Source organism: Melopsittacus undulatus, chromosome 7 (assembly GCF_012275295.1).
Source record: "Melopsittacus undulatus isolate bMelUnd1 chromosome 7, bMelUnd1.mat.Z, whole genome shotgun sequence".
NCBI lineage: Eukaryota > Metazoa > Chordata > Aves > Psittaciformes > Psittaculidae > Melopsittacus > Melopsittacus undulatus.
In genome coordinates this window covers 28568260-28622882 of record NC_047533.1, presented here as the reverse complement: position 1 = coordinate 28622882, position 54623 = coordinate 28568260, and the positions used below count along the sequence as shown (strand labels likewise).

The window sequence follows — 54623 nt, the reverse complement described above, 5'->3', positions numbered from 1 at the left end:
ATTAGCTGTTATTTTTAGAGTAGTTTTATGGTGTAGATGTTATCCTGCAGCTTTTTCTTTCTCAGACATTTGAAGTGCTCTGGGACTCTATGAAGAGCTGTGAAATATCACACGAAAATCATTAGTATGACCAGAAAAAGGACCAGATTCACTTCTGCACCCCAGATACACCGTCATGCAAACCCCATTGGCAGTGGCACAAAGCTCAAGAGTTAAAACCATGAATCAGACCCAAAGCCATTACAGATTGAAACTAGTTACTAATGAATGGCTTGTTTGGTGAGCCATATGAAAAAAGATGGTGTTTTCAGTACAGATCCTAGAAGACAGATGTCCACATTTCAGAAATTACTTCCAAACTAGCACTACTTGGCACTCTTAGAAGAGAGAAAAAATTATTTAAAAGAACACTCTTCATCTAAAAACGTATTTGCGTCTGAATTATATTTACCTACTATGGCCTGTGAGGTTTTGAAGGAAAGACTCAGTTCTGCCCCTGTGCTGTTGATTGTGGCAGTCTCAAGACCTTGGAAAGATTTTAATGCACCTCACCTGAACTGGTGAAAGCTATTTCTAGTTCATATTCTTTTACCAGCTATTGCATCTCTTTACCCAAGCATCTACTCCACTTGTTTCCAGCTCTTCTGATTCAGTGAAATCACATAAAGTTGCCAGGTGAGGACCATAGTACAAAGGGTTTAAAATCTCCCCTGCAGGCTCAGGCTTCTTGAACACTTTTCATGCTCCTTTGCATAGCTCAGAGGCTGGAGAAGCCTCCACACCAGAAGTGGAACCCCACAGAGCTGCAGGCTCAGCACATATTCGGGGTGAAGGAAACCCTGGTTCTGTCCTGCATCCCTCTGTACAAGGAGATTTATACCTTCATTCCTTCCCCAAGAGACTGTTTAGCCGTGCAAGCTGTTGTGCAGCACTGAAAGTCTTCTGCAGTTTTTCCCCTTGACGTGGTCTCACTTTGCACATTACATTTGAACATGAATTGCTCCAGGGGGAGCATTACAGTGCAGTGAGATGGGCACCCAGGTGGGAGCTGGGACACATGGGACCATCAGCATTAGTAAATATTTAATCTTTGTATGCAAAGTGTAACAGCTTCAGCATGAGATTCTGCACCTGCCAGCCCTGCTCAACCCAGAGCCTGCTCAACCAGGACTGCAGGAAAATGAGGCTTCAAGCAGATGGCAGAGTTGAACTTGCATCTCCCAAACCATAGGCATGTGTTTTAGTTAATCTGCACATTCAGCCCAATTAGTGAATAGTGCCAGATTCACCAAAGCCACATTTTTCTCATGCTAAATGACTGATGAAAACAACCCTAGGCCCACCAGTTAGTCTTGCTGCTGATCATAGCCCCACAGGCAGTCCCAGTGTTTCACAACAGTCGCTTTCTTCAGCTGTCAGCGTCCAACCCTTAGACACCAGCAGGAAATTAAACATAAAACTGGAGACAGGAAATTGTTTAATGACAGAAATTGGCAAAGACAGGTGTAATCCTCAAGCAACTTTTGATTCATTTTAGGAAATAAACAGGTATCGTTTTGACAGCATGCCTTTAGCAAAGAAAGGTAGAGATTCCAGTGGTAAGATGTGGTCTTCCTAGAAGATCCAGTCCTCATTCTCTTGGTAAACAGAAAATGCCAGTTTTATCACAGCTGGGGTGAGAGTTTTTGTGAAATCAGTTTAGAAAAGTACATTTTTAATTCGGCTTTTGGTGCCATTTAAAGTTATTGTTAAATAATGGCCACAGTGTGATATAAATTAAAGGAAGTCTAATAGTATCTGCCCTTCATTTCACAGCTGCTGTATAAACACAGCTTCCCCTCTGATATTGCCTTCTCCTTACCCACAGCCTCTTTTGCTGCAAACTTTAAGCCGGGTTTAACTCTGGTTCATTCTCTAGAACCTTGCCTACCCCTGGACTTGTCTCTGATCTTTTTCTGCCTCTTCTCAGTAGCCTGAAACACACAGTTTTACTTCTCAGTTCTCCATTCCTTTTTTTCCTTTTTTTTTCTTTTTTTTTTTTTAAATAAGTAAAAACAATTATATATCTAAAACCCCAGGAAGTACCAAATTTAAAGTGGTTTGTATCCTAGGAAGAGTTTGAGATCACACCCCTCTATTGCTTCTCATTATGACCAAGAGCCCTGTGGCCTCCTTAACAGCTTCCATGCACACAGGGTAGTGGTAGGAAAAAAAGGACAAACACCACCCCTTGCCAGCTGTGCCTTCACATACACAGACAAATCCTGCTAGGAAATGACAAGGAGCAGCTAAAGGAAATGGACTTCAGAGATATGCAACGCTCATTGCTGCCTGCCTAGGAATGGATGAGATGAAAGAGTGTCGAATCTAAAGCAGACCCTGCACGTACACCTGCGATTGTGTACACACAGCCATCTGAATCTGCAGAAGACGAAAAGCAGATGAACAACTCTGCTTGATAAGGGAATATGGGTAGTTATGTTATTACATGCTAATGATGCACACAAGCCAGAGTACAAACCTGGCTTTTGCAAAAATAGGGGAGATATATAGAATAACGTCTCTTTCAGTTCTGCTTTATGGATGTGAATACTTGAGCCTGAAGGCTGTACCTGGATCTCCTATTAGTATAGTATAGCCCTTTAATTTTCTTTCAGTTTTATTTAAATTACTGCTAATTATTGAAGCTCTCCAAGGCAAACTCTTGTACTGCAGCTTCTGAGGTTCTCATTTTTTTTTAAGTTACTAGCAATAGAAAAAGACAAGAGGAAAGACTTGTTCTTCCTGTCAAAATGGGTAGCTATGCACATGATACTACTTAACCAGCTGATTCCTGGTGGTTTTCATAGAGAATGATGTTCTGGAGAAGGAGTTCTAAAATCTTCTGTGAATTCCTAGTGACTTCTGTGCTGGCAGAAGGACTGGCTATATGCTGTCTCAGATTGCTTTGCCATGTCTTTCCAATGGATGGTGAAATCCCAGCTGCTAGAATTCCAGCTTCTTCACTTTCATTGTACATAGCGCATTGCTAGCTCTCATCATTGCAGGTAAACATCATCAGGTGAAACAAGCAAAACATAAAAATCCACCAAGTGGAACTGAAAGAATGCAGAGTTTTGCCTTAGTTTTAAATTATGCTTTGGAGGATTAGCCTATGATTTTTTGTTAATGAGTACATCAATGCTTCAGGCTCTTCCGTGAGCACCGTCATAATTTTGCCCTCTAGATGTCTGCCAGGGCTAATAAGGTTAGCCAGTAAGGACTGTATTGCACACTATGTAATCAAGGCAGGCTTTGAGTCTAAATCCTTCTACCTCAGTGGGAATCTTTCTAAACTTGTTCCAGAAGATAAATATGGATGAAACAGCATGTGAGAACATTTTGGTTAACTCTTTGATAATATATTGGAAGTAGAGACAGGAATAGATCTTCATTTGCAAAGGACTGAAGAGTCATGAATTCAGGATCGGAAGATGACATTGGAGGGCTGGTGTATATTGTCCATTTACTGTTTTGATAATACTGTTTCTCTGCTTTTTCTTTCTCTTCTCCAATGGGCAGCTTTTTCATCAAAATACTAATTTCTTAAAGAGGCAATCTAGCTCTGTTCCTGGACAGTCACTCACAGGCATGTTCATTCAAAATCTGCAGGTTTTAAACCCAAGGCTGAGCTGTGATTTAGATTTTTTGTGGAGCAAAGTACCATAGTGAGCACTGAGCAAAGCATCTGTGTCCTCCAGAGCAATGTTCAAGTGAATGAGTCACAGCACCTGCAGGGACGGAAGGAGTCAAACTGATTTTCCAAAGTATTGGCCACTGATATATCATGGGGGCGATGTGACCTTAAGGGAAAGGAAAGACAAGAAAGAACAGTGGTATTGCTAGTTTGTGACTTCCATAGTGATATGCTTGAAGAATTAAGAATAGACACACGAAAGGCAAGTGTTTATCAGCTGCCACTTTCTGCTTGTTGCATGCTGAAGGATCTTTCTGCCAATTTCTTTGCAAAAAGAGTTGAAGCCTAACCTGTATTATACTGGGGCAGAACACATTGGCAAGAGGGCACAGACAAGCCCAGCCACTGCACAGATAGTCCCTGCTCCTCCTGCTCCCCAAGACCCTCTTATTACCTAGCATCTTTTGCTTTTATTAATCCATCCAAAACAGCTATGTAATTTTATGCAGTTTTCTCTGCAGAGTGAAACTGTGGCCCTTTTGAGCAGTTGCATAGCTGTACCTCTACTTATTTAGCAGAATTATTCTACAGAATTACTGAGGTTGCAGGCAAAGGTTGATAAGCTGAAACTGCATGTCTATATCTGAAACAAAGGTTGAACAAACCCTTTTGATGTAGCTATGTTGACATAGTGAAAAGTTTAAAAGTTGTATAACTTCTGCAATAAACTAATATTCTTTTTTGCTTTGAAGTATTAGTGCTTATGTCCAGCCTTTGAGCATTTCCAATCACAGAACTACTAAAGCCAGAAGAATTCAGACAGTTAGCAAAAATGGTATGTGTTCAAGATGTGCCTGCTCTACTGAAAAGATCTGAGCACAGCTTAGGCTGTGGGTCACATAAGATAGATAATAGTTGATTTTCAATTGCTATTTATAAAATGTTTTATATAAATGAGGTATTTTTTACTTAATTAGACCATCTCTTCTCTTGGTTTTTCCAGATCACATAAAAAAAAAAGGCAAAAGAAAATCTTCCAAACACTCCCAAATTTTCTGGTGTTTTAATGGAATAAAAAATAAGTAAAATTATCATTTTCATTTCATGAAAGATGCAGAGAATGTATTTCAATGCATCAGATGACTAATATTTGGAGTGCTTGACCATGCAAAGAGAGAAGAAAGTATGGTTATATATATATATATATAAACAATCCAATCTGATGACATCACATCAGGTTCAACAATGTAAGAATATTGTAAAATCATAATTTGTGAGTATTCTACCTGCTGCATGGCTACTTGACGTAAAAGCTAGCTAAAAGCAGAATGAGTGGTTGGGGAGTTGACAGGGGAGCAGTTGCACACTGTTCGAATCCAGCCCAGGTTTCCAGCAGCAGTAATGGAACTACCCCTGCTATTACCTTCTGACAGCTATTTGACTAAAGTAAAATGAGTCAATGACTACTCTGCCATTTTTAGTTTAATCCCTTCCCTCTGGTTTCTAGACAGTGCCATAAAAGATCCTAAACCACTCCCTAGAAAAGAGGTGTCAGTGAGGATGCCTTGAGTGATGGTAAGCACACCTAAGTGTAAGTGTAACACACCTAAGTAAGAAGATTCAAGCCAGAACCACAAAACTCTCTGAGGCCTACAAATGGTTCCTTCACTGCAGGACTGGGACAAAGTGGCTGCTTTTATGTTTTTCTGAAGTTCTGGTGATTTCCTCAAGGCTAAATCCTTAACTGTCCCTCTAGGTGCTCCAGGACTTAGTGGTCTTGGCCAGATCCTTACTCAGTGCTCCTGTGTGAATGAGAACAGAGGTGTTTTGTCCTGGACAATGGTGACAGGGTTGGATCCTTGCTAGGATGGTAGGGTGTGTTATATGATGGTATATAAATGTTTGTTACATTTACCCTGTCTTAATGCTTACATGGTCCCGTTCCCTCTCCCACCACATACAACCACATAGGTGTCTTCTACCTCCCTCACCAGCAACCAATCCAGTGCCACCTCCTGTTGCTGGAGGCATCTCCTGGGCCAGAGCTACTGTTCCCACCACTGAATGAGTCAGACAGGTCACAGAAGCATGCATGCAGGGGGGACCTCAGCAGGAGCCTGAGGACCAGGTGGTGGACATGCTGCTGGGGCAAGACATGTAACATTGAAGTAGTAAGAAGACAGGAAGAGAGGTTTGCCATGAGCTACATCATCACCGTTCAGTAGATATGTAGGAAAGCTTTTCTTTTCTGGGGCCTTAGCCTTTCACACACCCCCACACACACACTTCACACTAGTGAAGGAGAAGATGACAATCTAAGCAGCATTGTGACAAAATTCAGTGCTTGTGCAGCAGAGCTCCCCTAGCTGGGATGGTCTCAAGATTAACATGTGGAAGGTCAATAGAATAGGTGATGTATTTTACAAGCCCTGACCACATGGCTGGCAAAACCCAGGCAACACCAGCAGTGCCTCTGTCATAGTTGCAATGCCATGATGTGGCTCAGACCCTTCCTTTTCATTGCTCCTGGGATGTAAAGGTGGGCAGGCAGCAGGCAGGCAGGCAGGTGGGCATATGCTCATGCACAAGCACCTCTGCGTTCTCACTCATGTATGTGAGCCCTTGCATCAGTGATGCTCCCAGGAAAGAAGGCTCTCACCCGCTCCCAGACCCAACTGCCACGGGGCAGAACAGGGGAACACCATGCATCTTTCATCCCCAGGAAGGCAACAACAGTGCACTGCCTGCAGCCTGAGCAGCTCTCACGCACTAACCCTCTGCTAGCATGTTCTTTTGGAAGCTGCCAGGATAAGAAATCCTGACAAAAGCTTCCCTAGATTTGTAAGGCCACCTCTAACAGCTGTTCCTATGAAAGGTCCTTGTAGCGGCACAGTTGCGGTCTCAGCACAAGCTGGCATAACATACAGTACGGGAAGGGGGGACCTTTTCAGGAGGGAGGAGGTAAAACTGGATTTCAATGGAGGAAAAAAAACCCAAAGCTTGATTTCTATGTTCCCCATAGCAAACATGGCATTTTCATGAGAAAATTTGAATACCAATATATTCAAGCAAAAAATAAAGTTTTTAATTTTTGGCAGCTCAGGACAGGTTTGTGCTGCTCAGTTTTTGACAGTAAAGCAACATATATTCGCACCATTTTTTTTCCTTCTTTTACAGAATGCTGACATTTTCAAATGCATTTTCTCTCAAAATGCAGTTTCTCTTGAACATTTTCAACGTTTTTCACGGTATTTATTTCTGAGGGCTTCTCACTGCCAGAGGAACAGCTGAGGATCCAGGGAGGAGTTGCAGGAACGCATTCACTATGGCAGATTCTTGGGAGTGGCTTGGAGTGCGCTGGACCCATTTGACCCTGGCCTTTGGCAGGAGCTGATATTGTCCGAGTCTGAAGTGGGGCAGGGATGCAACAGAGCTCCCAGCCTGCTTCTCCAGGGAGGGGAAGCTGGAAAGGATGGATGAAAGGAAAAAGATCCCAGACAAATACACCTTTGAACAAATCACACAGTCTTAGCAAGAAAGCAGAGAAAAAGCAGAATAAGCCATGCCTCAGCATTGTCTCACTACTCATGCCAAGCCTTACAGCCAGGGAGAGCTTCTCCTGACCAGCCCAGAGCATGGACAGTCTCCTGTGCTTGCAGCCAAAGGCAGCGGCCCAAACCTCCTTGTTGCTATGTTATGTCATAGCTGATGTTGGTATAGAGAGTCCTCTATCCATTCCTGCTTTTGTACACACAAAAGTGAAGTGCAGGCAGCTCTGACCAAAACCTTAGGGGTTCACAGTGACACCCCTCCTTGCTCTGCTTGGAAAAGTATGAGAAGGTCTTGGGACAGAGAAGGAAAACACATTTAACTAAATTCACACACATTTTCTTGCTGGGTAAAAACGTTATATAATTTTTTTGGCTACAGGCATCTTCCCTCCATCAGGCCAGTCCATGTGCACTAACTCCCAGCCAGAGGAACTCTCATTTCATACACAGAGCATCAGAGTATTGTACGCTCATAACTAAAACCGCCAAAGGTGGCTACCAGAAACTATACTGCAAGCTATTGAAATATGCTGATGAAATCCCACTCCCCTGCCCATCCACCCGACCAGACTAGAAATGATGGCTAATGGGTTCCTGAGCTCCTCTAAGCAAACAGTGTGGAAATATAAGTCTTGGTTTGGTGCATGCCCAGAGTGTTGAACTAATAACACTTGTCTCACATGTAAGCAGCTGCAAAACCTGATATTTACACAAGGATTCACAGAGATGAGAAAAGACTGCTTTTTTTCTAGATGCCAAGCTCCAGTTCAAATGGGAACTAATCTGGGAAAACCCTCTGGTCTGTGTCATACAGTATGCCAGCTTAAATGACACTAGACTTGATTTTTTTTATAATTGAAGATTGGCTTTAAAGCATTGACATTGTTCCCACATTAACATAGCAGCATTTTTACCTACCAAAGCACCTATCATTTTGCATGTCAAATAGATTGTGAGCAAAACAAAACTCTACCTCTGAAAGCAGTCAATGAATGAGATCACAAATGAGCTTGGTATAAACACAGATACACCCAAATACACTTGCAGGTGGGAGCCACCACTCTGTACTGTACACATGCTTGGTTTATCCTTGACAAAGTGGCTCCAATTACAAACCTTAGACCTGCCTTTAAATCCACATTTCTAAGACTCAGGCATCAGCTGGCACATCCTACTGTTGGCAACACAATGGCTGTTGTCTCAGCCACACAGAAGTAATATGCAGAGATGTCTTTTATGAAGACAATTAGTAGGACTGGAAAACACAGCCCAGTTTTTAGATACCCAAACCCTACCTCAAGCACTGATGCAAGCTACTTCTCTTTTTGTTTTCTTTCAGCTGTATCAGCTGGTCTAATAAATCACATGCCCCTTCTTATGAAGCTTGTATCACTTTCATATAGAAATGATAAAGCAGATGATGCTCCTGGTGGCAAAGCACAGCAATGCTAAGGGCAGTGCAGATACAGCAATGTCTGATACATCAGATTTTTGCAGGATTTGGGATAGTTTACAATTCAAACTAACCCTCAAACCTGCATGCCATCTAGGGGTTAGAGTTTGGGCATCTGGCTAAATATATTAGATCGGTCCTAACCCTTTATTTTTTTTAATACCATGAAAACACATAAATCGGGCCCTCAGCTCAGGGATGATTCTGGCTCCTCATCTAACATCAGCACAACATTAAAGTAACAAATGAATGAAGAGGAAATGCATGCAGTCGCAGCTGAGTCTGGGACATCCAAGGTCTCACTGCTCGCCATATTTTAAATCATGCTTTATTCTAAATCACTCCCTTTCTTCACTAGAGGTAAGTTTTCTGAGGCAAAAGGCAGTGTCCTTCAGAGCCATCAGGGATAGCATGGTATTTGCCAATGAAGTTTCCAGCTTTGCAGAATTTGGGCTGTATGCTGTAATACAAAAGGGATAATGGCAGCCTCGAAAAATCCCAGGCAATTTCACTGATTTCCATGATGCTATTTGAGTTTTTCCTTTGGTAAGAGTAGACCTCAGTACATATTCTTAAAAAGGAGTGTCTACCACAGGTCTCATCCCATGGAAAACTATGGCTATCATAACAGGTTCAAAGTTCTTCCAAACAAAACATTTGGATCTGATGGACATCATATGTATTCCTTACTTTCTATTGCTGTAAAGGATCCAGCTGCTCTGCCTCTGCAGTCGCATCGCATCTGTGCTGCTGTGGAAACAAAAGCAGAAAAAATATGAGGAAAAGAACTATTTAACAGATTTTTGTCTGATGCTTCCATCTTGTGGCCAACTCTGAAAAGTTTGGCTCTATATCAGTAGAGCTATTTACAAATGTAAGGAAACACTGACATTTTTTAAAGTGTCCCACATCCTTACCTCCAGTTATATGGATGGGGATGAAGTGGGGTTGAAAGTTAGATGAGTTTTTGCTTTGAAAGGCACTGAAGGTCAATGTTGACAGAGGAAGCGGCTGATGCCTCCTCTGCTGCCGGCTGTGTTTCAGTCTCGTGTAAACTGGTTGTGCCAAGGGGCTCAGGACAGAGATGAGGTCAGGTGAACAAGTACTGATCCCAGCCCTTCACCTTGTTTCAGGCATTGGTGGTGGGATCCCCACAGGGTACAGACTCTGCTGCAGGTGCCAGCTTCATGGGCCAGCTCAGGTCCATGACGTGACTTTCCCTCCTTGGTTTTGAGCATACAAAAAGCTTTCCTTAGCTTTCCTCTGAACTTTCCCAGGGATTGCGCCTGCACAGAGCTGTGTACCACACAACCTCTCATGATGGGGATAAGATGATGGGACACAGCCGTGTTGCTGAAACAGTTGCAAGGGCACTGCTCCTAAGATTTCCAGAGCCACCAGGAGCTTCTCAGGGTACCTGATAAACCTGTTGCTGCCCTTTTGAACCACTTATAGTAATCCAGACACTTAGGCAAAAGTCTGGTTACCTGCATAAACCAAAGCCTCCTTCATAAGGCCCATGTGGAAATATGTTCCCTACTTTTCCCTTCCCTTTCCTGGCTAGGCGCCTTCCCCTCTCTGCTGCTCCAGGCACAGCTCCTCTGTCCTGGCCAGACTGCCTCTGTCATGTGCCAGTGCACTCCCTGGGTACATGTCCAGCCAAATACTTGCAGAGGCCTTGAGACAGGGAGCAAGACAATGAGCATGACTCCCACTGGACACCCATGCTGTGGTTACCAGTAGAAAGAAGGGTAATGCTTTTGCCCAAAATGGATCTACTTCAGCAGGAGGGTGGGACACTCACCACCCATGATCCCCAGCATGAACACGTGCTCACAGGCACACAGCCATACCCCATACTCGTAAGATTGCATTCCTGCTCTGCAAAGGGGAAGAAGAGAATGTAGCTTCTGTAGATTCTGAGTTCTGTACCCGGCTGAAGGCTCTTGCACAGAGGGAGATTGTGGTGCCACCACCCATTACCATGCACATCAGGAATCAGGAGTTCATCAGTCCTCACACAGCTGCTGAGCCACCAGAAGAGCAGGTGCACAGCCAAGCAGGACAGACGTAAGGACCCAGGTGCTGCCACGGCTCTTTCCCGAACCCCTGGGGTGGCAGGAAGTGTTGTGTGTTCATTCAGTGTTGTAGGATAAAGATTCCTCTTTGGCAAGGACACAGGGGAGAGGGAAGCTGCTCCAACTCTTATCTAAGGCAAAGGCCCAGACTGCTGCATGCTGTTTGGAGCGAGGAGAAGGTTTGCTTTGAAAGGAAGTGGTGACAGAGAGGGAGATGTTAGATGGAGAGTTCATCTCCAAGCATGTTTTGACAAGTGACCTCTCCATGGACAGGAGGTTGCTAAACTGTGTGTTCACAAGGTTTTCCTACAGCCAGCCTTTCCTGGCTCCCAATGGCAAACCAGGACAGACTCTGCTGCAGGAATGGCAACTAAAAGTTTAAATCCATTTTCAGGTTGAAATCTTGCAATTCTTCTCAATTCCACATTCAGTTACATCCACTGTGTAAAATTAATTAATGTGAAGCACAGAACCATGGGACAAAAATCTGGTTTGATTCATAAAGAAGGTGAGTTCAGTGTAGGCTTAAAAAGGCCCTCAACCAGAGGCAGAGAAATCATGGCCATTTCAAACCTCTAATCATCAAAAGCTTTGGGCTAAGCCTGACACAAGTCACTTACAGTACCTTGTTAAAAGCAATCCTTGCATAAAGCCATTTGCTGCACAGTGATGATAGAAACAGCAGAGAATGTACATTGCAGACATGAGGCACAACATATCCGTTCGCATCCCATGTCACCCCTTTCCTCCGTGTGTGCAGACCAGCAGGCATCTGTTTCCCCAGCACGCATAGTGCCAACATCAGGAAGGGGTTCATTTCATGCAGAGGCACATGCGCTGCTCCGGGCAGCAGGAGCTTGGCTGGAGCACTGCATCTGCATAGTCTGGGGGACAGCATAGCTCCCCACAGATGTCACTCGCTGTGCAGGTTATTTGCTGAAGGCACTTCTCTGCTACGACCACCAGAAGGACTCGGGGACCCATTTGTCATTGTATCCCGATGGCTTTGCAGAGTGCTCAATTAACCAAAATCAGTCGGGCAAGACTGATTCTCTATAACCATCTCTCAATAAGTGAGTATAGACCCCTCACATATCCTTAAATTATATATCATTTATTGAAATATAGAGATCTTAATTTACAGGACTTTTTTCAAAGACAAAATATCAACAGGGGCATTTTTGAAATACATTTTGTGCCTACCATCACTCAGGCCAGTTTACCCTTTTTCAAATATTTCACAACAGCCACCATTTTGGAAATACTTCCTTTTTTATTATTCTAAAATATAACTTTTGGACATTCAAAGTGCAACAGTTAACGTGCCTGTGGAATATATCACAGTAAAAAAAAATATAAACAAAGGCAGTGATATAGCTGTCATAAATGTTTTGGCAGTATTCTAAAAGTCTATATAAAAATACTTATATACATATTGATGTATAACATCACCATATCTCACGTCCTTCATCATGTATTAGGACCATTTTGTACAAGTTGCAGACCACACTTTAAGGTATTGGTTGGCCATTCCAAATCAAAAGCTGTGTTTCATAGGCTAACAAACACTGATTGTCATTATACAATTACTGTAATGAAAGGTTTGGGAATATCTCTTCCAGTGGCTTCTCAAAAATTAAGCCATAAAACAAAAAGTCTGTAATACTGATAATAGTGTAAAACTAAACAAATCATCCTTTTACAACTCTCCCTCTCTAGTAAATCCCCTCTCTTCCTCTGCTTCTTATTCCAGTTTCCAGGCCATCTTATCTGATTCCAAGCCTGCAGTGAGATGGGTTTGGCTAGACCCTGGCACAGATGCAGTTCATCTATACAATACCCATGACAGGATGGAAAATCAACATTACCATGTATCAGAAAGTGAGCCAGCTGATTCACTTCCACCGCTTGGGTCTAGCCCCACTGGAGATGCACTAGGAGATACAGAACGAAACCAGTGAGGGGAAGGGGATACTACATGAAAATGTCCTTAGATTCCAGTAACTAGTATAATAAAACATGTTGCGGCTGATTTTAAAACCCCTGAAGAACCCTCGGCCATGTGCAAAAAATGCAGGTGAAATTGCTTGCCTAATTTGAACATTTAATTGTAATGACTACATATGCAAATTAAGGCATGTGTGATCTCAAGTGGCCATTCAGATATCTGGGATATCAAATAGACAATTTGTGTTCTCTCAATTCATAGTTTATAGATGGAGGGAGACTTTGCATTGTCTCATCTGGCTGTACCAAGAGTCTTTATGCTTCACAGTTGTCCCCGTACAGAGTTCAATGATGTGTTTGGCTAAAGCATAGCTCCCAGGTATTTCAGGTCTTGTATTTCAGGTCTTGATTTGTTGACTGCAAGAAATAGTGGATGCACCATTACTCATGGTTCCTTCTGATTGTCATTTTTATCAGGGTTGAAAATGCAAGTACCTTGCTTCAGGTCTTGTTTTGATATCAGTTGTATGCTTGTATGTGGCCTCAGCCAGGTGACATTTTGAGACCCAGACCCAGAATTATTTGCCTGTAACACTAACAATATTATATTTGCTTTCTTCTGATCCACAGCTGTCCACAGATGAAGCCAAGGGGAGTTGTGTAGCTTTCCTAAGGGCCATTTCAAGTTAAACTGTACTTAAATGTGGCAACGTGTTCTGTCAGTAGCTGCTGGTCCATCTTTTACACTTCCTAGGAAAAATACTGCAACGCAGGGATGAGTTTGCACTGCACTGGTTGTGTTGAGCCAGAGGCTGAGCACATCCTGCGAGACACTCATCACAATGAATTAAGGTTAAGTTTGAAAGCTGAGCACCAGAAAGGATGGGGCCCTTCGCAGTGATGTACCATTTTTCACATGTAAGTCTTCCAAAGCATCATATCACAATAACACATTGTACAGTGGTAGCAGTAACTGTAATACTTTGTTCATATAAGTGGTGTCACAAAAACAAGTATTGTAGGCTGACAGCACCTTCATTTGATGCTCTTTCTTCCAAAAAAAAACAAACACTCTTGGAAGCAATTACAATTTGCAGTTACAGTTGGCAAAGGTAATAAAGTTTTCTATTTTTGTTTAAACCTGAAAACTAAGACAAGAATGTTTGCTGCAGAATTATTTCTGCTTATTTAAACTTGAGTTCTAGACTGGGAGAGATGTCTTTGTTCTTTGAACAGTTCAAAGATCAAACCAATTCTTCACAGCTAACCCCAGGATAAGATTTCTTTTGAGTACCCATGAAATAAAATTATAATAGTGGGATGTTGCTGCTGGTTTATCATAATCTTCCATTCTCCAGCATCTTGGAAATCTGGCATAACTTTTTCTTTTTTTTTTTTAATATTTAAACGTTTAGAACCTCATTTAATCAGAGGACAATAACTGCTTGTATTGTAGCTGATTAGAAAAGCCACTGAGCTCATGATAGAAAACAAAATAGCAGATTTTTCTCCATGTTAAATGAGTTTTAGCTAACCAGAATGGTTACCATCTTTTTCAGGTCATAAATTTTTTCCTTGTACTTAAAAAAGTTTCTTGAGACTGTGTTTTTACTGAAGGACAATGAATTTTAAAATATACATTTAGTGTTACTGAAAACAGTAGTGGTATTATCTTGAAAACAGCTATTTTCTATAGTTAATAAAGACTTACTAGGTTTCTAACACCTATTATAGACTGGTTTTTAATTATTATTATTGTTATTATTATTCCCATTTACTTGCATTAATGGTAAAAAGTAACATGTTTTGTAGTACCAGTGAGTCCCTTGTGGTTTTAGACCTTTCTGGTCCAAAAGTGGTTTTAGTACGTTCTTCAGTTCACATGATAGTTCAACAGCAGCTGACATTAAGATTAAGGGAGGAAGTACACAAAATTCATGAGTGATCTCTTCTAAAATCCATGGCATATGTTCAATGTGCACCTCAGAAGATCCTTGAGTAGACAGTTATTTACATAATTACAATGGTGAAGTATTGCTGCAGTGGAAATTTGATACATCAAAGTCACATGAATGCCCTTGAAACACAAAACTTGTCTGCTTGTGGCCTTTTCCTTCATCCTCTTACCAGTTCAAAAGGCAAACAACACTGAGATGCTACTGAAGTACTGCAAGAAGCAAAACTAAAAATCCATCTTCAACATGTCTCTTTCTTTCACTCATACTCAGGATGATTTCTCTGCCCATCATCAGGAGTTTCTCTGTACAAATCCACCTCTTCACATCTGTGGCATTGCAATAAAGTGGTTGTCTCTGTGGAGCAGAATTCTACAGATGACACGGCAATCTTCCTCATGTGCAGAGCTGGAAGGTGTCTGTGGGGTTACAGGAAGCTGTCCTCCACCAGGTCCGAGGAGTCGATCCCAATGTCATCCATCATGTCAATGTCCTCAATGGTCTCGTCCTCTCTCTTGATGAAGGTAGAGCTACTGGAACCAGTTTCAATGGCACTTTCTTCAGATGTCTGGGAACTGGAAGAGACAAACACCTCAGAAATAAAATACGCTGCAAATGTGGTTAAGTACTACAGTCTCTAGCAGGACTGAACGCTACCTCCCCACATGCTTTCTAACACACAGCACAATCTTAGACGACTGATAGCCCATTCTTAGGGTATGACACATCTTGCATTTCAAAAGTAATGAACCACCTCGGAATTCAAAGAAACAGGTTGCATGTAGGTTTCTCCATGCACTTTCTGTTAGAAAAATAGCTTGATGATGCTGCTGTGACAATAGGTCACTTTGGTACATCTAGGAAGGTCAAGTGAAAATAAAATAACAGACAATAAGAGAGAGGCAATAAATCTTAATGTGGATAGTGCTTCTTAGGGACTTATTCATCCCCTTCTTGAAAATTGTGCAAAAATATCCAAAAAGAAGTTTCTTGGTTGTTAATTTGTATACTATGAATTCAGTGCTGAAATAAACGAACTAGATTAAAAAGTAATAGTAAGGTTACACAGTGCAGTGCTCTAGTGCAATCTGTCATGCAAACTGACAAGGGAGCAGTAAAAAGTCCTGGATACCCTGCTGTCAAAGAAAAGAATACCATGGAAGACTGGTATTAAAAACAACTTCTTCCATATTTTGTAGTCGTCTTAGCTAGAACAAATCAATCACTTGAGATCCCGTATGCAACTCCAAGGCATTGAGCTGTAGGGGCAAGTTGTGTTGCAAAATGTGCCCACAGAGCCACCACACAGCCACTGCAACTTGGCCAAGCTAACAATGGAGTCCTCAGGACACACAGGAGTGCCCTACCAACAGTCCCCTCTCACTGGCAGTCACAAAAGAGGTGGAATTACATTTTTCCCATTGAAAACATTGCTGCCAGTCATACTACCATATATACATGGCACCTTCCCAACAAGGAGTTTCAACAGAGCTGAGGAAAATATTCATGGAGTAAGATGCTGAAAATTGTTAAATCACACAAACATGAACTCAAACAATGACTATGAGCTGCATGATCTGTAAACTGCACCTACCTGTGCCTGTTCCTTTTGCCAAGCTCATCTTCAGAAACAGGGTCAATGTCAGGCAAAGGGATGATGTAACCACTGTCAGCACTCAGCCTCTGCTCATCAAATCCACTCTCCCTGTCCTTTAGCTTGTCTTCATTCTTGTAGGTGACACCAATGTAAGCGTTGTCACATTCTCCTCTCATGCGTGTGACAGCTGGGTGATCACTCTTCAGGAAGTCCAGGTGAATCTTCTCATAGCTCTGAAAACATTCATTTCAAAGCCCTTGTTACATGTTGTTCACTGAGGCTGTCTGTCTTCAGATGGGTAGCTGTGATTCATTAGCCCAGAAACTGTTCTGCCCTATGAGCCAACAACACTGGATAGAGAAACCCAGCATCTTCAAATGATTTGAAGGAAGAAGTGACACATAAGTTTTAGATGATGCAGGAGTGAGTGCAGCAGCACAAAGCAAACTAATAGGTGTGAAAGAGGGTGAGGGAGGGGGAAGGGAGTGAAGGTAGGCAGGAAAATAAAACACTGAATGATGGGGCAGGCAAAGCAGAGGTATTAGAAACAGGGGAAAACCTGCTGGTGTCAGGGTCCAAAGAGGGACATAGGGAGATTATACACATGGGCTAATAAGTCGCTTTTCTAGAATCACTGCCTAGAAAATCCAGTGAGAATACATAAAACCCATTCTCCAGTAGAAAAATTGACTTGGTAGGGTTTAAGTAGAAATGGAGAGTTCTGCTTCCTAGTTAATACTGCAGAACTTCAATACTACAGAACTGCTTCTCTCAGTAAGCTTGCATGCAAAAACATGCAATGACCCTGTCCAAATCAGGTAATTCACATAGGTTACAATGCGACAGTCCAGTGCTCATGTCTTTCATGGTTCGAACACTTGCAATTCCCTCTAAAACAGCACATAGAAAACAGGGAAAGTTCCAAAAAGCCAACCTTTTTGTACTCTCCAGGCAACAAGCTCTCCACAATCTCACTCAAATGGTAAAAAGAAGGTCTTTTTTCTGGTTCACTGTTCCAGCACTTCACCATGATCTCATACCTGCAGATAAGATGGGAACCAATTTAACCAACTGGTAAAAGAAAGTCAGTAACCAAACAGAAACTAAAGCAAAAATTGTCTGAAGACTAGCCAGGTGTGGAAAAGCCCAGTGCACACTTACACTTCATTAGTAGCATGATCAGGTTTGGCCATTCGGTATCCACTCTTGATCTTATTGTAGAAAGTAGAATCGACCATCATGCCAGGATATGGTGTGCCACCTGCAGATTAAAGAGAAGAAAAAATACTGCTCTATACTTGACTGTCTATGCAGAGTTTCTAAATACTCTCTTGCTGCTCATGTCAAAATACGTTAACACTATAATTTGACATGCCATCAAAATTAATCTTTCCTAGCCAATGCTTCATATCAGAGCTGTTGTCTTCAGGACATTAAGCCCTTATGCAAAATGTTGGCTAGGAAAGACTCAAGTTGGTACTACTTAGAAAAAAAATACCTTTACAGTGTTTATAGAATATATTTACCGTGCACGGGGGTTGGATGATACCTGGATCAGGTCATCAACCCACATTTGCCAGATATGGGATCATGGCTCTGCTCTGCCACTGAATTTCTGTGCAACCTTAGGCAAGTCACTTGCTCTATCTGGTTTTACTGCCTTTGGCACCTCCATGACAGCTGAGAATGCCATGGCCCAAGTTACTTATCCCAGTTGTAAGACCAAAGCCTTAGTATGAACCAGTCCCTCCATACCTAAGTCTTTCCACCTGGCAACTAACTTTAAACAACAGCTAACCTGTCAGGTAGATGGGTAGTTGGAAAGTTTGGATGTGGCAACTGAGCTGATACAGCTAAGTGATCTTTTGGGGCCGTATCATACAGACCATTGCACTCAAGCTCACCTGCTATGGATGTGGGTCATTCAAGCTGAAGTTAGTGTTGCAGCAAGATGTCAAAGTTGACCTTCCTAAGAAATACTTCTGAGCATGTTTTTTCTTTCCATTTTTTCTTTCTTGGGTGGCGGAGGCACACTATGATATTACTCCAAAAACCTCAGCCCTTTCAAAAGCAGAATTTTCACCTAAAACTGGGCTTCAGAACCTTCCTTAATGGTGAGGCAGTCAAGCACAGGCTTCGCTCTGCCTTAGTTCCAGAGCTATCCGATGGCAATAGCATGCCACTCAGGGATGCCGGGGAATGGTTATTACATCATGCTATGATGCCCAGAGATTACAGTAATCAATACCATAAATGGTGGAACTGCTGTTTTCTGAGAAGCAGCTATATGACAACTTAATCTTGAAAATAACATTAGGCTTGGGGTTGCCGTAGGGCAGTAGTAGATGCCATACAGGCGAGATTAATTCTGCTGAGAATAAATCTGGGCAATGCACACTTACTGAAGCAGGCGAGCCACCTGCCTGGGAGGCTAATTAATGAGGCTGAGGAAAGAGCCAGGCTGTTCCCTGGCTCTTTCCAGCTGGGAACTGTACATTGTCTGTAACTGCTATACATTGTCATAACCACTTTACACTGCCATAAACCAACTGTGTGAACGGTGCTGACCTGGAAATGAGAAATCAGTATTCCAGAAGATTGACATTTGTTTTCATTCAGTAATGGGACTAAGAAACTTAAACGAAGAGACTGTTTCAAACCAGCTACTGGACTGGGCTGCAGCCCCAGGCACCCCCTTACCAGGGGGAAACATGTTCCTTCTCATATCAGCCAGAAAATCCATGCTATCCAGCACACCCATTTTTTTTCCACAAAATCTTTTCTTTAATTGTTTCAAGTTTTCTAGCAAGAAAAAAAAAATCTTGCAGAAAAAAAATCTAAAGAGAACTTTGGGAGAGTACAGAAATTTAACTTCACACCCAACACTGAGATCTGAAACCCCATATAGAAGAATAGCTAACAGTTGATTCACACATACATTTTTGCTGTAGAACTTTAAATAGTTTAAGTAGAACAGCTTGAACTGAAAAAGCTTAATCACTACACATAAGAAAGTGTTCACAGTACATACCGAGAGAAAATATTTCCCACAGCAGAATGCCATAAGACCAGACATCACTTAATGTTGTGTACAGATTGTCAAAAATGCTTTCAGGTGCCATCCATTTTACTGGGAGGAAAGTCTGGAGCAAAAAGAAAGGAACCCCAAACAGCACAGATTAGTCATTAAAGAAGTGCTTCCAATACAATTGTTGTTTGGTAGCCGGGATTAACTTCTTTCTAATAAGGAAAGCTGTGTTAACCTGGTTAGTGTTTGTTTTTAATTCAATATAACACAGATGTGCCAGGATTATAAGCAATGTTACTATTTGCTCCCCACAGAAAGCTATTAAGCAGTAACTTTATTCATTTTATCACTAGCAAATGACCAAGCTGATTGAAGATATGATACAAAAGCTGGCACTGCTGGTCTAGTCTATATCATTAATTGATGTGTCATTACTCTCCATGTCATATTGACAATTCCTTAGTAATTTATCCATTCACAAAACTTGACAGTTAAAATATCAGCCTGTGAAGTACAAAGTGTGGCCAAGTGCTTTTTGGCTTCAAAGTGGAGTTATGAATGTTACAGGAATTAGCAAACTGAAGAAAAATTGTTCTCAGGAGCGTTCATCCCAAGAGTCAATTAGTGTAACCAGCACTGAATGGCAAGAACATCGAACAGCATTTAAAACTGACACTTCTCATTTCAATTAAAACAGAGCTTAGGAGGTTAAGAAGTACATACGCTGCCCTTGGAGACGTAGTTGGAATCATGCATGATGTCTCTAGCCAGCCCAAAGTCACAGATCTTCACAATTTTTCCTTGAGCCAGGAGGACATTACGAGCTGCCAAGTCACGATGCACACACTGTATGAAGAGAAATTAAGTTGTTCAAGGACGTGCTAGTTCCATGAGGGCCATTTCCTTTGCAGAGATCCCTGAAAAAAGACCTGTTGACTTTCTAGGCATAGTTTTAAGAAGGCCTGCTACTGAACAGGCACCTGTATTGCCCTATTAACAGAGGCAGGGAGGCAACAGTCCTCACAACCAGTGAGGGCTCATGCAGATGTGTTGTAATGGAGAGGAGACAAAATGATGCCAGCCTTTCCCTTTCTACCCATCATGTACTAATAATATGTCTAAACTTCTGACCATGCTGGTCTGTGGCTGCATGGACCCTCCACCCAGACCCTGCCTAGATCCAACACCATCTCTGGCACTCTGACGCCATGAATGCCATGGCTGCAACAGGAGAACAGGATTGGGTGCTGCTTTGATTTTTCTAACTATGGTGATGCCAGTTGCTAAGCAAGTAAAAAAGCCGTCTACAACCCCAAAAAAAGTATTATAGTAAGTGGTGTTTTCAGAAGCTAAGTTAAAAACCACAGTTGGAGGCAAAGACTTTTTTGCACTTTCTTCAGTTTTGTTCGATTTTTTTATTTACTTACATTTTTAGAAGCCAGGAATTCCATTCCCCGTGCAACCTGGTAGGTGAAGCTCAGCAAATCCAGTAGGCTGAGACCCTCCGAACTGTCATCTGAAAGAAGGTTTTTGACTTCTGATTCTATTGAAAAAGAGAGGAAAATGTATTTGTGCTGCAGAGTGTGAACGCAGCACCCATTTCCCCCTACCTATCATGATTCTAAGCCGATGATTTTAACAGAATACAATGACCAAACCAGTCTTTTCATAATAACTAACCACTTTTAAAGTCTGCATCAGTCACTGACACATACCGCATTTTTAAAAAACAACCAGAATTAAATATAGGTTTTGGGTTTTCTCCAGTCTGTATTTTTTTCCTCAGAGAACTGCAGGAAATAGTAAAGTTAAAAGGCTCACTGAAGTTTTATAGAGCTTGTTTACAACACTCAGCATGTGGTACAAAAACATTTATTTAGAGGTGGTGCCTTCATTAGGTTTTTGTGCATGCATGTACATTCTTATCCGTTTACTTTGCTGAATACTGTTAGGTTTCCCAGCAAGTATTCACAGGGATTAATCTAATACCAGCAGGAAGGGTCAGGAATTCTGTGACAACAGTTCTTATTTTTTTATGAAAGATGTCAGAAAAAGAACCAGTCAGAATTCATTGATTCATTTGCCCCAACTGTCCTAGGGCACAATATGAGTACATTAGTCTGAGATGTAAATCTGGGACTGGATATGGTTCAGCTTCAGAGGCCTAGAGGCAGAAAGGACAGTGCCTATTTTTAAAGCAAAGCATATTTGGTTTCTGAGAACAGGACCAGGGAATAGGATGAATTCATTATCTTCATTACATAATCCAGGAAAATATTTGGGAGTGTTCTAGATTTGGTGTCAGTTAATGTGAAATGTAAGTGGAAACAGAGCAATACGAATACTATTATTGTCATTCATTGTTATTGCTCAAAATCTTGCAAACTACAAGACTGATAGAATCACTACCTCCAAAGAAAGCCTACAGCACTGTTGCAGAGCACTTCAGCATAGAAGTAAATACCCGACAGGATCCTTTTTGCTCCAGGAGCATGCATTTCTATTCCCAGAGCATAAAGAACACAAGCATAAGCTTTTATTTTACAGCTTATACAGGTTGCACACTTGCAAAACACAGTTTATGTCCATAGAGAGCAAAACCAAGCTATGCATGTATGTAAGAACTGTTTGTATTAATTATGTATGCAAAAGAGACAATTCTATATTACCTGACATAGATTTCTTCTTATATGAAGCAGGCCTATCATACACAGATCTCTGAATATCAGAGTATTTAGATCCCTCCTTCCTTTCCAGCATTGGCACGTACTGAGTGGTATCAGCCTGTTTCATGTCCATGTATTCTCCAGTGTTTTCAAATGATAATATCACATAACTGAAATTGGAAAAAAAGAAAGGTGTATCAGTGAGGGGTGTCAAGGTGACTTCTCTGCCTCAGCATCCTGTGGATCTAACAGTTCTCTTATAGTGTACAGTTGTATTGCTGTGAAATATAAGACCTGGTTTCTTGGTAGGCAATACATGAAGATCGGGTACTGTAACATAACTGTGTATTATCACATATTAGTACATGTCACCAGGTATCACTGTAGTCAAGGTTTTTGAACCTGCCCCTTTGAAAAGAGTCAGGTATGCAAGCATATATTGTCTAACATCTGAAAATCCCACTGAATTCAAGTATTACTATTACTTGGCCTTTAGTTAAAGTTATTCCAAATGATAGATGTAATTTATTCACCCAGACAGTTTGCATCTAATCCAGTCCTTCTGAGCAAACCCATGCTCAGGTGAATCGTCCTGGCTGTACTGAGCTTCTGAGTCAGTTGAGCTATTTGCCTGAGTGATTTTTTGAAGGAATCTCCATTCACATTCTAAATCATGGCTAATTTTATGACATTACTTTATTTCTGAGTGTATGATGACAAACTTCCTTCATCATCTGGAAAAAGCTGTGGAATGAACATTAACCATGAGGAAACTATTGAGACTGGCAAAGCCATTGATAGATAGAGTACTTGAGCTTGGAGAAGTAGCTCTGTCAAGTTGCTTGAAGGGAAGGAGTTTTAGACAGTAGAAATTCCCTGAGCAGGGAAACAAGGAAAACAGATAGTTGCACTTTACTTTTTAAAGCTGGGTAAAGACAAAAGGTTCCTCTTTTCTGTAAAAATTTTGGGCAAGGCTTTATTAATAGGAATTGAGTTTGGGACCTCAGGATGTCAATGGAGAACCAATGGCAATCCTGAGATTGCAGGCATTCTACACAGGGGAAACATGAATCCAAGACACATGTCAGAGAGACTGAAAAAAAAGTTCTGAAACCTTTCTAGATCTATGAAACACAGTAGATAAAAGCCTAATGAGAAAAATTAGGGAGGGCTTTGAAGCAATGAATGAAACAAATGGAGTAAGTGTTAGTAATGGCATTTCCTTGTGTTGCAGTTCATACTTTCTTTTCCCCCACCTTCTTGTGCTTTCATCAGCTGGGTTCATCCCAAAGATGTCCAAATCTTTCTTTGGCTTCTCTGGGTGTCGGTTCAGGAAATTGTCCCTGTTCTTATGCAGATAGTTCACCAAATCACCATAAAAGCAGTATTCAGTAATGATGTAAATAGGACCTGATGAAATAAAGCAAAACAATGCATTAAAATAATAATTAAAAAACCCTCTAAACCCAGTAGAAAACAGAATATAAAACATAAAAAGTATTGTGGGCTTGTACATTTTTATTTACTAAGCTATGACTGCACCTACTGCCAAATATCAAGTAAGTTTGTGAAACGTTTTATTTGTTTATATATATTGTTAAGTCCTTTACTTGAAATGTGTGTGCTTGTTCAACAGTGAATGACAGCTCCACAGCACATCTCCATTCTGTCAGACAAACCCACCTGATTTTGTACAAGCTCCAAGCAGATTCACAATATTCAGGTGGGGGCCAAGATGTGTCATTATCTTCAGTTCAGACATGAGTGCCTGTTTCTCACTGGATCTAGCTGTAGCTGTAGAAAAAAATACACCATCCACTCAGTGAGAGCAACCACCTTTTTCACAGTAACAAACGATTTCTCCTTGCTTGCCTCATTAGAGCATTGCTATCATGGTTTCTTGAAGAAGGCTTGTCTTTTACTTGACAAAAATCTTTCTTAGGCTTGGGGAGGAGTCACTAATCACTTGAGGCAGCTCAGTAGCTGACCCAGTCTGCTTGTCCCTTTGCAAGAGTACAGTGGGTTGCCCAGGTGGCACAGAGGCACTTTACAAGGTGTTCATTTCAACACAAGCAAGCTCCTCAAGGTTTCTCAAGAATCACTGCATCAGATTCTCTGCTGTCATGAACTGGGAAATCTTCAGTCAGCTGAAGAGTCTCACATGAGACCTGCCTATTTCTCTTTTGTTATGTAGCTTTCATTTGTTCACAAATATTCATGGCTATTTTACCGTTTTCTGAACTTGCTGAGTTATTGTGGCTGCTATAGTCCATGCAGCTAAAACCAAACTTTGGATGCTTTCAGAAGCCCAGGCACTTTCAATGTTGAAATACCATGAAGCAATCTAAAGTATAATTTTAAACTTTAGTCATTCCATAGTTCATTTTCAACTTCAGATATGGGGAACCTACTTATACACAAGCAATGCTTCAATAACCCCATGGAAACGTGCCCTACCTACCTTGGGAAATGGAACTGTGACAACTTACGTTTCAGCATTTTCACAGCTACTTTCATCACTGGTTGAGAGCGACTCAATCCATATGCAGTCCCCTCGACTACTTTTCCAAATGCACCAGAACCAAGGATTCGACCTGAACACAAGGGAAACTATTATTTATTTCAGAAAGTAACAGCAATTCACCTCATTTCCTGCTGCTATTCCTCTACTGGTTGTAGAGAAACACAAATGTACTCTTTAAAGAGCACACTCAGCCAGACTGGTATTATTGTTATTACCATTGTTAAGCAGAAAAAGCAAATATGAAATGCTGTCATTAAGTACAAGTCTTAAATAAAGCAAGCAAGCATCAGGAGCACATCTGCCTGTACATGAGAGCACAGTTCATTTAAATTAATCACGTACTGTGTCCTGCCACATTCACTTTATCCTCTCTAATCATTGATTCTTTGACATTTAAGTTGACCTCTCTGCCTCAGTCAGCACCTGACTGCAATACAGTTGTGTCCTTTACTTAAAAATATGAATTGGACTCCTTAGCTGTAGTTTTGGGTTGTTTTATCAAGCCTGGATACATCTAGCAGTAAGATAGAGTAAATCACATCAACAGCACATGTAGAAATAGACAAGCAGGACCATCAGAAGCTGAAATACATGTTGATCACATATGAGGGGAAACTTCTCTGAAGTTTAATGTGCAAGTGTGCTTCATATGCTGGAATAAATTTTATTGTGAATTTCTGAGGGCTGTAATGAAACGGCTAATGTTTATACACAGCTTACTCTTCCCACAGATCAATTTAGACAAAAATTTGGGATTATCATTTCCTGTCTCCTGATATGGATACAGTGTGCAGAACTGCATGCAGGTTGAGTGAGCCTTTAAAGAAATATGAACTGCACACCCATTTTCAAAAATATTATATTTCATAGTTTCCATATTGAAAAGCAAGTTCATGAAGGCAACACTTAGTGAATGTACTCGTATATGAGCTCCAGATGCCAGGATATCTCCATATTCCTCATAAGCTCTCTATTTTGTGCTGTGTTACTTTTTAATTCCAGAACAGAAAAAATAAGTAGTGACTTTTACTATGGAGATAGGTGGCATTTTGTCTTTGATGTTCATTTGCAGTTTGAACTGGCCATATTTTATGCTTCTGAAGGTGTTACCTGACATGCAAGGTCGTATGTTTGTGTTATCCTCTAGCTGCAGCCTCCACTTTTATTGTATATATGCTTTTTAAAATATTTTCAGCAAAGCAATATCTACATCATTAACAAGCACAAGAAATGGTTAAAAATGCTTAGCTGGGTTACCACTGAAGAACCTCTCCAAATCTATGACAGTGTAGTTTGACATGCACACAAAAACTATGCAATTTCTTTTCAAGATTCCTGCACTCCAAACATTATTCTTCTCAATCAGGATGTGAGAAAGCTGCCCGCTAAATTTCAGACTAATTCAAACAACCTGAGACTGAAATTTGGCCCCAGAAACTTTTCAGACCGAAGGTCTGGGAGCCATATGGCAGGATGCAGCCCTTCAGAATGCAATGGCATTTGCTGATGCTCCTTGATCTTCTTGTCTTCACACACCAATTCCTCCCCAAACCATATTGTCAGCTGAGCACGAGGCACACATCTCCCTCTCCATCACCTCTGCTGAGCCGGGGTGCACACAGAGACAGTGAGAGCACTTCCGGAGTGGCAGGGAACAGTCACTGCTATTTCTCCTTTTCACCCCTCTCCATAGACATAACTTAAGCCTCATATGTTTTACACTTGAAATTTGGAGTCAGGTGGGAGATGACTGTTCAAGAGCTGGAGGCATCTGTAATGCCACCACATTCTTGATGTCCTCAATAGAGCCCAAAATAACACCATGTGTTTACTTTTCTTAGTCTAATGGCACGACTGTAATCTGTTCACCAGAGGAGCAGAGCTGCTTCTCTGCCACAGAGAGACTGTGCAAACACAGCAGCAGCTCAGGGCTCCTCCAACTACTGGGGAAACAGCCCCTGGGGGTGAGAGCTATTTCAGCCTCTGTACCCATCTGCTGAGCCTGTCAGAGAGGTGCTATTCTGCTTGGAGGGACACAAATACAAAGGTGAAGCATGTGAATTTGTTCCAGACACAGCCTCTTCAACAGGATGTTTCTTTGGCTAAAATTGACCTGGGATGATTAGTTTAGCCCAAATTAAACTATAACTTTCTTGGTCTATTTTGAAAGCCAAACAAGTGACCAGCTTCAAAATCTCCATCCAGTTTCTAGACTTATGAGAAATCAGGTATCATACCCCTAACTGCTGTGCATCTTGAATCTCAACTTGCCTTTTGCAAATGCAGATGGGTCTAATTCTGTGTCAGACCAGCCTTCCATTGTCTTACAACCATCAGAACAAATGAGTGCCTTGCTGGGAGCAATGGGAGCATTTCTGCCCTCTCTCTACAGCCACCCCAAGATCCTGAAAAACACCAGTACGCTCCTCAAAAGGCTGTGCCCTCTGCCATCTCAGCCAAAGGAGAAGGTCCAGGTCCTGCTGGGACCAAACTACTTCTCAGCAGAGCCAGGAGAAGGCAGTGGCGTTCAAACAGCACATGTGTTATCTCATTTTTCACTTTGTTACTCATCCCCTAGTCTTGCACTGGCTGCTGAGTGCTTTCAACAGCAGCACACTGCATGCATTGTGGAAGGGCAATAGCAAAGGGAAATTTGCAGCGTAACCCAAATTTACCAATTGAAACTCCATCCAGCCAATGCTCAAAGTTGGCAGTTAACACAGCAGTGCACTCCAGGCACTTCTAGCTAGAAAAAACAAATAAATGCCAGCTGGCTTACACAGCAAGGATGGGAAATGCTTGTCTGGCTGAGCCAAATGGGTTTGTATCCTGCTTCAGAGCCTCCCTGAGCTGAAGGTGTAATTACTTTGGTGTAATCTCCCACTTCGACAAGAGAAAACCCACATAGACCAGAATTTTCAGCCCCACAAATGAAAAAACACCAGCAAACATTTCACATGGCAAAACTGCCAGTGGGTAAATGTTAACCATGTCATGAAGAATGCTTGTACAATCCAGATTGTCAAAAGGACATGTAGCATTAGTTTTTAAAGCACTGACTATCCTGAATGTACTTGTAAACAGGAAGGCATAGAGGTAGTCTGCTGCTCATGAGTCAGAGGAAGACAAAGTCACAGTGGTGGTCTATTAACAACTCAGATATGACAAATCCTATTTAGGCATATAATTAAAGTCTGGGTCATAAAATAATTCTATTAAATATTCACCCTTCTCTAGTTTTCAGTTAGCAATATGAATTTAATTAGAGGACATCATTACTGAAACAAAAGTTTTTGTGCTGCTTTTTTCAAGAATTAACATCAATTCTTTCTAATGGAGAAGGGGAACTACACTAGGAGATTATTTTCCTTAAAATATATCAAACAACAAAAACATTTTGTCTTCTTCTTGTATATTCGATTATATAACTTCGTGCACAGGTACCTCCAAGAGAAGGAAAGCTTGTATGTTTAAAATAGTGACTGGATAGAACATTAAAGTTGTTCATAATCATGACACTTTCAATTGATACAAGTGACAGATTGGGCCATCCCTGAAGAAGCAATTATAAACAAATTCTGTATGAACTCCAAAGGCGGAACACCAAAGCAAGAAAATGGAAGGGGAAGGAAGAAGGACAGTACCCACAGAAATAACTTATGCAGTTACTCAGCACTCATATGGGCACAGTGCTGAGTAATAATTTAAAACCTACTTTTAATAAAACTACATAACTACTTGCAGATTTCCCTTGGCCTCTGCACACAAGTATATAAATGTCTTGCAAATTAAAAATGCTGATGCACTTCTTGTGAGTGCCTTAGCAGAAATGAACGTTGAAGAGGGCATTTCATGCTGGGAGAAGCCCCCAGAGCAGTGTGGGGGTGGGCACTGCACACAAGGCATGTGGAGGAGAGCTGGAACTGAGGGATGGGAGACACTAGCACAGGGAGCTCAAGGCTGACACCACTGTAGGAGAAGAGGATTCAGACAAAAAACTGAGAACAGACAGGCTCTGGACTTCATGGCCATATCTAGCATCAAAAATCCTAGTAGCAGAGACCTCAGAGTTGTCCTGAATCATCTTTCTCCCCAGAGAAGGATTAGATTAGGCCTGTAGAGGAAACTTACCAAGCACTAACCCATCTCGAGGAAACTCCCATCTGGAATCATAAGGCAATTGCATTGGATCCACATAAATGTATTCATGGCCATCAGGGCTGATAGACTCAATGACTCTCCATCTTATCTCATACCTCGGCTTCTGCAAAGCACATTGAATGCAAAACCAACCATTATGACTGTGCCTGACCTCAGAGCAGATCAAAACCCAGCAGGACTCAAACGCTGAACTGAAATATTTTTCTACATTACCTGTTTCCATATGATGACCAAGACAATCAGTGAAATAATCACAATCACTAAGAGCACTAAGACTGCAGCAGCCACCGTCAGCTCTGATCGCAAGGCTGTGGAGACAAACAGACCGCATTTTTCTCCTGAGCCACAGGGAACATGACACACACATAAGACATCCACCTCCCCTGCCATTGCAGTTCCCATGTTCTGCAGATGTGACAGGAGCAGCTCCTGAGGCTGGTGACTGTGAAGTCTTCCCAAGCCCAGAGCTGCTCTGCCTTCCTGTTTCAAAGCCAAATGAAGAGATCATCCAAAAGAATATCCTATAGCCAGTAGCCATAAAACAATAAAATGAATCATGGAACCACAGAACAAGTGAAAAACAGATGCACTTTAAAGATGTGTAGAATGCCTCATACTCAGATACCCCAGGGTGGAAAAAAATCCATTTCCAGTTATTTTTATCTGCAACAATTGATATTTTTATCTGCTAAGACTGAACTAGGGTGTGTTAGAGAGGGATCAAACTGACTGCTGTAACTTCACAGAAGGACAAAGAGAACTCACTGGGAGCCACAAGCTTCAGTTCCCGAGTAACAGCACCAAGGTCGTTCCTTGCCACACATCGCACAGCCAGGGTCTCCTCTACCTTCTGGAAGGTCACTTGGCTTTCCACCATGTTTTTCTCATCCAGGTGGGCTTCCATGTGTATATCAGAGATATTGTTAGTCAAAAGAGCCCATGAGGTGTCATTGCTGCACCTGTAGAGAAGAGTAACAAGAGAAATGAGTGTTGGGCATAGGTATAGTAGAGAAGAGTCAAGAACAAGAATCACCTTTCCCTGTAACTTCCTTCTGACAACAATCTTTTTAAAGACCAGAAATGCTTAAGACAACTTTCTGTGTAAAGCCTGCACCTTTCTTCCCTCAGAATAATTTGCCTTCTGATCCTCATTACTGCTGTCACTTTGAGGGCTTGACAGCGCAGATCGAAGACTTGGTTTAGGCAGATGTTGATGCCATTATGTATCCCATAGAGTTATAGTACTGGATCCTTAATGCTGTACAAGACTCCTCAGGGCAGGGCTAGGAGTACAACCATCCCACCAGGCAGTAAGAGATTTTATCACAATGAGAGCAGAACACAGTTGGGAAGTATCTGGGGTTCCTAGCCTTCCTCTATGCATGGCCTCCCTCTCCCTGGTGGATAACATCCCAGGTAAAAAGCAGCCTCCCAGTAGCCTAGCCACTGAAAGAAACAGCCTAGAACTAGCAAGAATTGGTGCAATTACTCCACATGTTAAAAATACTTTGAAGGTGAAGATTATAATTAAGGAAGAGATAATTACAAGTGAAGAGAAAAAAATACAATAGAAGCATGCACGAGTGTTAATGAGGCAGACTGAGCTATCTGTGAAAAGATAAGAACTCCCTGAATGGAGGGATAGCTACATCCCGAGATCTTTACTCAGACTGGGACTGTGAAATCTACTGAGCTCTCTTATTGAACACAAAGCTTGTATGAGACAAACCTCCTGAGTTAATGCATTGTGTCTTCTACAGGAAGCAGTAGGAGGGCACTGACAGCCTCTCTTACATGTAAACAGCATATGTCTAAAAAGAAAACAATATCTAGAGCTTACTGGTGCTCGATGAGGAAAGCACTGTACTGTCATTGTAACATTAAGCTCATTGAGGACACCACAAGTCACATTTTAGATAAGAAAGCATCCACTCCTCTTACTTTTTAATGTCCTTGCAAACCAGCCATTCCACATCAGGAAGCGGGGTCCCCTCTGCCAAGCACCTCACTGTCTGCCCACCTGCAGAGCCATGGTGATCATCCACGAGGTCTAAGATCAGGGCTGGAACTGGGAAAGAGTCAGGAATTTGTTAGAATATTTGTCAGGGTCTACAAAAAAAAGCCTGAAATTTCAAATGAAGCAGAACAGCTTAGGAGCAGCTGGAGTTCCAGACTCTTCCAGGAGGTCTGTATCTCCTGTAGGACAGAGTGGATCCTAGCCTAGAGCCATGGAAAGGAAGTGCTGCGGTTATGCCACGTCCTCATGTCATACTAAATGAGCTATCATCCTCACTGCCAGCTGGAACAACTTAGGCAGGAGGATAAAGTTTCTTTTTGGCTCAAGGCCAGCGCAGAAGTGAAAGCTAGGATGAGGGTAGGAGAGCTCCAGTGCCTCAGCACCACACGCACTCCTCCAGACACTCCTTCTTAGTTCACACCTTCTTATCTCCATACTCCAGGCAATCCAGTGTGTAAGTAGATCAAGTCTTCGCCCTGTGCCATAAATTCTGATGGTCAAGGGTCTGGGGGTCCTTACCTTGTATCAGCAAGGAGAAGGTATATCTTTTAATCTCATCTTCATTTTCAGCAACCAAAGTGTAGTATCCACTGTCTTCTTCCTTGGCCCGAATCAATTTTAATATACTCTGAAATCTGCAGAAACAAAAGGTTTTGTTTGTATTTTTAAAGCAGGCACCAAAAAATATATCACTTTAGTGCAACATGTAATCTGGGTATGTAAAGATTATAATGTAGTGACATATGCATTTCCAGTATGCCTTTAACTAAAGTCACTACTCAAGCAGTAAATAACTACCAACATACAACTGAGAAACAAGTGGGCACAGTTATTTATGCATGGATCTGACAAAGCCTCTGGTATTACAGGAAATCGCTAGAAACTATTGGTGTGGAGGCATGTTGGAGGGACTGAACAGGCTTAGTACTCAAAAATGAAGATATCTATGATTTGGAGAGGTTGATGTTATGAAGGCAGAGGCAGATTAGGCATCATCTGTTTGAGTAGAAAACAAAGAAATTATCCAAGGAAGAAAAAACAAACTGAGATGGAAAGAGAGAGAAGGAGCAGTGCCCAGGTTTCTGGGGAAGAAACTCATGTCAACATAGAAAAGTAAGAGTCAGAAGAGTATTTTTACCTTGTTTCCTGGACTCTGTTGGAACTAGTAACAATCTCAGTGAGATTTTCAATCAGGGTCACGTTATCCTTCAACCAGTACATTTTTGGTGCTGGGTATGCCTGCACATCAACAACAAAGTTTTTGACTTCGTGTAGATTAACAGCTTCCAGAGGGCTAAACTGAGGCTCCAGGTGAACAAATCCTTTGTCTGCAAATGAAAAAGCCTTTTGTAAAACAGCACTGCAGCATTTATCAAAAACAGTGTTTTCCAACTTGTTAATAATGTTTGGACGTTAAAATCAGACTGTACCATGAACTGTAATGACTACTTTCTTATTTTCCTTAACCTCCTTGGTTGCATGCCGAGCAGTGCATTCATAATCCCCTGTGTCTTTCACTGATGCCTCAGGAATGGTCAAGGTGTAAACCAGCTTCTGCGATGGGACTTTGATATCATCAAGTTTTATCAGACCTTTTTCTTTCTGTAGTTTGGAGAAGGGAAAAAATACCTAAGTAAATGAGGTGAAAAGACACCATTGAGGATCTATGATGACATGAGTGAGAGCAACCATCTACATGCACCCTGTATGGCAGAAGCTTGTTTACTCAGAGATGCATTTTTCAGCCACAGGCACAAAAGGTGTACTATAAAAATACATCCTTCCGTGGGCGGGCACAGAAGGGTGAGGAGGTTGAGAGCTCATATTTTGTTCGCTCAAAACTAATTCCTTTTGAATTGCATGAGCAGCTTGAAAGAATATTTTACTGTCTGTGGGCTACCTTGTCCTCAAACATAAACACTTGGGTTTTCATCGGTCAGTTCCCATGAAGTAGGGTGAATTTTTACCCCCCCCCCAACCAAAAAGTAATCAGTGTTTGATTCTATGTCCTGCCTGCTCTGAAAACAAGAATAATTGACTGGCAAGGAGAAGACTCCTGCAAGTAAAAGGATTTTGAGAAGTGGTGACCATGTTATCATGAGAGGCTGGAACGAAAAATACACCAGGGCTAGTTTTGAAAGTGGTGCATAACAGAGATTATGATGTATAACATGGAAAATAGAACAAAACCTTCTCAAATAGTTTTTCCTCTTTGTCTCTTAACCTACTTAAATAACAGCTGGGATTTGGGTTCACAGCTAGGTACACTTCAACTATCTCATTCCTTCAGTGACAAGACTTTTCAAATGGATGCTCTGAAATTCTCCATTGACCAAGATTCACCGAATAAAAATCTGCAGTGCAGAAGCACATTATACCAGTTTGAAAATTTCCAGGTTTTCAGGTTTTCTTGCTAGACAGTTCTCATTAGTGAGTACTTACACTGACTGTGAGAATAATTTTAATTTACACCTGCATAATGAGGAACAATTAAGACTATGGACTTGATTCTTTATCATCCTTTATTAAGTCCAAGAACCCAGGTTTTGAGAGAGCCATTTTAAAGGTTCAGACCTTCAGCAGCAGAGCTCTACCCAGATGTCCAACATTCCTAGACCTTTCTATTCCCACATTTCCTTTTTTTTTGAACCAGCACAAGACCTGAGAGACAGTATTCCTTCCTCAGAGGATAGACTCCTGGTTATGCCTCACCATCCTCTCATGGTTTGCATACTTGCTAACAACAAACTCTAACTTTTGGGACTAAATTTCTTTTGTGGTAACCTGAGAGTAGAGTAAATTACTTTGTTTTCTCTCCTCAACTGTTCTCATTCAGAGAAAATAAGTTTTTACAACCCCACCTTCTTCCCCAATAAGTAACTACAAGCATTCAAAAAAAAAAGTAGATTAGATAGGTAGGTAGGTAGATAGATAGATACATAGATAGATACATAGATAAAAAAGAGAGATATTTACCACTTTCCCAGGATAGTTCCACTGTAAATTAACCACCTCATTGTCAAAGACCACACAAGTTACTACAATGGTCTCGCCTGTTTTGTAGACAGTTTTAAGCGCTTCAATTTCAACTGGCAGCTGTGAAGTAGCTAGAAGAAGAGAGAGCAGATTTAGTTTTATAAAGGATGCAGTTTTCACATGGTGTAGTTTCAGGGGTGAGAACTCAATTTCACTTCTCCTACTGACGAATTACCTGGAAAATTCAGTGAAAATGCTGCTTATTTATACTCATTTAAACAATTTGTGCTTAAAGCATGGAATGTACAGGCATTGAGTTCAATCCCACAAAGAAAGGATCCAGGCATAAAATTTCAATTAGAAGTTCCTAACTCAAATTCCCCTGTGAAAAGGCACTCAGTATTAAAACAATTTCCCATTTTGCAAATCAGTGACTGCCTTGCTGGCCAATAAAAAAACTTTGTTTTCAAAATATTTGAATCACACTGGTTTTCTGACTACCCAAAGTCCTATGATTTGAAGCCCTTGGGAAACACTGGTCTTTTAAATTACATTTCAGCAAACAAGATGAAAATATGCGCATTACAGAAGACTTTTCTTATAACCATTTAGGAGAGGAGATAAAGCTAAGGACACTTTATTCTCATCAAAATTGTATGTAACCACTAAGCAAATCAGCAGCCAAGTAATTGGGAATGCTGCTGGACTAGTAAGGAGCTCATCACTGGGGAAACACACGATATAACCGTGTGATGCTGATGTCAATATGGCTCTTAAAGTGTGAGGAAAGAACTGGGCTGAACAGTATTAGTTGTTTTTTTAAAGAACAGAAATAAATACCTCTTAATATATAGATGAGGAACTCATCGGACTTGAACTCCACACCTTTAACTGTTGTTTTGCATGTATACGAGCCTGCAGGGAAATTCCCTATGAAGCCTTGTTTGCTGTCATAGAAAGCATAGACAGCCTTGTCTAAACTGTTAATTAGAGTCACTTCAGCATCTGGGGCACTTGTCCGACAAGGGATAATGGTGGGATCACCTTCTTCTACTAGGATGAACTGGTCTTCTGGTATAGAAGGGACAAAAGGCATGTCTGGGTCTGTAAAAAACAAGAGGTAATTTTATACTGTCTTGTTTGTAGTTAGTCCATGTGCAAGAACTGAGTATCAATGACCACTTACAGATCATAACTGAAAATAATACAGTTCATTAGCCCACTTTTTCAGAGACTGAAGGTAGGGCATGGTGATTGTATGCAGTATCTTGTTTTTGCTATTTGATATGACATGTAGAGAGACATTTGACCTAAGCACCAAACAGGAAAGGGCTTGGGCTCTGTTGTGACAATTCAGGATGCAGAATGAAAAATAGAAAAGATCCCTCCCACCCGAAATGCTAAATATTATTAATGCCCTCAGACCTGGTTCTGACGTATTCCTACAATAAGGGCAAAAGGATTTCAAGTGACAAAAAAAGCAAGAAATTCACTTCTAGGTATGAAAACACTCACGCAATTGCTGGAAACTAATGTAAAAATTAATTCACTTTATCATAGCTAACTCTATCAAGATACACGTACAGCAAAGATTTCAGGGAAGAATTTGGACTTAAACATGCTATTTTTACAACACAGTATTTTGCACTTAGGTGCAACATTCACTGCACACACAAAAAAAATCATTAAAGATCCTGCCACTTATTGGCACAAATCACTCATCTTCTTCAGTCAAGGTTTTGGGTGTTTTTTCCCTTTAGTAACAGTAGGTGTCTTCTAACCAATATGTAATTGGGGGGAAAAAAATAAAATTAAGGGAAAAATCCAAACACTTTCCTTGTCAAGAAGTAGAAATCAACTTCATGTTGTTTATGCTGAACACCATTAAAGCCACATCTCATCAAAAATAGGTTAAGGTACTTATCTTCACTCATTTCTAACATGTCCAACACCACAGTTATGAAACATAGTTAATTATGGTCACAGCATGTGGTTTTCAAAACATGGTATTCAACCAGAAAAAAAGCAAACAAACACCTGGTAGTTTTACTTCTTTTAAAGTCAACAAAATATGTGCCAACTTTCCTACCCAGCCAATCTACAGTCTGAGTTAAAAACATAATTGGATAACATAGCCAACTTAGAAAGCACAGCCCTCAAATCGTCTCCATTTGGCCATTCAGAATAAACAAATAATCCCTGCTAGCCTGGAGCTTCTGTGCAAAGCTTTATAATAAAATTTAATAAATAGCAATTCAAATCCCTCCAACAATAGACTTTCTGTTGCACTGGCAGGCTCTTTGTAGCAATATTCCAAACACAGTGTTCTGTCCCAAAGATGCTGCCAACTCCATGTATTCATTTTCCCACTGTAATTTAAAACAGAAATAGGATTCACCTAGTTTGGTTTTCTGTATGCTGTTAGTGAAAATAAGATACTGTGTGAAGTCTCAATGTAATCCTCCTTGGGTAAAGTGGGTTGCTGCCACCCATTGCCCTCCTAATTCATTGCAGGAAAAACAATTGCAAAGATGAAGTTTATAGTGGAAACAGAAACATTCTCTATAACTTGAAGAAAAGGATATGTTTCTGCATTTATGACAGCCTGATAGTTAGTGAGTGGAAAAAGTTACAGGGTGTCTCTGCCCGCAAATCTGGTAGGCTAATGTCTAGAGGCTTTTAAAAATCAAACCAAAATGCCCTCTTGAATAAATCTTCCATCTCTTGCCTTTATATTCCTTCACTGAGAGAATTACAAGACTGATTAACACCAATAGCATCTTCTGGTGATTTGGTTAGCGCTGTTTGGAAATTCAGATATATGTGCCAAGGCTTGCAACCTCTACTGAAACTTCTTGCTTCAAGAATGAATTTAAATGCTTTTACATTTCTTGTGGGAAATGGAGAAGTACTCCTGGAAGAATCACTGTCCTTGAATCACACATTGTAAACTGCAAAAACTTCATACCACTGCAAAATAGCCTTTAAAACAAATTCTGTTATTGCTTCCTGACTTTTTTCCTCTCCCACAGTTTTCCTTGTAGTTGCAGACATCATCTCCTTCACAACATACAGTTATTTTGTGGGATGAATTCAAATCGCTTCTCTATTGTTTCCTGTTCAAAATATTTACTGCAAATCTACTGGCTCAATCTTCATGGCCTTGCAGTTGTGCCACTCATCCCCTGAATCCCAGCTAGTGCTGAGAAAGGGATTTACAAAGGCAGTTGGTTGTGGCTCAACCTCTGGTGCTCACCTCAGCTATGACAATTCATTCCAGGGATAGCATGGAATTCCTTTAAACAGATTTCCAGTCAGAACAAGGGGGTTGGAAAGCACAGCCTGGCATAAGCACTTCCAAAAGGAAGGGATGGCATTCCTTCCAGGTCCAACAGGTTTTCCACCACTAAAGAGAATGGCAGTACAAAGCCTGGGAAGTCTGTGTTTGCTTTGAAAATTACAGGGCACTGCATGGTAGTACCATGTTTTTAATGTTGCATCAGACTGACCAGCAATAATAACACTTCTTGTTTCTCCCTCCCTTGTGACAGCCACCCCCAAGACATCTCATTTGCTTTACACTTCCCAGGCCCTGTGCACACATGAGCTTTTCCAGTCTCAGTTCACTCAACTGGTTCTAAACATTCAGATTTAGAGCAAGATGTCGTCTTCCTCATCTGGCAACTGCTTTAGCATCAGACATGGCACTGGTTTGGTCAGTACACGTCTCAAAACATCCACCCAAGTCACCCTGGAAAGGACTGGCATTGACATTAATCTCCATGTAGAGGCCAGAAAAAGCTGAAGGCTGGACATACTGCCACAGCTGAGCTGATCTAGCCACCGGTGTCTACTACCCAGCCCCTGGTTGGCAAAAGACCTCAGCTCTTAAGTGTGAAATCATTCCTCTTCTTCAGAACTAGAACTGTTACCAAACAAGTGAAAACCAACAGAAAAAGGATCAGGTCCATAGATTCACAGAGACTGGTTTTGATTTACACCTTAGGAAATGGCCCTGGGGTCATTTATTTCCTCTGATAGCTAATTGCCACCAGCAGTAGGTCTCTTTTAACCATCCATTGTTCAGCTCTCCCATCCAAACCTTGGGGTACAGCTGTGATATACTCCACTTACCAGGCACATAGATGTAGATGTCCTTCCCTTCTACTTCCCCATCCTCCACTTGAGTGTGGTTATAATAGCAAACATACAAGCCCGTATGAGCAGCCGAGGCATTTCCTACTTCAAGCACCGTCACAAAGAGGCCACTGTTGTTTTCTTCATGTCTAATGTCTATCTTGTGGCTTCCCTCAATCACTGGGTACTGCCAGCTCACTTCACTGTCTCCAGAGCATTTGAGTGTGAAATTGGAATTCAGCTGTACCACCATTTCATTCCTATTGGGAACAATAGTCGGCAGAGGAAGCTGGCAAAGTGTTAGGAACGGTCCTGCAAAAAGACATGAATAAATAACATATGAACACACAGAATAGTCCCAGCACAGGCATGTGAAAGAAAGCAGAGCAGATCCAGGACAGCTGTTTTTCTGACCATTTCAGACATGCTGAAGGAAATTTGCCCTTGTTAAAAGCCTGAGCTTTGCTCAATGGATGGCAAAAGGCTTCCCTTTTGAAATGCTAAGTGTTTGCTTGCTGACTTCTGTTTGTCAAATCAAGAGGTGTAAGACAGAGGTGAAGTTAGAGATGGCTCGAGATCCGCACCTCATCTTCCCAGCCCCAGATGTGGGCAGGGCTCTGCTGCAGACCAGTGATCCCACACCCTGGCCACCAGGGTCTTACAGCTCCTTACAGCAGTGGTCAGGAAAACAGCAGTTTTGTCAGTCTTAGAGTAAGCTCACAACTGAAAGTTAGAAAGGCCTTCCCTAGACCAACACAGCATTTTACATCTGGCTTCTATTTCTGCAAAGGGCCGGAGCAGGGGCTTACACCAAAAATTGTGCATCAGGTCTACCTCTAGCCAAAATGTGCAGGAGGTTTATAGCCAAATAAAACTGTAATTCACTGAACTCGATGTTGTATATGGCACTAGTTTTCAGAGGCAATCTCCAGTTACAGGCTCAGATTTGCAAGCCTGTGTAATTTGTATGTGGGCTGGTGTGGGTTCAACTCCCAGAAGGAAAATTAGAAGATCCACACCCTAAAAAAAAGAGGGAGTTCACCCAAGAATGTGATTTGTCATTTCAGTCTGTCAAATGGCCTGAACAAAACAGATAGGGTAGTCCACAATAAACAACCACTTAGACCCACTGTGTGAAAGTGGGCTCTGTGCAATAAACCAGCAGCAGGAATCCAGACTGCCTTTGAAACCAGTTTCTTGCTCCTTCACGTGTTATCTTGGTCTCCAGGGCCTTCTATATTTGTCTCCCTGTGGCAAACCCTGCCCTTCCCTCCCAGCACCATTCACTGGGCAGATGTTGGGAGACTCAGCAGATGTTGAGAGCCTCATCAGGCAGCCCCAGTGAGTGTGGTTAGGTGCTGCAGCGTAGGAGGATGCAGGGAGCCCACACAGGCAGCCTTGCCTGCACCACACTGCTGGAGAAACCCCAGTGGGGCAGGGCTGGTGCAGCTGGAGGAAGACAGGCTCACTTTCCCTGCAAGAGGGAGGTTAGAGCAGCTGTCAGGGTGCCGTAGTGCCTGGCATGGGCTAGCAGAAGTACTGCTTTCTTGGTAGGTCTTGTCTTAGCCTACTGAAGGGGAAGGCAGAAAAATCAACTCTGTAGCCAGCTGGACACCATTTGGCACTTGTTATTGTGGGCACAATGAAAGCAAACTTAAATCTGAATTTATGAAGGAATAGGGGTGAAGAAGTTTAGAGGACTGAGGAGCATTACCTGTGAGAAAACATCCCAGGATCAGGAGCATCCGTGGGTAAGTACCCATAGCTACCAACAACTGAAACAAACAGAAGGCAAGAGAGAGGCAATTAACAAATTATGGTACAAGAGTTTGCAGGACCCCTCTTCCACAGTGCCCTTAGCACAGCTTCCCTGCATTCTGCATGGTGCAGCAGACAGAAACAGCCTGAGGACCCTTTCTCACACCCACAGCCTGCTGAGACTCGTGCCACCACCTCCTGTGAGGTATGTGGGGCCACAGGCACATCAGCAGCATGAGGAATTCACCTAAAGCACCATAACTCCTTCTGTCCACTGGCAGTGTTAGAAGCGAAGCCCTGGTGCACCCCTCTTCCAAACAGCCTGTAGGCAGCTCTGATGTCCACTGCCGTGTCCAGGACTGAGCCCACAGAAAGACCCCTGCACAGAGGCAGTACCCTCACAGGAACCAGTGAGGATGCAATGGCTTTTCATACAATGGGTTCTGACCTTTTAGCTGCAAGCAGCTTTTATGAGAGAAAAAGCATATTTTAAAGCTACTTTCATGACAAATAGTACAATCCTGAGTGATATTTTTGTTTTGCCATTGTACATGTATATATATATAGCTTACTGAACACAATGCACTACAATAGTGTTTATTGCTTATTTAGCAAGCATTTGGTTGATTGAGAGACATGCTATTTAAAACATATGCCAATTTTTTCTAATAGAATAAATCCATGACAGACTATATGCCAGCCCTGACATTCACAGAGCATCTCTTCTACCTAACAGTGCTGAGACTCATAGATCACACTCAATAATTTCAGCTTTCAAACACATAATCCTAAATCATCAGTCTTAAGAGGCAACAATGGCAATAAGCATCTATGTAATTTTTGTGGCACCTAACAACATTTCTACTGGAAACCCTCGAGCAGCCTGCTAGATAATTTTCAAAGGAAAAGCTCCTGCAACACCTGCTTCCACTGAAATCAATGGATGTTTTGTTGGTGACTTTAATAGTAACTGGGTCTGGCCCAAAGCCAATATAGATTGGAAAAAGACTGCACGGAAGAGACCCTAATCTGAAACACAGACTGAGGAGTAAAATAAAGGATGATGTGCCAAGACAGGGACCTCTTTTCAAAGGTTCTGGAGAGTTTCTATTCACCCTCTGGTATTCAGTTCCTGATGCTGAGATAGGAAAGCACGTAGGTGCATCTAGATATTACAACTATGCCAGTGCCATATGGGAAATAAATGCTTACAATGTGCCAAGGAGTGTTTCTGAACTAGTCCTGCTTTCCTCCCACAACGTGTGGAGCAGACAATGGACCTTTACAAAGCAAAAAGTATTTGATACTTAAACGTAAAGGTCTCAGAAACAGAATTAGAAGATTTACAAACTACCAGCCTCAAAAACACGTACAAACAACTTCAGAAATTCAGCTGACAACATTCCAGCAGAGACAAGGCATTTTGCCTGTTTCTTCAATTTGCAATAATTACCACGTTTTTACGTATCTGTCTCTTATTGATAACAGACTCTCAAATATCAAAGCAGTCCCTCAGCCTCCTTGCTCATTTTTATCACATTTATTTCCTGCATTTCTTTCTGATAAAGTAACCGACTGCAAATCTTTAAAGACTTGCTATGGTTTGCTTTACTGATATGACTCCGAGCCTCTTAAGGTCTGCAAGACAATGCTACCCCACTGTCTGCCAAGCTTCCTTCTGCCCTTTCTCTCTGAAAGGCAGATCTCTCCCCTTTTTTTTGTGTTGTTTTTTTCAGACTATTCAGAACAAGTGATGCAGCACAGAAGGACTAAAAACAAAGCCAGTTCCTATCTTGTAGACCAGTCTGCAGAAGCTGCTGAAGTGGACTTACACTATTGCAGAGCCATGTGTAAGTGGAGACTGAAGCTCACTTCAGTCTGATACTGGTGCAAGTATAGGTGACGGCTTTCCAAAGTGCTTCTTTGAATCTGCTGTCTTGGGGGAGCTGTCATAGAAATCAGCAAGAGCTGGGTGCCTCAGTCATAGAATGGTTTGTGCTGGAAAGGATCCTAAGATCATCCAGTTCCAAACTCCCTGCCATGGGCAGGGACACCTCACCCGAGACCATGCCATCAAAGTCTCTGTCCAACCTGGCTTTGAACACCGCCAGGGATGAAGCATTCATCACGTCTTTGGGCAACCCATTCCAGTGCCTCACCATCGTCACAGTAAAGATCTTCCTCCTTATATCTAACTTAAACTTCCCCTGGTTAAGTTTAAACCTGTTAACCCTTGTCCTGTCACTACCGTCCCTGATGAAGAGTCCCTCCCCAGCATCCCTGTAGCCCCCCTTCAGATACTGGAAGGCTGCTATGAGGTCTCCACGCAGCCTTCTCTTCTCCAGGCTGAACAGCCCCAACTTTCTCAGCCTGTCTTCATACGGGAGGTGCTCCAGTCCCCTGATCATCCTCGTGGCCCTTCTCTGGACTTGTTCCAACAGTTCCATGTCCTTTTTATGTTGAGGACACCAGAACTGCACACAGTACTCCAAGTGAGGTCTCACGAGAGCAGAGTAGAGGGGCAGGATCACCTCCTTTGACCTGCTGGTCACGCTTCTTTTGATGCAGCCCAGGGCACAGTTGGTTTCTGGGCTGTGAGTGCACACTGAAGCTGGCTCATGTGCATTTTCTCATCAACCAACACCCCCAAGTCCTTCTCCACAGGACTGCCATGAATTTCCTTTTTGCCCAACCTGTAGCTGTGCCTGGGATTGCTCTGACCCAGGTGCAGGACCTTGCACTTGTCATGGTTAAACTTCATGAGGTTGGCATCAGCCCACCTCACAAGCTTGTCAAGGTCCCTCTGAATGGCATTCCTTCCCTCCAGCGTATCAACTGAACCACACAGCTTGGTGTCATCAGCAAACCTGTTAAGGGCACACTCAATCCCACTGTCCATGTCACCAAGAAAGATGTTGAGCAAGACCGGTCCCAACACCAATCCCTGAGGGACATCAGTCGTTACTGGTCTCCTGTTGGACATTGAGCAGTTGACCACAACTCTCTGCATGCAGCCATCCAGCCAGTTCTTTATCCACCAGGTAGTCCATCCATCAAATTGATGTCTCTCCAGTTTAGAGACAAGGATGTCATTTGGACTGTATCAGACGCTTTGCACTAGTCCAGGTAGGGGGGGGGTTGCCCCTATCCATCAGTTCTGCAGCCCCATTATAGAAGGCCACCAAATTGGTCAGGCAATTTGAAACTTGCTGTTTCAAAACACAAGAACTTAACTAAATTTTCTTTCTCCATTTGACTATTTGTTCTGGTTTCACTGTTCTTTCACAACCCTGAGCTTTTATCTTTTCTTAATGACCTGTTAATCTCATCAAGCCCCAGAGCAACACTTCCTCACAGTAAAAGACAGAATAATGTACTAAGGATTCACCATCATCCATATTCAAAAACTATTTGAAATGGATTTAGTAACATCTGAGTTAAACATGCTGGAGTTCCATCACCAGCATATCCTCACATGTCAGTGCTGGAATCAAGGTTTAACACAGGTACGAGTCGATACTTCTGGGCAAGAAAGACTTTACTCTTTCCCACACCCTCAAGCAGGCACACTTATCATGGCTTTGTTTATTTATGATCACCTAATTTTTTGTATGCATTTACATGTCTTCTTTACCTTCCTTATGGCAGAGCAGCCCTCTTTGTCCTACACGATCCAAATCTCAGCCCTGAATCAACACATCAAGTTCAGTTCCTAACACCACTCTATAACATAAATTGGTGTAGTCTCACTGAAGCCAGTAGATATATGCAAGCTGAAGCACAGTATTAACAGCACATATAAAGTGTAAGATTGAGCCAACCTGAATTCCTTGCATACCTTAAACATTGCTAGATAAATAGAAACAGTCCTGTATAGCAAAAGCTAAATGATGCCATGAGAGGTTTGCCAAACTCTCTACAGGGAATGCTGATTGTCCAGGGTAAAGCAGTCATTGCATCTACTTTAACTGCTGGGTTTTGAAAGGATCTGTCTGAAATCCTGGTATGTTTCTTGTGCAACTTAGTGATAAAAAATCAGACAAATAACATCTGAAGAACTGTTATCAGTGAGTAGTCAATCTCAAGCACTCACTGCCAAGTGCTGGCCTCCTACCATTGTCTGCATCACAAAAGACAAAGTAAAATCAATATCCAGAGAGCCAATGGACATACAGGTTTAGAAAAAAAAAATAGATATTCCTGGGTGATTGCTCTACGTGATCTAGAGAGAAAGCGCGGCGGTGCACCAAGAAGAGCCAACTGTATATATTCTTTTCATACTGCTGTAAATTAAACAAAGACCGCTTTCAAGACAGAAAACTAGCCCATCTACCAGAATGGAGACTATCAAACTGATTCCCTGCTAGCTACCCAGCAGTTCATCCTCTTGGCCACAGGATGGCAATGTTGATCCACAGCAATGAACCAAATGTTGAGCCGAAGGCAGCGCTACTCTCTAACGTGTCAGATGGAATCCAAACTGGGTCTCCTGGATCAGCTTAAAATACAAATTTCTCATATTTTAACTTCATGCCAGTTCACCATTTTAAAAATAATAATAAAAGCGAACTGGTCCCTATTACTTTATATTTATATAAGTGATAGGACTGTGGTTAGATTGCAAATCTTGGCACATAATGATGTGATTATCCTTGTTATGAGAGGGCTGGATAATTTCAGTGGTGATTTTGTCAGAGTGGCAGCCTGTCCTTCTGGGAAGACTGATCTTTTCCAGGAAGAGCTAAGGCCAGCCCAAGAAAAGAGGTGAACATTCCCTCTTTTGGTGTATGTCACCAGCTGAATGCCAGTGTTCAGACAGGACCTCATGAACGTTTCTTGGTTCTCAGTTCCAAAACTACAAACTCAGTTCTCGGCAAAAGCAAGGCTGCCCTGCAGCACTAACAGATCAGTCTGAAGGTTTCACTGGAGAAGAGCTCAAACAACAAAAGAAAATGTCTTAATGGCTTAAATACCCTCCTAAAGCGGGGCTTGTTCCACATCGATTTGCAGGTATTTGCATCCAGCACAGACTATAAGCAGGAAAAGCTACACACCAAGACCAAGGTTAACCCAGTTCTGGGTTCTTGCAGAGTGCTTCATGCTTTGCAGGACACACGTTGATAGCTGATACCCAATGAGCCTTCTAGTCAGCCCCATTCTTCAGCCTAACCCTCAAGAACAGACTCCACCAGTCTAGGAGCTAATGTGGGAGGAAATTTGCAAAGCCTAGATTTCCCCACTTAGTCCAAAAAGGATTTTCCAGGCTGTCTAAGCAAACAAACAGATTGGCACTTGCAAGGAATACATCCCACTTAGGTTCTCAGGATCAAATCAAAGGGTACCTCAGATCCCAGCTCAATGCTCAGAAGCATTGCATCAAAAAAAACAATCTACCTCTGTTGATCACAAGAGCTAGGGAGCATAGTTGCTGCAAGCCTTTCCCTTGGGTGCCTGTGCAAAGTTTTATTGGCTTGAGAGAGATGAGTCAAGCAGGAGGGCAAGGCAAGAGGGAGAGAAAGGACAGAAAGGATTGTTTCTCCACCAGAAGAAACAGCCTCTCAGAATTCATTCTTTAAAACTCAGTCTTTAAAATAAGCAAAGCAAACATCTTTTATCAAATTTTTCAGAGCTCAGATGCAGAAATAGTGCCATTATGGCCATGATAATCTAAGGATGCAGCTGAGGAGAGGATTGTCTAAGGTTATATATTTCACCCTCTTTTTTAGACCAACTGGTACAGCAGGGAGTAACCAGCAAGGTCGGGATTGTACGAGGCTTTTTCTGCCTATATACATTGTCCTCTAAAACTAGCTTGATACTGTAGTACTGCTGAGAGGTATTTTATTAAAATATTTATTACTTCCTGCTTTCTTGAAACCTAATACCTACATATTACTCTCACAGCCGCATGAATATTTCCCATACATCAACAAGCAAATAACACTGAGGATGGCCTCAGTGCCCAGCAGCAGCCAGACTGGCACACCTCCTGCCCCTTGGTGCCTGGATAAGGGTACCACAACAAGGGGTCTCATTTTGAAGCAGCATGAGAGCGCCTGCAGGCTGGGAGAGCTGGTTTGCTTGTGGACTCCTAAATCCCACTGTTTTGTGCGGCCTCATTTTTCTCCAGACTTTTTTTCCCCCAAGCTTTGAGGTTGGCTAAACCGCTGTTTAGCTGAGGGCCTTTCTAAAATAGTCTTTGTTAACTAGAAGCTAAACCCGAAGTCCCTTGCTGGGAGATCTTTCCCTAGCGTTTCCAGATCCAGAGTTAAAAGTTGGACCGCCACAGTTTGGATTTTGATCAGCCGATGACAGAAGAACCTTTGATGCCTGTCCTCTTGCTTTGATCCTGTCTCTTGCCCCATCTAGAGACACAGAGTTAAGGCAGCCGAGCCGGGACCCCAGCTGGGCTCTGCATCAGCCCCGGGAGATGCCGAGGGCATAACAAGCCGCCTCCCTTTCCCCGTGCACCCTGTCGGGGAGAAAACGGACAACCTATAGACAGCTGGACCAGGGTGGGATGGGGTTGGGGGGGTTACGTTAACACTCTGCAGCCCCCATCAGGCTGCAGGCGCTTGTCAAACCAGGTCTGTCCGTGGGGAGGCCGAGAGGCAGGCCCGGGGAGCGGCTCCCCCTTGGTCCAGGGCCCCTAGGCAGAGCCAGGCTGCTGTAGCTGCTGTGAACGAAAGGCTGCCCGGGACACCGAGCAAACCTGGCAGAGATGGCAACTGCTGGCCACCTCGCTGCTTGTCTGGGAAACAATAGGAAAGCACTTGCCAAGGAGCGATATTTTGTTTTCTTTCTTTCTTTCTTTCTTTCTTTTTAATGAGAATTAACCAGAAAACTGAAAAGCTGGGTAGGGGAGATTAAGAGGGGCAGAGCGAAGCCGTGTTTCCCTCCGGGGCTGGCTAATTCTGCCGGAGCTGCCACCCGGGGCTCCCTCTCCAGCCTTTTCCGTCGGGCTAGGCACGGATCCCTAAGGCGCGGGGTTCGGAGAAGGGCGGGAGTCTCGGCAGGGAACAAACGTTGTGCCCCTGCTGGGAGCTGCTGGACCAAGGAAGAGCGACGTGCCCGCAGCGCTAAGGAGGGCTCCGCCGGGCCCCATGCGGGCTGAGGCGATGCCCTGTCCGCCGCGGGCGTGAAGCCCTGGGCCCCGAAGAGCGTCCGGGAGCTGGAACATTTGCAAGATACTCTCCGAAAATGCCGTCGAGGGGCGCTGGAAACGTGGCCCTGGCACGGGGGGTACCAGGGCATCGCCCCGCCGCTGCCCCGCAGCCGCCTCCCACCGGGATGTGGACAAGCCACAGGGGCTGGCGGCTGCACCCCGGAGCTGCTGCTGCCGCTGCCTCGCTCGATCTGTCGCTGCTGGCTCCAGAAAAAGCTGTCCAAGTCCTGTTCTCTGGAACGGCTCCTGGGCTGCGGGATCCGCGTCCAAAAATGTTGAGCAATGCCGCGGACAGCCAAAAAGCCATTTCCTACTTGCTCCTAGGACTTTTCCAGGGGACTCCAGCCTGGCAGAGGCTGGCAAGTTTGCCGCGCTTGACAAAATCCAAACGGCCACCGCGAAGCTTTTGCCCTCCCTGGGACAGGAGACAGTGGGCTCGGGCAGTCCGTCGGGGCTGCGGCAGGGCTGCCGTTCCCGTGGCGAGAAGAGGCTGTAAACTGGAAAGGCTCCAGGTACCCGTCCTGACTAAACTCAGCATCTTCCCTTCCGCCGAGACGTGTAAAAAAGACGGGGCGCGCAGGGATAGAGATCGGCTTGCCTTGTGGGGTTGAGTGCGTATCCCCACCTGGGATCTCGGGACATTTTCGGCTCCCACCGAGTCAGGGGGAATGAAGTGGGAAGGGGGATCTGGGGAGGGCAAGGTGATGAAAAACAAAGGGTGGGGGAAGGGACGGGGGCGAGCAGCGGGGTGAAGGAAGCAAGGGATGCGGGAAGAGGGGGAGCCACTCTGTCGGTGCGCATCCCACCGGGTCCCCCTCGGGCTGGCAGTGCCGCTGCCCGCGGAGCCCTGGTGGGTCGCTCCCGCCCCCGCGGTAGGAATGCGGCGCGGTGGCCCCGCCGCTCCAATGTGTTTGTCATTAGTGCTGCCCGAGCTGCTCGCCGCCGCGCCCCGACGGCCCGCGCAGCGCCCGCTCCCGGCTCCCCGCTCCCCTCCACCCAGCGGGAAGGAGCCCCCCGCCCGGCTCAGAGCACGGGGAAAAAAGGGGGGAAATGAAAGAAAGAAAAATAAACACAAACCAAAAGAAACAGCAACAAGTACATAAAGGGGAAAGGAATAAATGAGGAGAGGAAAAAAGGGGGAGAAAAAGTGAAAGAAAGAAAGGAAAAGGTGGGGAAACTGCCCCTCACCTCTTACCTTCTCCTTTATAATCCTCAGCCCCAATCCTGCAGATTGTAAAATATCCGAAATATGTCCACTTCTTTTGTGACTTTCCGCGCTCAGCCGCGCTCTTTCCCTCCCGCTCGCCCTCCCTCCCGATCCGACTGTAATGGTCTCACAAACCGCGTCCCGTAATTGATTCAATGTTATAGTCCATCCTTCCAAAACTAATCATTTGCTTTAAGTAAATAGCTGTCAGGAAATGAAGCCCCCCTCCGGCCCCTTCAGAATAAGAGCCGCCCTGGCTCTCCCGGCGCCCCCAGCCCGGCGGCCGGAGGCGGGCGCGCCGACGGGAGGCTCTTACGCAGGCAGGGGGGCCAGTCTCTGCCTCCAGATTTCACCAGCCTCGCAGGGGAGGGGGAGGCTGGCCATATGGCAGGGGCGAGGGGGAGGCAGGGGGGAGCGGAGGGGCTTGCTCTGCAGGGGAGAGAATACAAAATAGTAATAAAAAATAGAACCAACCCCAAAAACTTCCATGAAAAATCTGAGTGCTCCCAATTTCATGAATGAGCCTTTCCTCCTCAGACCCTCCAGGACGGGGTCGGGGGCGCAGGGCTCTGTGTCCATGGGCACAGTGTGAGGTTATGGATGGGGAGTTTGATCTGGAAACGAATTTGCGGCTTCCTCGTGTCCTTTGTACACCACTGAGCTTGGGCTTGGGCTACAGAACTGGATGGACGGCCGTGAGCCTGCCACGAGCAGGAGGCACTGAGAGAGAGGGTGAGAGACGAATCACTAACATTTATGAATTAAAGACACAACGAAAGGTAACCTTCGCCAGGAGCCAGCCCACCCAAACCCAGCTGCTCCGACGGGACCGAGAAAGCTCTTCCCTTTCACTCTACTTTTGCTTTGCCCTGAGCAAAGAAACCCCTTGGATGGGGCGAAGCGCCGGCGATGCCTGAGGAAGCGAGGGCAGCGCACGTCCTAGTCCCTTCGGTTTGAAAGCGCTCCAGACGGAGCTTTGATCCCCGCAGGGGAGCCAGCACCGGGTATCTCTCCTTTGTTGGCCCTCGCTATCAGCTGGCGATAAGGGGTGGCCAGAGGAGCTGCCCTCGCAGTCCTGATGCTGCAGGCTCGGTGCGGAGCGGGGAGCGGGGCCGGCGGGGCGATGCTGCGGCCGCGGGAGAGGGGGCAGTGCAGCCCCAGGAAAGGAGCAGCGAGGGAGACCCTGCTCGCCTGCCTCCTGGGGAAGGCACCGGCTCGGGAGCTGCGCCCCGGGCTGCTCCCCCTTCCTCCCCTCCCCAGTCTGACACCCAACCCCCGCACCTCTTGTTTAACTTTTAGTATTAAACAAAAGAAAAGTTTGCTCTCGAAATCAAGCGCCAGGATCTGATGGGTTTTCGCTTTCCTAAGAGAAAGAGAATTAAGCCTCTGAAGAGAAGATGCCCTGAAGAAAATGGGGACAAAAAGGAGAACCTACTCCCATGAGCAGCGGGCTATGCTGGGCTGGCTGGGTCCCGGTGGCGGCCCCGGCCCTTTGCGCGCCCTCCGCTTGTGCATCCTCGGCTCGGGTGAGTGCTCAGCCCCGCTATTGCTTCCACATGTTCGTCCAGGAAATCATTGGAGTCAGATCTGTGAGCAGCCCCTGGTCGGAATGCTAACAGGATACCGTAATGCTTGTGAATAAACAACAGGCTCCCAGGAATCAAAAGCATGGCAAAAAAAAAAAAAAAAAGGCAGGGAAAAAACCACAACCCACCCACCACCGCACACTGGAGCTCTCTACCTGGGGGGCGAGCTAACGTATCCAGCCTGAACCCCCTAGTTTGTGGAGGGAGAAGCCCTTTCGTGACTTGAGTCGGAGCTGTGGGCTCCTGCAGATTGAAACCCCACCAAGACGTGCGGTTCAGACCGGCGGCAGCAGCTGCCTGCGAGCTCCGAGGGGATCCTGCCGGGCTCGGGCCGTGATTTACCGGCGTGAACGTGTCTGATTTAACGTGCGGGGCGGTGGAGGTGATTTCTGGCGAAGCACCGTCGGGTTGGGATGCAATGCGAGAGTTATTCTTGCCAAAAGAAAAGGAGCAAAAGGGAAGGGGAGGAGGCGCCTTCTGGTTACAATTACCTGCCTCATTTGAATAATGCCTTTGTCGTGATCATTATCGAGCAGTCGTTAACGGCTTCCACGTGGGATCTCACAGGAGCCAGCGAAAATATAAAAATGCACACTGGGACACTGGCAAAGCTTCCTGGCCGGCCAGGCCAGGCTGGCGCTGCGGGCACCGGGACTGCGGTGTCCCGAGGGCCAGGGAGTGGTGACACCTTCCCCGACGTGACTTCCCCGCGCTAAGGGCCGAGCGCAGGGGAGCAGCCGGCCAGATCTCCCTCCGCAGAGCCGGCGGTGCCTGTGGATTGGTCCCGCTCAGAAGAGGTGGCAGTTAAAATAAACCCTCCAGGACGGCTGCTGAGCCCTACCCCCCTCCCGTGTGGCGCTGGGGGTCCCGTCCAGGGAGGCGCGGGGGACTTGGGGTTAGCGAGAGGACAGGCTGGGGGTGGGGGGAGTTCTACCACTGCGGCCCCCTCTCGTCTCCTGCCTTCCCCTCCCCCGAAGGGCTGGAGCACAAGGCATCCCACTAGCGTGTGTTTACGCGGCAACAGATGGAAGCTGCACATCTTAAGAAACACTGCAACGCCCTGGCTAGAGCCGCTCTAGCCTGTTAATGCTCCAGACCTACTCCCCTAACCCCGCAACGGGGGTCCCTCCTCTGTCCCTTAGCGCTTGCGGGTTCCGGGCTGCGGGATCCGACGGGGAGGGTTTTTGCAGGGCTGCTCACCCTGCTCCCGGACCCTTCCCTCCGAAGGAGCCCCAGTTTGCAGCTAGTAACGAGCCCTTTCCTGCGGCTCTCTCCCAGAGGTGACCCGGGTAGCTTTTTGCTGGCTGGAGCTATTCGGCAGCTTAATAGGTGGTTCATAAGGATCCCCGAGCGGCCTCCTGAGGGGCGGGGGCCGTCGAGAGGGGGTGTCCGGCTCTGGCCCTCGAGAAGCCCCACCGTGGGTCCGCAGCCTTTTGTCTCAGTGAGAAGGCAGGTCTGCGTTTGATTAGATTGCCCACGTTGCAGCAGCGATTCACTGTGCGGAGGTCGGCTGCCGCCCGCTCACGCTTGTTGCCTGCAAACCTGGAACTTCTCCTGCATGGTAAAGAGCAGCTACAACCTGGAACAGAGACCCCTCAAACCCCTGCTAGAGAGAGAAAGCAGAGAGGCCTCTCACCGTGTGGTGCTATAAACCTGTGCTCCCATCTATTCCGGAGGGAGAAGGGCACAGTGGTGAGGTTTCCTGAGGCAGAAGGGGAGCAAGTCAGGGGACCGCAAAGCCCTGTAGTCCCTCAGAGAGGTGTGCGCTGCCCGCAGGGAGGCCCTGTGTGCATCTGCAGTTCTACCAGGGTTTTTTCCTTTCCCTCCTTCCACAACACCAGATTCTCTCATTTTGTTTGTTCAACAGAATTTGGCTCTGAATAGCAGGGATCCTGTGTCAGCGGGAGAACAGGGAGCCAGACAAAAGAAATTAACGTTGCCCAGCCTGCCCTCACTAAGCTCTGTTTTGATTCCCACATGTTTGGTTAAGGTAGTTTCCTATGCCCGTCGTTTTTCCTGCTGAGGCCGCTGCTGCCACGAAGTTGAGATGTTTTGCTTTCATTGTTGCGCTTGGCTCTTGACATTAAAAGATGCCAGAACAGCCGCGGAAGCCTTAGTTTTTTAAAAACAGGCTTTGTTTTCCCTTGTGCTCCCGCCCGGACTTTTTGACTGGAGCAGAATAAACAGGCCGCTCTGGTCCAGAAGTAGTTAGGGGCGAGGTAAGGCAAGTGGATAACGGATGGCTCCTTCCGCTAGCCCTTCACCGGCGCCTTAGGCGCTATGCCTCGGCCCCCAGCCCCCGGGGCCGAGATCCCGGCTGCACCACGGCACCGACGGAGCTAGGAGGCCTCGGAGTGCCCCTTGCTGTAGACCGGGGTGGCAGGGCAGCGCCTCCGCCGCCCGCGACACTAGAGGGCACCGGAGCCCGTGGGAGCGGAGAGCCTCGCCAGCCTTCGGTGTCAACGTGGTTAATTAAGGCATCGAGCGAGTCTGGGGAGGGTGGTGAAGTGGGGACCTCCTGCCGTCCCCGAGAATCCGAGGGCTCCAGGCTCCATCCCCGCAGGTCCAGCCCTCCCCGGCTGCCGTGGGCCGGGCTCTGCAGCTAGGGGGATGTGGCGTGCTACAAGTAAAGCAAAGAGCGCGATTCCTCCCGTGCCACAAATGAGTTTTCCCTCTGAAATCAAAGGACCTCCTCTGCTGATTCAGCCCAGGTTTGATTTCGGTTCATAACTCCTGAGACCATTATCTCTGCCTTTGTTCTTTCAAGTTGCAGCTATTAATGGATTACAGCAAGACAAAAATAGAGCCAGACCAGGCTGCTTCGGTTCTGCAGCTATTTACTTTTAGTACCAGCTTTGCCCCCTCAGCTGCTGTGCTTGGGGATCCAGCCCTCAGCTCTGCACGGGGCAGCTGGCTGACGTGGAGGCCACACTGGACATGCTGGGCATGGGCCATCCCTGGTCTGTGTCAGTGTCAATCTCACGTATGTGCTTGGGCTGAGGATGTTCACCATACATCACTCCCATGGGGGCAGAAGGGCCAAGGTAGGCTGATCATAGCAAAGTGCCAAAATCAGGAGACCCACCATGTCTGCTCACTGACTACCCTGAATTCCTGAGCTCCACCACAACAGGTTTTCTTCTGATGCTTGTGATCAACAATACATCCCTTCAGGATGATTTTCTGCAGAATAACTGGAGCTGTGGCCAAGGGTTCTGAATGGTAATTGACTTTCTAGAAGGATGACCCTCCTCTCTGGATGTTTAATGTTCCAAAAGGCCATCACACAAAAAAAAAAAAAAAAAAAAAAAAAACCCAAAACAAAACCCATCCCTCTATTTCTGTGGCATGAAGAGATTATAAGTAGCCCAAGGATAAACAAGAGGGAAACCCTTCAATGCCTCCTCAGAGCTTGCAGATCTGGGGCTTGTGTGAAGACTGTGTAGGCTACATGTTTCACCCAATACTTTCCAAAACAGGTCAAGCCCTAATCCACCACTAGGGATTCCAAGAACCTGCATCCATGCTGGCACAGTCAGCAAAAAGCTCCAGACCTGGAAAAAAGTTTAGTTGTTCCTCTTGTTTACTGTAGTCAGTCATTCATTTCACTTTTGTTTACCAGGGTTGTCCTGGAGGTGCTTTGGCAGGAAGTGTGAATCAGGTTGTCATTCTTCTTGTGGCGCTGTGTGCTTCCTGTACACAAACATGACACTGAAGTTATTTCTGCAACTCTAACCTGTGATGAAAGCAATCAAGCAAGCACCAGTCACACCTAGAGCCATACCAAGAGTGCCAGTGTGTGAAGCCCACGTGTTCAGTTTTCCTTCTGCTGGGAGACAGAAGGGACTGACACACTGAGAAGCCAGGGGAAACTGTTCCTCTCTTTTCTGTCTCTTCTACAAAAGACTGTGCTTTTCCTTTCATCTGAGGTTCCAGTCTGCACCTCATCTAATTCTGCAGGGAGCCCTTTTCTGTATCAGTTATATGTTTATTTGCCTTCTGCTGTTGACAATCCTTTAGAGGACTCTGTTATATGCACTTCACTTGAGCAAGGAGGTTGCAGAGGGAGAAATGAGAAACTGAAGAGGAAAATGCAGGTATAGGTCCCTTCCCTGCAGCCATGGATGTGAACCTACAGCTGAGACTTAGCTCAGGCAGAGAAGCTCTAGCATAGCTCAAGAACAGGGCATACGGCAGCATGTAGGTAGGTTTTGAACCTTGGAGTGCTGGCTGGTTTAGTCAGGTACCTTGCTTTTCAAGCTAAATTATATTTTGAGAAAGAGACTAATGCGGAAACTGGGCCAGATTCTGGTTTGTGTAAATCTGGTGTAACTAACTTCAAGGGAAATATTCCAGATTCAATCTGGTATAATTAAGATTAAAAATTGGCTCTGGGAGTCTTTTCTTTGGCAGTAAAGTTAGAGAAGTACTGTGAAGAAAAATAATTAAAACCAGGACATTGTTTCAGTGCTCTTTTAAATAACATATGCTATAAGGGCTTTGAAGGCATTTGTTCTCCATGGCAGCAGTATTTTAAAACTTTCACTTTGGTTCCACTCAGCAAGTTAACCCTTGATAAACAACTGTGTTTAACATACGTGTCCAAAGAACAAAAAAATGTCCATTAAAATGGTACTACTTCTGCTGTGGCAGTATCAAGCTTCCTCTTGCTGATGAATTTCACTGTCCTAGCCACAACAGAGTCATTGCAATGAACCTGGATTTATACCTTTCTTGTCAAGACTTTTTTTCCTGGTGCAAATCTTGTCATCTGACTGCTAAACTCAGCACTCTAAGAGGGAGCAATTTCCAAAAGGCAGTTGCTTAGTATGCCTGGGAAGCAAACTCTGAAAGTAGTCCCTAAAGAAATGCTGAAAAACTGAAGATCCATAAATTACTGCACATTTTTCTAGCTCCCATGAATCAGAGGGCAAGATGTTCTTTGATATCTTCTGTGTCTGATTTCACTCTATTTGTTAGGCCCATGTCTCTGATAGAAACTATTTCACCATCATTTGATTGCAATTGGTACGAAGACGTTGGCCAATTTTCTCAGGTTTGGTATTCATCCCCAACAAAATCACAAGGACTTTTGTCATTGTCTTGAGTGGTCCCAGACTTTCATCACAGGTTAAACAGAT

The 54623-nt window shown here is 44.1% G+C and overlaps 1 protein-coding gene across 2 annotated transcripts; it reads right to left on the bottom strand.

Annotated features, from left to right (window-relative positions):
- Window positions 1–11853: 11853 nt before the first annotated feature.
- Window positions 11854–48073, bottom strand: PDGFRA (platelet derived growth factor receptor alpha). Of its 2 annotated transcripts, none has more exons than XM_031048907.2 (23): window positions 47885–48073; window positions 39481–39541; window positions 37764–38078; window positions 34470–34733; window positions 33630–33760; window positions 32084–32255; window positions 31792–31981; window positions 31173–31288; window positions 30578–30704; window positions 29402–29595; window positions 28850–28944; window positions 28607–28739; window positions 24441–24545; window positions 23635–23745; window positions 23208–23361; window positions 21955–22121; window positions 20713–20801; window positions 20009–20131; window positions 19289–19400; window positions 17419–17518; window positions 17192–17297; window positions 16255–16490; window positions 11854–15235 (listed from the first exon to the last, which is right to left on the bottom strand). In XM_031048907.2, exons 2-23 carry the CDS (start codon window positions 39527–39529, stop codon window positions 15088–15090), a joined length of 3237 nt encoding a protein of 1078 aa, XP_030904767.1. In that variant the 5' UTR covers window positions 39530–39541; window positions 47885–48073; the 3' UTR covers window positions 11854–15087. The 2 variants fall into 2 exon arrangements, with proteins under 2 accessions (XP_030904767.1, XP_005149138.1); XM_005149081.4 differs by having other exon boundaries at window positions 20713–20828; window positions 47885–48072.
- Window positions 48074–54623: the final 6550 nt, after the last annotated feature.

Excerpts from the sequence above, each read along its gene's own strand:
- PDGFRA (XM_005149081.4), bottom strand. The coding sequence starts at position 39,529 with ATGGGTACTTACCCACGGATGCTCCTGATCCTGGGATGTTTTCTCACA. Across the intron at positions 29,596-30,577 it reads GTTTGCAAGGACATTAAAAA|GTGCAGCAATGACACCTCAT; the intron begins GTAAGAGGAGTG and ends TCTTCTCTACAG. Across the intron at positions 23,362-23,634 it reads TGGAGCTTGTACAAAATCAG|GTCCTATTTACATCATTACT; the intron begins GTGGGTTTGTCT and ends TTATTTCATCAG.